This window comes from Nymphaea colorata, chromosome 10, assembly GCF_008831285.2.
Source record: "Nymphaea colorata isolate Beijing-Zhang1983 chromosome 10, ASM883128v2, whole genome shotgun sequence".
In the NCBI taxonomy this organism is placed as follows: Eukaryota; Viridiplantae; Streptophyta; class Magnoliopsida; order Nymphaeales; family Nymphaeaceae; genus Nymphaea; species Nymphaea colorata.
The window spans coordinates 15,787,507-15,857,900 of record NC_045147.1 but is presented as its reverse complement, the minus strand read 5'-3'; the positions used below and the strand labels follow the sequence as shown (position 1 = coordinate 15,857,900).

At 40.3% G+C, this 70,394-nt stretch overlaps 6 protein-coding genes and 1 long non-coding RNA gene across 12 annotated transcripts; 3 read left to right on the top strand and 4 right to left on the bottom strand.

Annotated features, from left to right (window-relative positions):
* Positions 1-115: 115 nt before the first annotated feature.
* Positions 116-9,088, top strand: LOC116262115 (uncharacterized). Of its 3 annotated transcripts, none has more exons than XM_031641211.2 (4): positions 116-335; positions 2,178-4,089; positions 6,649-7,742; positions 7,867-9,088. In XM_031641211.2, exons 1-4 carry the CDS (start codon positions 325-327, stop codon positions 8,849-8,851), a joined length of 4,002 nt encoding a protein of 1,333 aa, XP_031497071.1. In that variant the 5' UTR covers positions 116-324; the 3' UTR covers positions 8,852-9,088. The 3 variants fall into 3 exon arrangements, with proteins under 3 accessions (XP_031497071.1, XP_031497070.1, XP_031497069.1); XM_031641210.2 differs by lacking the exon at positions 116-335 and adding an exon at positions 785-1,262; XM_031641209.2 differs by lacking the exon at positions 116-335 and adding an exon at positions 1,297-1,748.
* A 5,046-nt stretch (positions 9,089-14,134) lies between these two features.
* LOC116262020 (ethylene-responsive transcription factor ERF012-like) lies at positions 14,135-15,221 on the bottom strand. Its single transcript, XM_050079874.1, has one exon. It carries the CDS (start codon positions 14,809-14,811, stop codon positions 14,257-14,259), a length of 555 nt encoding a protein of 184 aa, XP_049935831.1. The 5' UTR covers positions 14,812-15,221; the 3' UTR covers positions 14,135-14,256.
* Positions 15,222-16,517: 1,296 nt separating this feature from the next.
* On the bottom strand, positions 16,518-19,004 carry LOC116262021 (uncharacterized). Its single transcript, XR_004174393.2, has 3 exons — positions 18,969-19,004; positions 17,344-18,904; positions 16,518-17,233 (listed from the first exon to the last, which is right to left on the bottom strand). It is a non-coding gene; the product is annotated as an uncharacterized LOC116262021 (long non-coding RNA).
* Positions 19,005-29,241: 10,237 nt separating this feature from the next.
* Positions 29,242-35,581, top strand: LOC116262265 (transcription factor bHLH145-like). Of its 4 annotated transcripts, none has more exons than XM_031641448.2 (4): positions 29,242-29,453; positions 32,343-33,031; positions 33,128-33,302; positions 33,399-35,581. In XM_031641448.2, exon 4 carries the CDS (start codon positions 33,433-33,435, stop codon positions 34,537-34,539), a length of 1,107 nt encoding a protein of 368 aa, XP_031497308.1. In that variant the 5' UTR covers positions 29,242-29,453; positions 32,343-33,031; positions 33,128-33,302; positions 33,399-33,432; the 3' UTR covers positions 34,540-35,581. The 4 variants fall into 4 exon arrangements, with proteins under 4 accessions (XP_031497308.1, XP_031497309.1, XP_049935979.1 ...); XM_031641449.2 differs by lacking the exon at positions 29,242-29,453 and adding an exon at positions 29,705-30,101; XM_050080022.1 differs by lacking the exon at positions 29,242-29,453 and adding an exon at positions 31,240-31,263.
* Positions 35,582-48,706: 13,125 nt separating this feature from the next.
* LOC116261797 (zinc-finger homeodomain protein 1) lies at positions 48,707-50,124 on the top strand. Its single transcript, XM_031640660.2, has one exon. The coding sequence runs from the start codon at positions 49,071-49,073 to the stop codon at positions 49,815-49,817; it is 747 nt and encodes a 248-aa protein (XP_031496520.1). The 5' UTR covers positions 48,707-49,070; the 3' UTR covers positions 49,818-50,124.
* Positions 50,125-52,139: 2,015 nt separating this feature from the next.
* Positions 52,140-60,406, bottom strand: LOC116263184 (GEM-like protein 1). Its single transcript, XM_031642812.2, has 4 exons — positions 59,906-60,406; positions 59,725-59,826; positions 55,622-55,893; positions 52,140-52,563 (listed from the first exon to the last, which is right to left on the bottom strand). Exons 1-4 carry the CDS (start codon positions 60,270-60,272, stop codon positions 52,375-52,377), a joined length of 930 nt encoding a protein of 309 aa, XP_031498672.1. The 5' UTR covers positions 60,273-60,406; the 3' UTR covers positions 52,140-52,374.
* Positions 60,407-62,094: 1,688 nt separating this feature from the next.
* On the bottom strand, positions 62,095-70,041 carry LOC116262486 (serine/threonine-protein kinase PEPKR2). The gene is made up of 5 exons (XM_031641915.2): positions 69,459-70,041; positions 69,186-69,294; positions 68,040-68,946; positions 63,070-63,366; positions 62,095-62,791 (listed from the first exon to the last, which is right to left on the bottom strand). The coding sequence occupies exons 3-5, from the start codon at positions 68,818-68,820 to the stop codon at positions 62,361-62,363; spliced, it is 1,509 nt and encodes a 502-aa protein (XP_031497775.1). The 5' UTR covers positions 68,821-68,946; positions 69,186-69,294; positions 69,459-70,041; the 3' UTR covers positions 62,095-62,360.
* Between the last annotated feature and the right edge of the window lie 353 nt (positions 70,042-70,394).

Here is a 70,394-nt window from a genome sequence, read left to right as displayed (position 1 = left end):
GCAAGGGTTTGCGCGGTTAGCAGAGCATGGAAAGGGTAAAGTAGTCATTTCATATCGATGTCTGCAAATACGTACCATTAAGAAAACAAATTATTTTTTTATGCACCCTCTTTTCTTCCTCCTTTCTCCACCTTTTCCCCCTCACCTCACGTCCAGGTCCAGGCTTTGGGACGTTCATCTTTTTTGAGGCTCTCTCTCTCTCTATCTCTCTTTCTTTCTTTCTCTGTATACAGAAACAAGTAAGTGGAAAACTGGGTTGGTGGTGTGTATGGTGCTGTTTCGGCGTCTATAAGGAAACCGTGGGGGGAGGGAAAGAGCTTCGAGATGCCTTCTTGGTAGTTCCTTTTTTGTGTTTCTTTTTCATTTTTTTTCTAACATGTTTTTTCTTTGATAGTAATGGCAATAAAAGGAACAATGATGAAACTATAAAAGATACTATCATATCCATCTGGCCTTTTCTCTATTGCCAAAACTCTTGATTGTTTCATCCTTTTTTGCTTTCTTTTAATCTTTGAGTTGCTATTCTAGCGAATTTTTCCATTTCTTTTCCATAGGTTCTGGTGTTTTGATTCTCACTGTGTCATCGTACGAGTTCTTCGTTGCGGTAGTTGAGCCTTCAGTTGGTTCCTTGAAAAACCTTCTCTTCTGCCCCTTCCCCTCTCATGTTCTCTTGTGGGATTGTTTCTGATAGTGTTATTGGGTTTCAAAAGATTGGTGGACGCTAGAATATTGTCTCCGATCACGGCGGTGTACTTTTTCCCCCTTTCTGAACCAAGGTAACAAGTTGTTACTTTTCTTGGGCCTTGTTTTTCATGTTGTTGAAATTGGAGTTGAAGGAGTCGGACATCATAGAATAGAATCAGATGTTGTCTGAAGTGAGCATCCTGTTAATGTCTGTAAAAGAAGCTCTAAAACATAGTTGGGCGACGTGATAATACAGCCTAAAAACGCGGAACTGCTGAAGGGGTTTGTAAGTTCGAAAAAGGTTTCTGATGCCTATTTTGGAGATATCTAACAGGTTCTAAACATAGCAGCCACCGTCCTTTCTGTGTATACTTTCCTGAACACCTGGTGGCAGCAGACCCACATGAATGATTGCGAATGCGAAGTGTTGAGGTCAGATTGCTGAATTGCCTTTTGACATGCTTGTGAGAGCAGCGCCGCAAGCCCACGTCACCGTTTTGAGAAAGTGACACCTCCATTGCTGCTTATGGTGATTTAACGCTTACAAATTTTGGAATGTTCTGCTCCATAAAAATACGGTTAGTCCATTTTTCCTGCTCGGGAACGTTTGATTTGTTTTTGGCGGCTGGGGAACTAATGAGCTTGAGAAAGCAGAAACACTTGGATGCCGATGCTGAATCTACAGAACAACAAACAGATTATGTATCGATATTTTTGGTAGTTTCCGCATAAATACAGCTGATGCCGGCTGATAAGTATGTATACGGTTGTCTGATGACCTTGCCATCCCCTAAGTGGTGATTAGAAGGAAGAACAGAAGAAGCAGAAGACACTTGGAAAGTTGTAATGAATGCGGTACTTGGTTGGAATTTTATCTTGGGAGAGTTGTATGCACATGTGATTAACCTGATTTTAAGTCTTTCAAGACTTTTCAAATTAAGGGATTGAAATATCATTGAGCTAGTTTCAGATGGACAAATTGCCTCCTGTACTTGTGATTAGACAATATATTTATGTGGAACAAGTGTCCCATCAATGGGAACCCATACTTTTCCTTCGGAAATGTAATGTCTCAACTCTTAGCAGTAAGATTGTCCCCATTCATCCCAATCATCAATGGGAACCCATACTTTTCCTTCTAAATTCTGCATTAAGCAATATAATACTGCCATAGCTTCATGAGTAATTTGTTCATTCATTAATGTCTTCTTTGTATTGTTCCTCGTCAGCCTACATGTATAAGGTGTATATGTGCTTTGACATCTACTATGTTCAACTTGTGAAAACATCAAAAGTTTGCAAGAATGTTAATATTAGAATGAAAATCATGAGCCAGAATTTACAGTTGACTTTTCTAGCCCTACATTTCCAATGTGCAAGTCAATTGTCCTGCTTTTTTTTCAGTCTCTATCTTTTCCCTTTTGCTTGCCTCATAATTCATACTTATGTTAAAGGCTTTTTGCACTTACTCAAGATTGCTTTTATTGTTTCAGGGCACGATGCTTTGGGCTATCCACATATGGTTATATACTCCTTGTTTTCTTTTTATCCAGTCTTCTAGGTGTGGTTTTGAGTGCAGCTTACACAGTGAAGAACCACGTACCTCCAAGTTCCAGTAAGGTAGAGGATGCCCATGAGTTTACTAGGTTTGAATCTCATAGTGAAAAAGATGTGGGTCTTAGGCACATAGTTTTAGGTGATGTTAGCTCCAACCATGTCCACAGTAATTTGCAGGAAGGTTGTGGTTCCAATAATTTCTGTAGGAACTTGGAGCAATTTTGTTTTCAGTCTACACTGCCTACATCTTCCATTGGGAGAGGAAATCATGAGGTTGCTTTTTCATCACAAGCATCTCAACTTCAGAATAGCAATTTGTTGATGTTTGGCGGATCTCACTTGCCTGGAGAGAATAACTTAAGCATGAACTTCGACCATTTTTCTTACAAGCTATTAAATGGTCGGGGAATTTCTTGTTCTGTGAGTTCGATGCTTAAGCAGCATGATATTGAAAATGGCAATTCATTTGTGATTTCCACCTCAGGCAGTCCTTGTGATGGTTATTGTGGAGATACATTTAATAGAACAAGCTCTAAGTCAGTTGTTGATGGTCTTGACAGGGCTGAACTCAATGCTCCTGTGAGTGTTCATGCAGCAGGTGTAGTGGTTAGTCCACCTTCTTTGGATTGGGGCCTTAACTATCTGCTCACCCCTTCCCATTCTTACTTAACTGTGACCAATACACATAATGACAGTGCAATATATATTCATGAACCATTCTCTACTGATCCACAATTCTATGCATATGGCTTTGAAGAAAGGATGTTGACACCTGGGCAGTCTATTTCAATCACTTTCGTTTTTTTGCCTAGGTTGCTAGGTTTTTCATCAGCTAAATTGATCTTGCAAACTAGTGCTGGAGGCTTCATTGTCCATGCTAAAGGCAAAGCCATAGAATCCCCTTACAGAGTACGTCCTTTGGTGTTTCAAAATGTCCTTGCAGGGAGGAGCTCCCGTAAGTTGTCATTATACAATCCATTTGATGTTGACCTTTATGTTGGAGAGTTAACTGCATGGTTTTCGGTCACTATTGGGAATGTGACACATTCTGCACATGCTGCTTGCCAGAAAATTGAAGACGATGAAAATTGTGGCTCATATTTGAATGATCAGGATTGGATAATTGTCAGGTCTTTTTCTCCACCCGGTTTACCAATCCTACAGGTAAGGCCATCTGGCATCTGGGAAATAGGCCCTGGGAAAAGTGAAAGCATTATTGAATTTAATCCTTTGTTGCCCGCAGAAGGGGGGATTTTTGGGGCTATCTGTGTAAGTCTATGGAATTTGTCACATGATCAGGTTCAGAAAATTATTGTTCCTTTTGAGGCAGAGACGTCTGGTAGAGTCTTCTATACTGATTGTTTAGGTTCTTTGTGTGTATCACTAGAGTCCCTTGTGCTTCACGGTAATGAGGAACCAAGAGTTTTTTCTGTTTCACTGAAAAATGATGCTTCACATTTGCTAAAGGTGACCAAAATTAGGGAGGTTACTGAAGGTCAAAAGCATTTTTACATCAAGTATGCACAAGGATTGGTACTTTTCTCTCAGACTGTTACACGAATTGCAAATGTCATTTATAGTCTACACACTTCACCGGAGAATGCTGCAGATGAAATCTCAATGATTGGATCCAACTGCAAGCTGCTTATAGTGACAAATGCTTCTGTTAACCCAGAGATTGAGATCCCCTGCAAAGCTATATTTGAAGCATTCTCTATACATCAGATTGAGACAACTGCCAGTGCCTTTGATAATTTCCACAGTATAATCAATTGTGGCAATTCAGGCTTTGCTGGTTCAAGAGCTCAGACTTTCAGCAACTTGATTCATTCACAATCATTAATAAAGGTATCCATGTGCATTGCTTCCTCTCATGTTTGATCTGTCACTTGCTTTCTTGTATTTGATAGAAAAAAAATTAGCTATGTATACATATGTGTATATGTAAAGGGAATGTGTTTGTTCTATGGCCATTTTTCAGGCCTCATAAAAATTTTATTTTACTTTTTTGTTGAATTGAATTGATGAACGAATTTATGATGTTCTATCTAATAGATGAAACGGTCCTTTTTTTTTTCTGTTTTTCTCTTGATGAATGATGAGGGAGAGCCCCCAATGACCAAGCCTTACGGGGACAACAGAATGAGAAACCTCAAGCAATAGAAGGGTAGGATTGGGACTTCATCCAGGGTCTTGCATTTGGCACCCTTCGCATCTCCTTCTTACTACCTGGCAGCAAATGTGTTGGGACTTGGGATGTATCAGACTAGTTATTTTTGACACTTATACATGCTTTTCTAGGAGGTAAAAATTCAATCATGGTAGCCCAGAAACTTGATGGTCAAAGCTCAAACTCTTCATCAAACTGATTGGATCTTAAGTATTTCTTGTAGTTACTAGGCATTGAAAACACATCTACAGGCTCGGGCTGAACAAAAGGCACTGTGTGATGCTTTATGTTGGGGCCGAACCAAAAGGGTGTCAGCAGACTCAGCACTATTTGCATTTCATATATGTGAGAAGTTCTATTGTGTATGTGAATCTGATCTACAGTCTAGGAGATGGGCTAAGTTTCCATGCACTTGATAAGTGTGGAACCTAGAAATAAACTAAAGTTAATGTTTTCTTGATGCACATATCTAATTTATGAAGTTCTAAAATAAATACTACAGAATCAGCTTAGTCAGTCTATTCATGAATGAAAAAGTACTATGTGTAGTTTCCTAGGTCATTATGCGTAAAGATCATGTCCAATGCAGTTTGCTTTATGGAAAACTCATCCCACCTGAAATATTCACCTATTGACCATTGCCTTCAATATGTTGTGACACTTCTCATTTTACATATATCCTGTCACTAGTGTCTCAGGTATCTTAAAGATACCCAATACTATTGTCTTTTGGAGCCATAGGCAAAATAACTCAATAATTGTTAGCATGCTAACAAAAATACGAATTCAAGACACTACACACTCACACAGAAAGCCCAGCCTTCTCCAAACAGAAAATTCTCCATTACGATTAGGATAACTCCCTTGTTTAAAAATAGTATTGTGGGTGGGTTATTACATTACTAACTCCTCCACCTGACCCGACTCTGAGATAGACATCCTGCTACTACTATTAACGACCCTGGACTCTATCACTATGGATCCGATTCAAACTGTTTTGGGTCCGACTCTAACGATAATGTTTCAATATTATCTTGAGATGTGCTTGATTTTCTTCTTCAGTGATTCATAGAAGTTTCTCTTTCCATATTAAGCACATATTTTTTTTGTTTCTTTTATGTTTTCAAAAGGTTTTTCTGCTCATTTTTTTACATGTTTAAAAGAAAAATATTAGAAAACTATGTCTCATAGTTTTCCCTTTTATTCTTTACATTTTTTCAGTTTTAGATTTTTAAAGATCTCCTGAGAGAATATTTACATGTTGAAAAGTTCCTGGAAAAGCTTTCGCCAATCTCTTTATATACTGAAATGTGCATGTGAGAGAGGGAGAAGGATGGATGGCATACCTCTCATGCTATTTCACTCAATCTGATGAATACACATGGACTCGGTACAGTTATTTGCTAAAAGACATGCTTCAGTCATGTTCTTTCTGAAAACATGTCATGATTTTCTATGCATCAAATTTTGATGTGTTCTGAATCATTGATTTTCATGCCCTTGATTTTCCTCATATCAGGATAATGGAATTTCAAGACTTGATACTTATTAGACAAACCATATAGTTCACATTCACAATTTGCTTGAGAAGACGCATCCAGTCGAATGAGGTGCACAAGAGACCACTGTTTTTGACATTTAAGTGCTAGGTGCATATGTAAGCATTTGACAATGTCTGTCTTTGCTAGGTAATGGATGATATAGTGGTTTGTGTCTATAAAATGCCTGCAATTATTTTTTCCGTTGGGGCCTAAAAGGGTGACAATGAATCCTGAGGTGCCATTCCCATTTGTATGTTCATGTGTGCATTTTCCTGTTTCCTGTCATTTGAAAGATCATCTTGAACTGATTATGTCTGCGTTGTGTCATGTTCTGGTGTCTGCATTCATGTCAGAGAATTTGAGGGTTTCGAATAATTGACAATTATCTTTCTGGCATTTTCACCAGAGACCTTTTGAAAGTTAGAGAACTTTTAGTCAGTGATTTTAATCTTCTTGGTGCATAATTGCCTTTGGACTCGTTAAATAATCTGTTACCAGATTTTGCAACTGTTCCATAGACTTTGACTGTTCTGTTATTGTCCTTGCACATATTTGTCTAGAGATTGGGATGCCAAGTTGTGGCAGTAACATTCTTAAATCTGTGGTGCACCTGAATGATTTTTCATTCCCTTGTTAGACAAATAGTTAACTGCGCAGCTAGAGTTTCCCCCTCATCCATTTTGGGATTTCTTTTAGGGCTCAGATATTGCAAAAGCAGATGAATGTATTTTAAACAACTGGATATCACAAAGAACAGCAATAGGCATGTCTGTCCTCGGGGATACTGAAATTTTGTTTCCAATTGTCCATGTGGGAGCACACTGTTCAAAATGGATCACTGTGAAAAATCCAAGTCAAAAGCCTGTTGTTATGCAGCTTGTGTTGAACTCAGGAGTAATCATTGATCAGTGCACAGGCATTGATGACCTATTACAACATGCCTTGGCAAGTAGTTCAACCAAATATGAAGCTTCAACAAAAAGTGATGGTTTTTTCATATCTGAGGTTGGGATAAGTGAAGCATATGTTTATCCTAATGAAAGTGCACTTCTTGGGCCTATTTCATTTCGACCATCAAACCATTGTGTCTGGAGAAGCTCTGTGCTGATTAGAAACAACCTCACGGGGACTGAATGGCTTCCATTACATGGTTCTGGAGGGTTAGCTTCCCTTGTATTGCTTGAAGGATCAAAACCTGTTCAGAGCCTGGAGTTTGACTTTGGGTATCCTCTTTCTCTTAATGTGTCACCTTCTGAAAAATTGCTTGACATGAAATCCACCAGTGCCACTTGTGCAAGGCCACTTCTGAAGGTATTATATGCAAAAAATGCAGGAGATATGCCACTGGAAGTTACACGGATTGATATTTCAGGAACTGGCTGTGGATCAGATGGATTTACAGTAGACACATGTGAGGGTTTCACTCTTCAGCCTGGCGAAACAATGAGGCTTCTTGTTTCATATCAGACAGACTTTTCTGCATCAGTGGTTCACAGGGACCTTGAACTTGCTTATTCAACTGGAGTCCTTGTGATCCCCATGAGAGCAACCTTTCCTGCTTATATGCTTAGCCTTTGTAGAAGATCGTTCTTCTGGATGCTTTTGCAAAAGGTGTCTCTTGTGGTTCTGGTTGCAGCCTCCGCAACCTTCTTGGTCTTCTTCCGCATCGTTCCACAAGCTACTACCTCAGAAGGGGATGAATGCTTGGGCAAGTATGCAAAACGGGCTATTTCTTCACTTACCAAGATTGGTAAAGCTGCTGATTCACATCAGGGTCAGAGGAGTTTCAGGTTCTCCCTCTCTCTCACACACAGAACACACTCTTTCTCACACACAGAACACACTTTCTCTCTGTCACACAGACACTTGTGTAGCATTGCCTGCCCCAAGCTGACTCCTTTCTCTGATTCTCAGGTTAACCAACCCACCTGCTTCAACTATAGAGTTTGACCATCACGACGACACATATAAAAGCCAAGAGTCTGAAACTGTATCCTTTCAAAATGTGAGATGGATACAGGATAACATTGTGAGCTCTTTTTCATTACCGTCCTACTGTGATAATGACAATAATACTCGGTCATCCTCATCGAATTCAACAAGCAAATCAAAATGCATAGTGGAGAGCTCAGGGTTAGCTGAATCATCACCCAAGGGTAACCTTACAGTTAAGACAGAGACAGGAAGAGGCAAGCGAAGGAAAAGAAGAGGCGCTGCACTAGCAGGAAAACAGGAGGTTTCTAGTAGCCAGAGTGGCAACTCCACTCCATCTTCACCGGTGTCTCCACTTGCACCTTTTACATCATCTTGTCCAGGTAGCCCGCTTATTAAAGGGTCATCTAGCCTTGATGTGCGTGCAGCTGAGATGCCTGCTTATGCTCTCACCGAGACATCACTCGCAGATTCTGGTAACATAGAACCAAAGCCAGACAAGTTTTGTGGACAGACTGTGTTACCATCCAAGCAAATCACAGAAAATACCAGTCCTGAGCTGCCTTGCTTGAGTATGTCAAGGAAAAAGAGTGGTCGTCCTGTTTTATTGCCCTCTGCGACATTCCCAACTAGTGGAAAACATGATGAGCGAAGAGCGTGCAATCCTTCCACTTTTTCATCATCACCGTCTTCCCCATGTTTATCACAGCCTTCTGGTGTTGCTCCACATGCACGAGCTCCAGGGTCAAGGCTAGGGAAAGAAAGAATAAATAAACAGGAAAATGAAAATGATGGATTGGCTGTGAATGAAGGTCTTGTTTATGATATATGGGGCAATCATTTTCCTGAGTTCCAGCTCATGGACAGCCCAGGGATATGTTCTTCTAAGACGTTTGACATATCACCTGATTCACAGAGCTTTTTCGCCCAAACACCTCAGAGCCACTTGCAGAAGTTCCCGTACTAGTATATGCCCCTGGCTGACAGACAGTCTTTTTTTGTTGTTGTAATTTTCTATCCCTAAAATTAATCAATTAATTGCTTATCAAAGTTTTGAGATATTGCAAGGTTCTGTGAATAGACCACCGTAACATCATTTCCAACTGTATATTGTAAATCCCTTTTCTTGATCTTTGGTTTACTTTTCCTCTTGCCAATGAAGCTGTGTAATGGCATATGCAAAAAGCCAGGTGCATCTTGGTTTGATCTTTGAGCACTTAGCACGTTCATGTTCTGAGAAAGATAAAGTCCATGGAACTCTTCATAAAAGACTTTGCATTAGATAAAGCTCTATATGGCGTAGCAAGGAATCAATTTCATTGTCTAACATCACGCAACGGGATTAGTGTAGCTTCTGATTTGTGGGTTTTTTAAACAAAGTTGACCATTCAAATTTTATTAGTTGAATGCTGCCAAGGAACGGAGATTATTAACATATGAGTTGGAACAGTGAGTTTGCTTGATACCTTTACATTGCATATGATGGTTAATACCTTGGTTGTTTCACTAGCAGTGGGCATCGTTCTTACTGAACCCAATGGGTATGGGCAGATAGTCAAATCCTTTGCTTATGTTGCTGTTGGGCATCCTTAGTTCATCTGATCCATGTATTAGCTTGTTCAACATTATATGAGGGTCAGTGCAGTAGAATTTCAATTTTATTTACCAAATCGAACAAATAATGTTGGACAATTGCATTTTTGTGAATAAAGGTTCGGGGGCCTAACCTCCTAGCAGCCGTTCTCCAGAATGTTGGATAATTGCCAGCCATTTTTTAGTTGCACCCTGCACCTATTGTTTAGTCCCACTCTTTGAAGTTTTAGTGCTTCTTTAATGTGCTAATCCTGAATTTTTTTTTTCCCACTCTGAATTAGACGTACCGGAAGTATCTGTTGGCTTTTGCTTCTTGAGTTCTTCAACAAGATGCCTCCAGGTGTATCATACTATTGGATGCCATTACAGTATTTGAACATGTTTTAGGTGCCTAGTATGATCTTTTAGGGGTTAGTAAAAGATTTGCTCCGATTCTTCCGTATTAAATAGGCGCAGACTTGCCAAATGTGTTGCAACTTTTCGACAAAGAAAGCCTGTAGTAGGTCGCGGAGGGAAGGTTTACACGTGCAAGTAACATCAGCATCCTGCACATGAAGAAGCACGTTTAAATGTTAGAACAGGTACAGAAGCAACGTTACATGGAATGGCCCATCTTGATGGGGATGGTACTCTCCTAAACCCAGCCTACCAGTGTAAAGTCGATAGCATCCAATTCTTAATCATGGAAAGGCGAATGTTAGCTTTAGGTCATGAAAACCAAGATATGTTAGTTTCTTGGATGACGAAACTACTGCTCCAAGTCGACCTATTGATGGCACTGATTCTGTGGGAAGGGCAAAAGAAGTTCCTGATCGGCAGTATGTTTCCTGCAAGAGGTATGGTCACCTTCTCAAAGGTTGGATCACTGGAACCCTGTCTTAAGTGCGCTTGGATTTGCTGCCAACTTAGAAGATTACCGAAAAGTAATTTAAGAATTCATGAGTCCGAAGACTTTGAACAAAGAGAGTTCAATCCCCTTCTATGATGTCTGTGATCAAGAAAAATATGAATCATCTTACCAATTGCACCGGAAGGATGAATTCCATTTCTGATGATGTTGTGGGCATGGGAAATCTTGTTGAAGAAAACATGGTCTTCTTGGGTGTTACAAGGCCAAGTGGTCCAGAATCCAAGACTTTCGTAACAAGTACTTATATTGAAGCCTTCTTCCCCAACTCACTCCTTTACTTCAAAGCCGGGAATGAGAATTCACGTTTATGACAAATAAGAAAAAGGGAAAACTAGGACAACCACCATTATAAATTTAATTCAAGGGATCGAAATTTCCATCAAAACAGAAGTCCAAAGACTCCAGACGACGACAAAGAATGGCGAGAAGCATCAATATGGAAAGTAAAGAAAAGCAAAGCAAAGGAAAAGAAGAAGAGGTGATGTATAAAGATTGCCAAAAGTTAGAATAATCTGCTCTGGGCAGCTGTAATTGGTTCAAGCATGCTTCAGTTCTCAATCTGATGATGCACCTGGCACATCGACTTTATGTGATGCCCAAGATGTCAACTGGTTTGTGGATACAGGCGCACATATGCCTGGAAAGTCTGGTTGGCTGCAAAACTCGAATACTTATAGAGGAACTGATTTGTTTATGGCTGGAAATGAAAAGAATGAAGGCTGTTAAATGAGTCTCTCTCCCTCTCTCTCAGGAATGTGTTTTTGTTCCAAACTTGAAGTAAGGATCTTTTGTTGATTACCTTAACTGACAAGTGAAATACATGCCTTGAAGATGTTACAAAATATGTTTCAATCATGTTTTGTAGAAGAAGTTACCTCCAAATCAACACTTCGAGGCCCTTTGAGTAATATGAAGTTTTATTGACGTTGCTCGACAAAACAGGAATCTGATATCATGTTCAAGTTGCCAATATGGTAAAACCTTGTGGGTCACCATTTCTTGAGGTTGATGAAACAAGTTATATAATAATTGAAAAAGTGCATTCTGATATTTGGGGCCGGCCGGAACTTATCACATCAAAACTGTCGTTATTAAGTTGTAGGGAACGCTGCTGCCATCCCTGGCTTTGTAAGTGCAGAAATTATTCTTTTTGAAAGTTTAATAACATTTCAAGAACTATATCAAGCGACAGTTTAATGGGAAAATAGAGATTAGTTTTTAATACTTTTGCATTAAACATTGTTTAAGCACTCATAACGAAAGAAATAATTAAAAAGATCATGAAATTAGGCTTCACGATTAAGTTTAGCAGTCACTTTCAAAAAGATAAGGCTACAAACTTCTTTATGGCAGCCTTTCTAACCTCTCATCAAAGATGAACATGGGATCTCCATTTCCACCAAGTTGGTTGAGATTATTCTGGCCCACGTTTTTGGGTGCTGGTTTTCTGTCGCATATTTGAGAGATTATGCCAAAAAAAGGTAAAAAAAAAAGGTAGATCTGAAATCTCTACCTTGTGCTTTTCTTGGATACAAGACTTGATTCAAGGAAAGAGTGTTTGCCGTCCAAGCACGGGAGGAATTATATACAAAGACATGTTTGTTTTTTCATCAGGAAAATATGATGTTTGGCAGACTAATATTTCTGTTTCAAACACACGATGTTGAGTGAGATTTTTTAATCAATATTTTCTATCTTGACTTGGTTCAAAATGCGCTTCTGAAACCAAATCAGCCACCATTGCTGGATAATCTGACAAGCTTAAAACTCCATTTGTGCATGAGAGGTTTAATCAGACTCGAATGAAATGAAGAGCTCTAGAGCATGGACTCAGAAAAAACATAGCTTCTACATGTAAAAAATGCAAGAAATTAGAATGAAAATGTATAAATTAGGAAAAAAATTAAGTTTTCTTAAGCGGATAATACATGACAAGAGTTAATGGGCCATGCCTGAAATTAGCAAGGGAGATTAAATCCAAGGGCGTCGATCTGCCCTTGGTCCAAAGGTGCCATGTGGCTAGGAATGTCAATTTAAATTTGATATCCGATCGAACTGCATAAAAAAATTGAATACGAAAAAAAAAATTGATATTCGATTAAGAATTCTGATTGGATTCAGATTTAAGTAAGTATTAACTGGATTCGGATTTAGATTTGGATAAGATATAGTTTTCAATAAATATCCTACTAATGTTTATAATGTGGTTTGAATTTGGTTCAAAAGTCGGATTCAATTGTTAATCTAAAAGTCACATTCAGATTATAAATTTAAATTTCAGATTCAGATGTGGTATAGAATTTTCTTTCTCCAAATTCGAATATGAATATATAGATATCCGAAAAAATGGATATGATCGTGAAATATACATCTGATTTGAATATGATCTGTTGATATCCCAACATAGCCTTCGACATGACATGACAGGCCCTGCACTTCTGCATGTAGGAAGGAGTGACACATGTCCTATCAAACAGAGGACAGATAGGACATGTCACAGATTGACAGCTAGCGCACTATGATATTGGGGAGAAGGAAATAAGGGAATGAAAGTGCTGCTATATGTTATCCTTGATTCATTTTAGTGCTCACATGCATACATGGGCTTGGAGTCTCAGGGTCATTTTCCAAATGTAATAGTTATCCACTTATAATTTAAAAGTCAGTACTTGATCTATAAACCCTATTCCTCATTCTTACTACATTTGCAACTCAAATGTCCAAAAAAAAAAAAGCAAAGTTTTCTGTTTAGATCGAGCTCCTTTGGATTATACAGGTTTGCATCAAACTTTCATAAGAAATCAACAATTAATCTAGAATTTGCACAGTTGGTGTAGAAACAGATTTAGATTTGACATTGATTTGTTCACCAAACTGGAGTGATACCCAAGTAAAATCTAAATCCGATTAATTGCATAAAAATGTAAGCTTACAAGGATAATATATAGGAGCACCGTAGGAATTCTGGTTGAGCTGATCAGATATAGGGATTTCAGTAGGTGGAGCGCCTGTGGTTGGTTTACAAAGTCGGAGTACCAAATAATCAAAGCTTAAGTTGGGACTTGGACGGTGACGAAATTCTTTAAAGTCAAAACTAAGTAACCTAAAAGAGAAAAAAAAAAAAAAAACCATTATCTATGTGCAAGAGCTGGATTCCAATATAAACTACACACAGAATCTAATTCTGGTTATTAATTGTATTTCTTTTAATAGACAAGCTGGCAGACTCCTGCCACTTTAAATTATGTCCACAGATGCACCTGGGCTTTAAGTTCTTGGTCTTATTCAATTTGAAAAACTTGTGTCTGACTCTCCACCTATTGCACAGAATTCTTGCCGGCACCCTGAATTTTATTTTCTTTACTATAAAACGGATTAATCAGATGCAGATTCTGATAAATGATTGGATGAACAATGAAATGAGAGATAAATTGGCATCCCAATTGAGCTTCTAACCCAAACTGGGGTCGGATTGGAGAGGATCATCGCTTGATTTCCTTAGATAAGACTCGAGTCCAACTGTGGTCGAAGTGCAGGTTGATGCTACACCATTAACTGCCAACTATGAATTGGACTGCTGGATTCCCAACAAGTTCTTGTGGCAATACAAATTGGTAATTGGAAAAAAATAAACGGCGGAAACTCTGAAGAATCTTCTTACATAGATCTCATTGATTCATTTGTAATATATTTATCTGTATGTCTACCTTGATGTTCTCAAAGAGAGAGAGAGAGAGAGAGGATGAATTTCAAAGAAGCTAGAAATTTTTGTTAGTAATATTTATAATAAAAAACGAATATTCTAGTCATATGGATAAATACCAAAATTGAGCTGAAGGAAAAGAAGAGGAAAGAAAAAGGAGGAACGTTCAACTGAAGCTCCACAAACTGATGTCTGCAACTTCATCGACTTCTTCCACTATGGGCGAAGCAAAGAAGTGATCCAAACACTTGGCCGACTCTAAATCATAGTCATCGACCCACGCGTCGATCCCTCCATCCCCAAGATCCGAAGACGACGAAGCGAAGGTGGCCGGCGGCGTTGGTCGCGGCGGAGGCTGCGGTGTCATGGTGGACGATTGTGACGAGGACGCGTCGTCGGCGAACGAACACGACGCGTCTGAAGCTGCGGCAGCGGCCGCGGCAACCCTCTGAATAGACTTAGGAGACAGGAGCGTGTCAGGGACACTGCGCCGGGCGGCGGACTCGGGAAAGTTGAAGGACGCGGTGGCGCCCTTAAGGCAGAGAAGCGCGGCGTCGTAGGCTCTGGCGGCGGCTTCCGGCGTGGCGTAAGAACCCAACCAAATCCTCGTTTTCTGATGGGGAGCTCTGATTTCCGACACCCAAGAACCCCAGCTCCTCATCCTTACGCCCTTGTACTTGGTGTGCTTCCTCCCTTGAGGGGCTCCCCCGTGCCTTACCATGGCGGCTTCTTCTTGACAGACACACAGACAGAGCAGCAATTACACAGAGATAGAGAGACAGAGACGGAGATAGAGAGAGGGAGAGACTGTGAAACCAACTGTGGAGGCTCTCTTTGCCTGCTCTATAATATAGAGCTAGCTATCTAGGATCGATGGCAGAAACCAAAAAAAAAAAAAAAAAGAAAGAAAACAAAGAAATAATAAAGATAAGAGATTGCTTACTGGGTAACATAGGATGCCCTGGAATGGCAGCTTCCTGGATCGAAGTAAGAGACACTTTGCACATACCGAAGCTCTTCTGTCCGCAGGCATACTGAGCTGGTGCACTACTGGCTCCCACGCTTCTGCTGTTGCTGCTGCTGACTCTGTACTACGCGTCTTTCTCCACTGGCAGCTTTCTTACGTATGATTTTGTGTTATTATACTATTCTCCTTCCCTCCTCGTATTTAAAAAAGAAGCAGCCCGCAACTTCCACTCGCCTTCGTATCTGTGAAAAGAGAACTCTGAAGAAACAAACAAAAGCATTATATAAGATGATAGGAAGGAAAAAGGAGGAGGAAAAGAACTTGAATGTTCTTTGTTTCTTTTTCTGGTTCTCTATGACCATTGTACGATGAACCTGTGTTTCCGCTGACCACCAACTTCGTATTCGCAAACAGACGCCAGGTGTAACCTCTGCACGTGAGGCATGGCGTGGGATACAAGTCATAACCAATCTTTCCGGGTAATCGGAATCGTACCAGCTCTTTATTAGAGTCTTAAATCCGAGCAAGATTCGCTTGAAGGCGTCGCTTAAGAGAGAAGATAGTTTATTCAATCTAGTTTTGCACGTAAATCACAGATCGACAGCTTGGATTATAACCAAACCCAACTCCTATCTCAGATTTCAAGGTCAATATAAAAAAAGAACAGTATCAACACTTAAGAATAGCCTAGAGCAAAGTGGCACACTACAGTAGCTTCAAAATTATTTTAACAACTAAATTATTTTAAACATAAACCGGCCAGATCAAAGATCTATATATTCCCTGTTGGCTACTAAAGGTGTGGTAGATAACAAAAGCTTTTGCTGCCGTATTGTTCAGCTACTATAATTTATATAAACTTTTAGTGCCTACAAAATAAGCTGATTAATCACACATGATAGGCAGAGGCATTAAATGTAACATAGTCTAGCATCTAAAGGCAACAGAAATGAATAGGTTCCTGCTGTCAACTTGCGAATGAACTAGGAACTGTGGAGCTGTCATGAATTATTGGCGTTTGGTTGTTAAAAAAAAAAAGGGATGAAATGTTGCCACTAGAAGTGCACAGTTTTAACTGATATCTTTCTAAAACTTGCCCAAATTGAAGTCAATGTGAAATGGGGAGATGGAACTTGTGTTGCTGGTAAGCGGTTTAGTCATTTCAGGCGCATTTGCCATTGATACTTACTCCAAACATTGAAGCTTCACACAATATCTGAATTATGTTATTTTCGAGGAAAGCACCTAACCCAACAACTTTTAGCTATCAATTTAAGCACTTCCTTTTACCTAGGTTTTTGTCCGCCAATTACACTAAACACGAAACTTATAAAAAAAGGAATCAACTCAGTTTCTAAGTAGCAAAATACATAGGCAAAGTATATAACGATGAAGGTAGGTCTTTGGTGTTATCATTTCCTTTTGTACAGATAATTTTGTTCAAGGGGCTGCATTCCCCTGGCAGCTATGAAAAACCTAAAGTATAAAACCATGTGATAAGATGGGAAACGGAAGGCTGCCAAGTTGAAGACCTTAGATCGAGTCCCAACTCAGCCATTTTATTGCCTGAAGACCTTGTTAGATCAAGTCCCAACCCTGCCATTCTATTGTCTAATTGCCTTCTCATGGTGTTGTCCTCGTAACGTTTCATGGTTGTACACAATAAGAAGAAAGAATCAGCATGCGCCTTTTTCATTGTTCTCAATCGCCCTGTTTCTGCTTTGTTCTGCGGTGTATCCATTTCTCCACCTGTTACCAGTTCTTCTTCTTGGTGTTCCCATCGGCTCACATGGGCACAGTCACTTCTCTGGACAAACCCTGAACCTGTTGCCCTTCGTCCATTTATCGCTATATCCTGCTGCAGTGCGAGTGTGCGTGTGTGTACACACACACATATATATATATATAATAAAAATAGAGAGAAAATTTTTCAAGACAAAAATTTTTATTAACAAAAATTTATATACGATAAAAGAGTTAATATACAAAAATTCAATGGCCCACTCTTGGCTGCGCTCCCAAACATGGTTGCTTCCACTATAATGAAAACTCTGCTGCCCTCTGCAGCTTAGATCTCCCTATGTCTCTTCTAATGCAGAAGCCGATGAGCAATGGCATCACAAAATCCCACCCTGTTGGTCATCTTGAATGCCTCCTCCAATGCCTTCTTTGCCTCCTTGTTGTGCAACCATATCATCAATAAAAGATCATACGAGAAATTCAAACACGAGAAATTCGCACTTCCTTTAGTAAATGAGACTGGTAGAAAAGAGGATTAGATCTTACATTATCTCTGCAATTTTTCACTTGCTGTCATGGACCGTCATCCTCTGCATTCAAACTTATACACTGGAAAGCCTCCTTTAGTCATTCCTCAGCAAACCTGAATCACCTCTGCTTCCTTTGTGCTTCACTTAAACAACAGAACACCCAAAACGTAGAAAGAAGAAAAGCGCCAGTTTACGAAAGAAAAATGTAGAAAGAAGAAAGGTGCCAGTTTCTGAAACAAAAGCTACTTGTTCTCACCATTAAAAACTAGAAATAAGAATTTCAGCATCTTTTAAGCTGAACTGTTTCCAAGTTTGTGTCCTCAAGATAGTGATTTAATGTTTCTTGCCATCAGACTACAGTTATTCAAATTACAATAGTAGAAATGGTCAACTTGGTTGCCTTGCCAGTCTTCTTTTCTGATTTCTAGCAGAATCAAATGTCACGTAAGAAGTTGTCTTTACTAGGCTCTGGCTTCAAAAGTCTCGTGCCAAAGGAGACGAGAGAAAAAGGAAAACAAATCATACATGCCACAAAAAAACTCCAAGCATAAAAACATGTCCCAGAATTGGAAACTGAAAGTTCCTTGCGAGCTCCAAACCGTTGCAAAGCTCACAAGTCATACAAGTCCTAAGGATTCTCAGCCTGTGAAAAAAATAAAACAGAATGAGCATCCTAACAGACCTAGATTATGCAATGCGGGCACGAGCTTTACCCACTGCAGGGTTCTTAGGACGGCATGAGCAATAAGTTTATCACCTTCATTTTGGAGCTGAAAATATACTTGGTAAAACAACAGCTCCCCATTTCTGTTGTTAAAGCCTAGAATCGAGCTACTTTTGAAAGTTGGTCTTCATCCACTTGCAGTAAACTGACAACCAACTATGGCTCGAAGATTCAACATACATCTCCCTTAACATACAAACCATAGAGAGATCTAATTGCCTTCACCACCGGCCTTTCTCCACAAAAATAAACACAGAGAGAAATAAAAGACCTTAGACGACCGATGAAATGACAACAAACAACGAACATCAGTAAACCCAACAACCAAAGCATCTTTAACATCATTAAAAAAAGACAACAGATTGCCCCTAATTCCACAGACCTGCTAGGCTGCTACCATCACACGCATAACCCGCATGTAAGATCAAAAAACCTTCAAAATTTTAATTTTGTCCGAAAATTAATCATTAATCTGGCGCATATTTATTCATAGAGACATCATTTTTGAAATCAAACACAATTACCCTGTGAGAGAGAGAGAGAGAGACTTCCAACAGAACCAGTCACCGAACTCCTCCTTGTCTATTGAAGGAGACAACTGGGAGACAGCGAGAGAGAGACTTACTTGATGACTTGAAGGATGGTCACCCAGTGAGCAGAAGGATGGCGGAGGAGGATGCCGAGCAACGCCTCTCTCTACCTGCAACCAACACAAGTGGAAAACAGAAAGAACTATCCATCTAGTGAGGCGAACAGCTTCTCTCTTTCTGCTCTTGATTGACGCTGAGGGACGACGATGATTGATGATCTCCACTCTCCGCTCTGCTTCTCTCATCTGTGACAGAACCTAACACTTCGCACAAGTATAATGTTATTGAGAAGTTTCCCGCAGAAAATGACACACTTTGCATGAATACCTTATCGATGTTCGCACGAATAAACTTGATCGTTGTGGTGACAGTAAATTGCAGATTAGGGTTCATCAGAATCCAGCTACATATATATCTCAAAGACGCGAACTTCAATTAAAAGATTATCGGGATGAGACCAACTTTGAAGTTTATCTTCAACTCCATGTTGACTTAGTTTGGTAACTTTTGTAAAGATTCTCACAGCCCGTGAAAAAAAGACACAGAATTAGCAATGTAACTAACAGATCTAGCCTATACAATGCAGGCATGAGCTTTACGTTTCAACAAGCATGCTTGAACTACATCATACTGCAGGGTTCTACAAGTGCGTGAGCATTAAGTTTTATCTACTTCAGTTTAGAAATGGAAATATAATAAGTAAAATATGTTAAACTCCTTAATTTTCTCTCGTTAAAGATAATGATAATGCTACGTTCATCCCCTTGCAGTAAACAAAGAATCATCACTCTATGGACAACCCCTAAGAAAAGAAATACAAAAAAACGAGACAACAGGAATATCTTACTCGGCGTTCAATGTCATTGTGGGCATGCCCCTGCCACCACCCTGTAATTTCAGGAAGGCATTGATTCTCCAAAACAGCTTTTCTGAAAACGCCATTTAAGGTATGAGCTTGCCTTGGACTTTGCTATGTACACAGGAAGAAGGAAACCGAACAATTTTAGCAGTTAGCTTTTGGTGTCCAGATTGGTCACCCTGTTCCTGCGGGGCTAAATAATTAACACCCATAGAAATAAACAAAAGGCTTAGCTATAATGTGAAAGGAAGGATGAAATGCTTATAAAAGTTGTTGGTGTTGAATGGTCTCTCAAAATGCTTCTAAAGCTAGAGTTTGAGCAACTTTTCTATTCTATTAGAGTTTTCTAGGTACCAAACATGGTTAAGCCAAGGAAAAGGAGGAGATAGGGCGGAATATGGTATACAAAACTTTAGCAAATCTACTAACATGTAAATGCATGGGAGTGCATGCAAAGAATATAAACAATCCTCAAGGAAAGTGCGAAGGGAAATAGAGATGGTCCTTTAGCTATATGATGAACTTAAACACTTCAAATGACAATATTGGGAAGGAAACTAAAGATAGAGCTAACCTAATCGATGAGATGCTAATTCACCTTGCCTTGATCTAACAGATCTTCAAGTGCTCCTTCAAATGCTTCTTAGACTTAAATCTACTTCTTTGGTTTCTACCTCTCCTCGTTCAAGAAATGGCTCCAACTGCACCCTGTTCAAATTTTTAAGCGAAGCAGGACGATGGTGGGATAATCGACCCACAATGAAGGTGCCTCTCATGGTGATTACTGATAAGCAAGAAGGGCTAAGACAAAGAAAACATAAAATAAGCAAAGGAAAAGGGTAAATTTTTTTAAGTTCGGAATGAACCAGTTCTCATAGTGAGAAATTAAATTTGGTTTCTAGAGCACAACTATTTTTTTGTCTAACCATTTACATGCAAATATGAATTTGCGTCTACATTGGTTAGACAGAAGCCATTTTCCGCCTCACGAGCAATGCATAATGCTTTGCATCTAAATTGAAGCAGCAGGATCCCAAAATGATTGAAGATTTTCATCTAAGTTTCACAATGCTGTTACAATTATGTCATGAGGTTTGCGTCTAAGGCTCCTTCTATGCAAATATACTCGTATCTCAAGTGATCTAGACACAAATATAATCTTCGGTAAATCGTTTCAAGGCAAATCATTTTCAGAAAGAGGCCAACCTTCAAACAAGTCAAAGAGACGCCCTGTCGCGCTCTCAGTTTTTCTAAAAGGATCAGATTTGCGTCAAAAAGTTGAGAAACAAGTATCATTTGCTAAAATTTGGAAATTCCTGGAGTATGTGTGCATTCCCATCAAGCTGATGTGTTTATAGCTCACAGGAATGCTGATCAGTCTCACATGGATGGCGGATTCTTAACACGATAAATTTTGAAACTTTGAAGTGTATATGAGGACAGATTTGCGCGTAGGATTGGAAGGACTCTAATTCAGTATAATAACTTCAACCCACTCTCTGGATCAGAAAGAATTTTTGTTTTTTTTTTGTTTATATATAATTCTGGAAAACGTTAGAAATGGTTGGAATTTGGAGACCTCCTTGTCTTGAAGATGAACGACAGAACGAGCATTTTACAGTATTTTCTCCAACCTTCGCTCAGGATGTATGGTAGCAAGATATACAAAAAACCTGAGCGCATCAGGTAGCATTTTTCCCTTATGCTAAAAAGTTGGAAATCATCCTTTAGAAAATTGGAGTAGATGAAAGAAAGGCTCGCGGCCATTTATTGATTTGGTCTCCTATTTACCACATTGCTGATAAGCTTGGAGCTTCGTTAAAAAGGGCTGGTGAGGCCATGAGCATTGTGCCTCATCAGTCTACTTTCCCACAGGTATACAGGGAACTGCCACGGTTCAGAAGCTTCAGTGTTGTGCGCAGTTAGCATGATTATCTTTGTCAGAGACTCTGGTAGCCTCTAGTTACGTCCCATCCATATTATGTATATGTAGGCAATTCCCATCGACTCGTGCAATGTCCGTGGCAATGGCAGCACCGACCTTTCCATACTATGATCTGTCATGTTATGCTTATTAGAAGGCTTTACTGGGTGGACGGATGGTTGCGCCATTATTCTGTAAGTGTGGTTTGAGCACCATTTGTCAGCGTTCAGTACCCACAGTGATACACAATTTGGACCCTGTTGCAGCAAAAATGAATGCCGACAGGGTTGCTAGGGATCTGCCAACCTTGCTAGCTTGATACAAGTGAAGCAGAGTTGGGCCATGGACGCCCCATATGCTGCTTGACCACTTTTTACTTGGCATTAGGACACAGTTGAAGGTGCACCTGTCAGTCTTCCGAATAGTAGCTGAGCTTCTCTCAAGAGAAGCCAAAGGATGATATTTGAAATCTACACCTGCGCTCCATCGAGTGGGTCTAAGTGGATGAAGGAGTCAGGATCACCTGGGTGTTCTTGCACTTTTGGCTCCTTGCTAGGTCCCTCTGCTGGTTCAGCTTATGGTGCTTGGTGGGAAAGTATTTGCCATCTTCTTCTTGACTTTTTGCCTGTATTAAACTATTAATGTGAATGTCCTTGTTCTTGGTATGCTGTCCTTCCTGTGTTCTTGGTGCTTTTTCTGATGTCAGAACAGGAATATGTTATGGAAGTGAAAAATGAGATGTCATTTTTGGAACATGACATCAAATTTTCTTCTAATGATTATCAAAAAAGAACTTAGTGTTTAATATCATCTTTTAATTGATTTCACGAAGTTCTTAGTAAGCATGGTGGGATGTCAGGAGTTGTTTCGTAATTTCAACCTTATGGTGCCTATCTCTAAAGTTTGATCTGCAGGCAACATACAGAACCTGACGTGAGTCCTGTGGCATGCAACTACTGCCACTAGGTATGTTGCCATGCTGCGAAGAATTAACTGCAGTAAATTTTCCAGAGGTAGCTTCCGCGTTGCAGAAGGGTCGAACTATCACGGCTTTATCAGACTGGAGCAAAAAGTTTGAGAAGAGTATTTGTTTTTATCTGAGAAGGTCATTATTCATCAGAAAAGAGGACATAAACCTTGCCTTTTACGCTAAAAAATTGGTGTTTAAGATGGTAATACTAATAGGATACATTTGGAATTATGAATTTCACTGTACTTCTCAAGAGTTCTGCAGGTCCTATTTTCAGGAGAGTTAAAAATAAGGAAATGCTCTGGAAAAAACATTGACCAAGGAAGCCTTTGGATGGTGCTAGTAAGATTAGCATCCTGAAGCAGGGGAAATTTCAACATTGTCATCTTCAAGCTGAAAATCATGGCCCAACTATGAATCATTTAACAAGGGGAAGTGCTTATTGGCAATTTTTTTTCTTGATTCTATTAGTTCAGTATCTGAAAATAGGAAACATAGATGTCATTAGATTATAATTTGCAAATGAAGACCTTTCTTAGTAATTGCTTGATGGAACCAGTACAGTACCCAAACACAGACCCTAGCATGGTGTCGATGTCTCGCATGGCATGTCTTCCACATCTAACTGTTCATTTTTCTATGAAGATCTGGAAACTGTTTAGAGCACTCATTAATGGTAGACAAGAAAAAAGGGAAAAAGTGGAAGTTTGAAGTGAAATCGATTAATCTTCTGCACACGATCAGTAGGTCCAGAGTCTCTCAGTTACAACCATGGCCACACGATGAAAGAAAGCTTGTCAACATCTTGAAGCCCACGGAGGAAAGTGAACCATTATATTACGATGCTAAAACTCAGCCTTTTCCATTTTGGTTGCTTAGAAACAGTTGGAAAATGGTTCTCAACCAATTACATTACCACACTGGATTGGAAAAAAATTCCATAGGGGATCACAGTTTGTGTATATAAGTGAGCTTTATGCAATATATATATATATATATATATATATATATATATATATATATATATATATATATATATATATATATATAATTGGTATCAATCAGCACATTTATGCTTCAACTAGGCTACCCATTCGAAGCGTGAGCGGCACGAAGATCAGAACGCCTACCACTTTGTTCAACTTCAGTAACTAATGCCGTTCAGAACTTCAGGTTGGTTCTGTAGCTTCTGTCTACTCTTTTTGAACGATTTTCTAGAAAAGCACAAGTTCTGATGGGTAATGCCTCTACCTCTACCACTTCACTACTTCCCATCCATACTCATGTTCATACTGCAGCAGAATGGCCAGGATACTGTAAGTTGCGGTGAATCACTCTATTGGTGCCTCATGCAGTTAGTCATTTACCTGATAATTTGTCCTGGAGAAGAGAAGTCAGGATGCAGAGAATAGCTGAAGAATACTGCTAAGATGCGTCTATTTAACATTGGAGAACAAGCCTGTCTGTAGGCCAGGACCAGGATCAGGATCGTGAAAAACAATGTGCAACCTGGTGAGTGGTGATACATACACAGACAGACAAATTCAGCTTTTATAAATGCTCTTCACCCATTTTTAATAGTTATATATATAATGTTTCGGCTTGGGCATCAATTTCAAGGAAAAATAGGCGGCAGAGTGCCATAATCAAATGCCGGGGACGTCAGTCTAAATCTTGTTGCCTTCCTAGGGATGCCCTGTTCTTGTTTTGGCTTATGCTACACCGTGGGTTCGATAATTGTACCCTGTGGGCATGGGCATGGAAAGAGAGGGAGAGAGAGAGATTGTGAACGTACCAACAGACACCATTGAGAGATGGGAAGCAGAAGGAGGAGGAGGAGGAGGTGGGCTAAGAAATAATGGAGGACTGGCGACACACAGAGAGTAGTAAAAGCTGGTGTCTCCCCAGAAAGTTGTTCACATGGCTGCTCTGTATAGGGAGTCCTCTTATGGAAGCGCCAAGAGGAAGATGCCAAGGGTAAAGGCATCCAAGGACCAGGAGTTTCAGAAAAAGACGAGAGGGAAAAAAAAAAAGAATACATTTACAACGCTTATTTGATAGGAAAAGAAGGAAGATTTGCAAATCTTTTAAAAATAATATTTTACCAAAAATGCTTTGGACATGTGAAGGAATAACAGAAAGTGATCACTCATATTTGTGACTTTTAGCCAGTGTACAACAATGCTATCAAAATCGGTTAAGGGTTGAATCGAATCGGGATTGGAATATTTTCAAAACTGAATACAATTTAATATTATATTGGTTGAAGATAATAACTTGCAGTTGCACCATTGAATTGGGTGGTGTATCTAATGGTGTTAACCCAAATTCAATTTGAATAGGTAAAGGGCCTAACCTCATTGGAGGCATGTTTCTATATTCAAGTTTTTGAAGTATTAACTTTTTATGTTTTTAAAAAGAGGGGTACTAACATATAAGTTGAAGTATATGTTTTTAAAAAGAGGGGTATTATTGAAGTATAATAAGGGTGTTATTTCAAAGCACTAAAAGCATGCCTAATACCATTAAAGAATGCTGGGGTTTTGGCCTTCTTATTAAAAGATATGACGAAATACTTTTCTTGCTTATTCAACACATAAATCAAATGAAGGTGGTTTTTTTGCCTGATATTAAGTAAGAAACTATGTTGGATGCATTACATTGTACTCAATTTGCATGAATTGATGAATAATGGAATTGCAAATCAAAATTGGTAGAGGCAGAATCTTAGCCCAAAATGCATAGTTCCCCATCCCTCAAAAAATGAACACCGAAAAATGACCAATTCTGCTTCATGGACAAGCCCGTTATCGAATTTGAACGCATGGATCTTTGTTGAATATGTATGTTATTTTCCAATGCAAATTATTGGAACCAGACATGATGCATCTGAAAGAAGGGAGGGGAAGGACCCAAGCTCGCGCATGCAATTCCCCGTGTAGTCTATCAATTATGGCTTCGTGACTGATGCGGTAGGTTGCCCATTGTCGGCCTTTTAATTTCCCAATGTTTTGATTACAGTTTCTATGAGAAATTGATAATAGAAACTTTTTTTTGCTTTATCAAACTTATTGGTTGATGAGACATTATTTTCATATGATTAGTCTGGTTATATGAACCCAATAGCATTTTTTATGTTAAGAGATTAGAAGAGATAAATTCACAGAGATATATTTATTGTATTCTTCTTAACATTATAGTTTCTTTACTCATCCAACATTAACATAAAAGGTTAAGTTTTTGAAGCCTGGCTCTGAAAACTGTCCAAAAGAAAAAGGACAATTTCAAACTGAGCCAAAGACAATTTTGTTCAGTCCCACCGCCATGAAGGAGAAGCAAGATAAGGCATATACTTGGGTACTTTTCGCTCAGTTCATTTCCGCCATTAAAATGGTGTCCATAAACAGCAAAGATGCCTCTCTTTCTCCATCTGTCATTCGCATTTGGGCAGTGGAGGGACATTCGAGCTTTTCCATGGTCGCCTTCTTTTCTCCTCATTCCTAAAAGCCAAGTTAATGGAGGTGGTGACTGAACTTTAGATGCCATTCCCATTCATTTCTTTTTCCTCCCACACTCAAATGCTCCACCAACACTAAACCTAGAATAATTGACTGCTGCCCAGATAAGAAGTGCATAACTACGGAGCAAGAGCCCACACAAAAGTCAATCCATGAAAGACGATTCTGTGGCAGTCGCAGAACCACATATAGGCAGGTGTGAGCAATTGCCAACACGACCATCATAAAAACTTTCATTTTCATGTTGATTTCTTTAAAAGTTTTGCTCATTTATATAGGGTGGTGACCTGTAAGATGTGAGGGTTTTTACTTAGTGCTACATAGCTCAAAATTTCTGGCTTTGTCATTGGTCTATGATGTTTGTTCGCTGTCAAAGAGCCCTTCTTCCCTGGACAAAATAGAAAAATGATTCTTTCGATATTTTTCTCTCTTTTTTTTTTTTGGACAATATGTTTTAGGGCTGAACATATAACCAGGTTTACAATAAAATATGGGGTCTGCTTCCAATTTGATTCGCTTTTGCAAAGTAGTGGACACTCAGTGTTGCCATGGGCGTATAAAGCCCAAAGATGACTTCAAAACCATGTAAAACTTTTGTATATTGATATTTGTATGGAGTTACTCAAGTTACCACACGAAATACCTGGTGGAACCCACAGGCACATTGCTAAATTTAAATACTGCGACCTCTTCCAAAGGAAATATCATATCGTGATTCTCGATCATCTTGAACTAATCGTGAGATCTTTCAAGCATTTTAAATCTGATCAGTTGACTCGTGGGTCTGACATTCTGGCTGCCATGATGAAAGGTCTGGCGTTGAAAGCAAGAGACAGGAAGGAGAGACATCGAGAGCCGCGGCCTCATCACGCTCGCTTCCGCTTTGAGTGGACGGCTTCCTTCCTCGATGCCTCAAAAAGAAAGAGAAAGAGAGAGGGAGATAGTTTCAGATTATGATAATCATGATGATGATGATGCTCTGCAACTGAGCTTAATAAAATCCACCACGAAAGAAAAGGAATGGGGAGTGGTGGTGCTCGAGTGGGGTATCAAAAGAAGCAAAGAAAAGGAGAGTGGGTGGTCAGTTTGAGGAAAAGAGCTGAGAGTCAAAGTGGGAGAAAAGGAAGAAGGTGGGAGCTGTTTCCATCTTCGAAAAATCGCATGCGCATTACGCATTGATGAAGGCAGAGTTCCCTCCATGTCACACAAAAGGAAGGAGAATTCATGGCGGATCGCCCATGGTTTGGGGAGAAGTTTTCCGCTGCAATGTTTGAATGCTAGGATATGATGTCTGTTGGTGACAAATATCTGATCCCTGCTGCTTGATGAAAAGTTCTTCTTATGGATGATATTTTCAGCAAAATGGTCCTAAGTTTCTCATAAAGTCTAAATTGACAGAAAGAAGCTACCCATGCAAGTTTGTTTCATTGGTCAAAAACTTTCTCCCCATAGAATCACGTGACCCTCAAAATAAAATCATGATTCTACCCGTGGCCCTTCTCTAATGGAACATATGAAAGCATATTAAGAAAAAAAACAAACACATTTTTTAGAAGTTTGTATGTCAGTTTCTTTAATCTCCAACTACTACTACTACTACAAACTATTGATACCATAAAGAGTATTTCATCTTACTGCTCAACTGAAAGCCAAACTCCTACTATTCCTCCTACCAAAAAAAAGAGGCTATCCATCGATGACATGAACATGTAAGGTTAGATAGGAATTACAATTGAAATCTGTACTTGGAGAGCTCCAAAACCCTTGGAAGGGGAATTGGATTGTGAAATTTGGATAAAGACCAGACTCATCTATGACATGACATGTTGTCCAGAGAGAAACAATCTACAAGCAATAATTAACTTTAAGTGGGTTTCTAATGGAAGCAAGCTACATTGTTTCTATATCTTATAGTTTAAGAAATTAAATAGAATTTGCTAATGCAGCCTTGGCCTCTTATCTTTAACCAAACTGAGAATGAGTCACATATTTTTGTTTCATTTCTTGCACACAATATAGAAGACAATGATTCTCATCTTGCTTTCCTCAGGTCTTACACAAAGAAACCATGATGACGCTTGGCGACTCTTTTAGCTACTTAAAACCCTACCTGCCTGCACCATTTGCCCCCCTTGAAGCCCATTGGCACTTTTTCTTTTGTGGCGACATTGTTAGCCTGGTAATGCTCTAATCAAACAGAGAAGTTTCCAAAATAATGCCTTGAATTCATCTTTTCCAGATTATTTCTTAGAACATTTGGAAGGACAGAAACGAGCATATTCAAGATCCATTGGATTTCAAAAATAGTTGGTTAGCTTTAGAAAGTTCATGAATAGACTCATTGGATTCTCTGTACTATTCATTTTGGGGAGATTTTCATTTTGTACTTCTTATTGGTAGTTAATTAATTTATGACAAAGTACTGCATGCCTAACCCTAGCTTGTTTATTAAAAAAGGAAGAAAGAATTAACCTTAGATCCATTTGAATCCCAGCTTGGATTCAAGCATCAAACAACATGGATGGGTTGTACCCACCCACTAGACACTGGACAATGCGAGGTTATGTTACTAGCTGAGCATAACTTGTGATTGGAAATAAAACTAGGATAACCATAGGGATTTCAAGGTTAGAAAAAAAAAAAAAACTTGGAATCAGCATCTGATAGCTAGCTTTAACAACGTTTGAAAATCATTTTAATCGCTTAATGTTATTAAAGATTGGCAATTCCAATGGAAGTCGGTGGCAAAAATTCATTCGATTTACAGATCAATCTCACCAGTCACACGATATGTATTATTATTATTATTATTATTATATGCTTTTGTTTTGAAAAAGGTAGATTATGCCATTGTTAGCCATTTTGATTCATGTCCTTAGACTAAAAAACTGACTTTTGAAAGCTGTTTGATTTATCATAATAGTCAATTGAGCGAAAAAACACTAGAAAAATATCTACATAACATACTAAATTGTCAATCACTTTTTTTTACTTGTTTTTCTTCAATGAAATGTCCTTAAAAAATAAACTTTAAACAAAATAACCATGTCATTTTTTGGCCAACAACTAAGACCTGCTCCTTTTCTCGGTACCCTCGCCAATATGAATCTTGCAATTACTGAATTCATTGATTTTTGATAGCAATAGTGACGATATTAAGCATAGCAATTTTCTTCCTTAATGTATTCCACATCTAAAATTCCTAAAATCTTTCTAGATGAAAATCGGACGCAGGTGGTCTGATGGAAGTAGTAGGTAGCAGTGGACCAGTGGTGGCTGTGAGTTGAGGGTGGAGCAGGTCGAGCGCAGGGTTCTGCAAGAAAAGGAGACGCCGACACTCTGGGTGGAGGACAGGAGCGTCATTTTGCTACTGCCCCTCCTTTTCTTCCCTTCTTCTCCGGGCAACCCGCTCCCCCTTCCTTTTGTACTCCCTCTCCTCTGCTTCACCCTCTCCACACTCCGAAAATCTAAAAGCTGCACCAACGACGTCCTTCGTCCATTCCCTCTCTCTCCGTAGCCTCACAGTCAGATTCTTCGGCTGGTAAGGATATGCAACGCTGCTTCATGTGAGAGACGGGTTCCGTTCTCGTCTTTCTGTAATGTCTGAATGTGGGGAGCATGAGTTTGGTTCAGTTATGATCTCAGCTCTCCTTTCCCCGCTCCTGTTCGGTTCTTAGTCGGGGCTTTTCCTTTCTCCAGCTAAAGATTGGGGTTACTTCTTTCTCTGCTGCCGCCAGTAATGCTTTGTTATTGTGCTTCCTCACTCTTCAGTTCTGGTTTTCTTGGTGGGTCTTTCTGGACTGTTGCTTATGGCCCTCCTCTTCCATGGACCACCCGACGTATCTCACTCGTATACTGAAATGGATCTTCTCTTTCCACTTTTTTCTTTCAACTTGCTTCTCTTTTTTTTTCTTCGTCTTCTCTTTCGTTTCCCACTTTTTCCCGTTTTTGCTGTTTTGCGCCGTTGGTAGTGTCTAACCTTTTTAAAAGCAGAGATCTAGACAGACTTTTGTCAGTGTGGGATAGCTGCAGCTTGCACTCAAAGCGTTTTCTTTTTTCTAGTTTTTTTTTTCTCCTTTTGATCGCCTTTCCCTTTCTTTTCAATTCCAAGGTGGTGCCTTCCCGTCTCCCCTTCGTCTGAATGGTTTGCCTGCTGAAAAATTTCCTTATGCTTTTGCACTCTAAACTGGTGAGATTCTTAGGTCTTTAATGTTTATTAGGCCGACGACTGGTTTTTAATTTCTCTTTTCTTTGCTTGCTGCTGGATTCTTTTCCATATATGGGCAGTTGGATCAAGGTTTGGTTGGTGCATACTTCCCTGGAAAATTGTTGAGGCCTAGTTTGTCCAAGCTGTTCCTCAGCGCTTCTCTTGTTTGTCTTACGCAAAGCTTGATCCTTGGTGCTCTGCCTGCTTCCTACATGATTTTCTGCTTTCCAGCCTTGCTTATTGATGGACAGGCTCCCCACTGCTGTGCCTGTGAATCTATTCCTATTTTTCCTTTATTTCCTCTCCACTTCTTAAAATTTATGCGCATTAGAGGGGATTTATGCGGTTCACTGTTACCAGTTTTGTGGCTAAGAACCTCTGTTTCTCTCGTTTACGTTCTTTTTTCGTTTGTCTTCGTGCATCTGGATCGCCTGAGTCTCTGTTTCGTAAGCTACCGTTTGCGTTTCCTACACTTCTTCTTGGTGGGGGAGACGAAAGCTTTCAGTTTTGCTATTAGTTATTCTCCTTGAATATAGTCAGCCTCATACGTTGTCTTCCTCTCGTGTACGTTCAAATCTCCTTTTCCTGACCGCATGGTACCATTGTACACTGTCTTCTTTGAGGGACAATCTATTTGATTGTTTTATGTTTAGACTCCACCATGGGGCGTTGCTGCCGTTTTAAGTTTTGAGATCTGTTTTGGAGGAGAAGGTCTAGAACGTGTTCCATAACGTCCTGGTCGTCGACTGATATTGCTCCCTTCCTAATAAAACTCTCAGAACGTCTTTCTTCTGTCCAAGTTTTGGGGATTGTTACATTTCAATGATCTTGATTTTACGCACGTATAACATTCTTGCTCCTTTCGCATCGATATGCAACGGATGGATGCGTGATGCTCGAATCGCTTGGGTGTCTTGGGTTGCTTTCAGATTTCAGGCTTTAGTGAAAGTAGTTAACTCGATCATTTCATTTTCTTACTGCCTCACTGTTCACAGTTGTCCGTTTATCCTTTTGTGTTCCCTGACAATCCCAATCCAACGGCGTTATTTTTTTTCTCCTGTTGATTACAGACCTTTTGTGTTTGATAGTTGAGAATCGTAAATGGGAGCTTCGACTTGTGGCATGCATTTGAGCCTTTCTTCACGTACGTGATATGTTCTTTTCTATTTATGTTAGGTGCATTACTGCATTTTCACACTTTTCAAAACCTCCGGCCCTTCCCTTTTCTTTCTGATGTATCTTTCGGATCCTTAATTTGGCAGGTTCTGTTGTCATTTGTCTTTTAACGCCATGAAAAAATGCTTCCTTTCTTGATGATTGATCGAGTTCTGCTGTTTCCAAAGGTTTTTTTTTTTTTAAAAAAAATCGTTAGGCTTATTTGTGTTGTATCTTTTCCGTTTGTCCTGCATTTAGGATCTCAATCTTCTTAGTCTGCTTACTGTCGAGACTTCTACTTCAGGTATATTCATCCGAGGACAAGCGGAAGAATCCGTTCCTTTATCTGATTCCTTGCTCATTTTTCTTGTAGAAGTGAGGACGTTATATCTGTAAGCATGAGGACCTAGTTGTTCGATGTGATCATGGAAGACTAAGCAAAGCTGAGGACGCTTTCAAATCAGTCCTAGTTGTTCTGTCAAATCTCATTGATCGTTTTGCGTTCCTGCGTTAATTCTTAGAGGGCATCTGTTGTACAGAAGAGCTGCAATGCAGCTCATGTCCCATCTTCCGATCATCTCAAGGTGGATTGTCCATATCAACTTGGGCTTTGAGAACGATGACGAGGGACCAATGTAGGCTGTAGCTTCATCTGGTACTTAATATGTGAATATGTTTGTATTACGAGCATAGAATTAGTCGGCTAAGGTTGGGTTAGGTTTCTGTACACACTTGTGTTAAGATCTTCAAGGTCGTCGTGCTCATCCCTGATGCCCCTCCTGAATCTGAATCCTCAGTTAGAACTTAGAAGCTTTGAGCTCAACTGCCATTTTCATCCTGACATATATTCCTTGGTTGTTACTTTCTCTGTTTTATTTTTCCTTTTATTCTGCACAAAATTTCATTTGATTTGAATAAGTTTCACAAAGTTAAGCATTGGTTTCAACTGAGGCCATGGAGCCTTTCCAGCAGGATAATGTCATGCAATGGCAGCGTGATGTGTTTCTCTTGTTGTTAGCTGTTTTTTCTCTCTTCAGCCTCTGAGCCTCTTTTTACTGGGGTGTGCAGGAATACAACCTTACTGGCATACATGCACTCTGGTGACACGTTTACCTTTCTTGGCGTAAGAAGTAGAATATCTGCTGCCACTTGAAGTGGAGTGCTATTCTTGCAAGGAATCCACCATTGCTAATTGATGAAATAGAGCAGCATGTGGTGGTTTTGCTTATCCCTGGATGTGGCTAGGAAAGTTATATCCTTGAATTTATACTGCAAAGTTATACTGTAGGATTTAGCTGTTTTGGCTGATCCCGTCTTCAAGTTTTCTTGTCCAATGGCTACCGACCTTCTTGCTTCTCCTTGTTTTTTCCTCCGAGTAAGCTAAAGCTGTCATCTGCATATTCCTAGACCTTGGTGGACGCCTGATATCGCCTGCTGGTTAAAACCTTGTTCACCTACGCCTTGGTTTCCACATAATTTTCTTTGCAAAGTTCCATTTAAACGCCACTTTTGAGAAATTTTTGGTCGTGGTTGTCGTCTTCTAATAGTTTCTCTGGTTTAGCTAGTTTTCTGTTTGCTTGGGTGCTTAGATAGTTGACGGGTAGACAGTTGGCAGTTTTGAGTGTGGAGAAGTTATGGTGTGCCAAGCAGCAGGCCAAACTAGATTTCGAGCATTGAAACACGAAAGTGGGATTCAGGGGTGTGCAACCATCATTGTTAGAGTAATAGCTTGTTTTCAACCTCTTCAAGACTGCCAGGTATATTCCCATTTTTTTCTCTTAAGATTTTTTCTTGATACAAGTGGATGGTTTTGATATTGATATATTCATATTTCTGTTTCTTCATATCCGAAGGCCGAGTATTTCCGCCATTTGCTGAAACCTGTGACGTAGAAAAGCTGATCATCCAGCATTATCTGTTTCCCCGTCTGCACATGCAATAAAGAATCCACGCACCTCCAAGGAGCTCTATTAGGCTGGAGTTCTAAGAATTTTAGGCAGATCAACCGGTTCCAGTCCCTTCAAAACGGTAAGATTTTTCTTTTCTTCATCCTTCGTGAGGTTCTCCACGATGTGTTTTTGATCTTTCCGTTCTTCGTACGTCTCGTCTGATTGTGCCATGCAGTGGCATCAGTTTCTCCCTAGTCATTTTATATCTCATGGGAAAGGACTACTGTTCGGGAAAACATGGACACTTCCCATTGCAGCTATCTCCATTGAATTATGGTGGCTTATCATCTGATCAAGGTCTTGGATTGGCTGATGCTACTACCTTTCCTGGTGGTGATGGCGGCCATTACTGTAATTTGAGTCGACCACCACTCCCAATTAATGGATTTGCGGCAGATGCTTGTCAACTTCTAAATGAGCAGTTTCAACCTTGGCAGAAATATTGCCATAACCAGTCCCTTCAGTCTCCAACAGCATTTGGTTGCCAGAGGGTCCAAGCTGCTGCCCATTATGATTGCCATTTACAACTCAAAAAGCTTGATTTAGGCGCACCTTTGTTGGCACCAGCAACTTCACAAAAGAAATTCGTCGTGTTCGATCAATCAGGAAGCCAAAGAAGCATGTTTATCAGTTCCATCAACTCTATGTCTCCACCTCTTACCCGTGAACATTTTAACCAAAAATCCTGCAGCCTCCCCACATGCCCTGTTGCCAAGCCCAACGTGCCTGGGTATGCTAATTATACATCCGACGACACTTGTTGGGGAGAAAGTAAAGTCTCTGCTGGCAATGAGGCCGATGAGATGCATGAAAATACAGAAGATCTCGAAGCTCTCTTGTGTTCAGAAGATGAAGACGATGAAGTAGCAAGCACAGGCCATTCCCCCATCTATGTTTCTGGACACCCTAGGAAAGAGAGGGACGAGGAGTTCACTAGCTCAACTTCTCAGTTGAAGAGGAGGAAGCTCGATAAAGTTGAGGAAGAAGGGGCAAATGAGGAACCGATGATGGCAGATACAGCAAGCTCCTACAAGCCCCCGAAATCAACAGATTCGTCTTGCGTAGGTGATTCCGAGTCCTGCTCCGCAAGGCCTTCTCAACATTCAATGCCCAAGAAAAACATCACCTTCGCTACGGGAGAATCATTTGCAGCAAAGAGGATTAGGAGGGAGAAGATAAGGAAGACGGTGGGCATACTTCGCAGCATTCTTCCAGGGGGAGCTCGGAAGGACGCCACCACCGTCCTGGACGAGACGATTCAGTACCTGCGGTCTCTGAGGCTCAAGGTGAGAGCCTTGGAGGGCAGCCCTTGGTAAAGCAAAAAGTGCGAAGGAAAAAGGGTGGAGGGGCCATATGCGGTAAGTAGTCGAAGACTATTATCCTATTATCCGCAGCAGCGGCAGTAATCATCAAGACTGGATTCTGTCACAACTTTTCCTTGGAGTTGTTCTTTTGAAACGTGGAAGTGACCTTTCTCTGTGCCTCCTTCCCCTGGTAGTGGCAGAAAAGGCAAGGCGAGCAGGCGTGCGCTTTGATGGGGCTCACCAGAAAGAGAAAGACAGCGATCCTTTTGATGCCCACTTGAATGATTCAATGTCACTGTACCCAAAAAATGGCCGTGAGGATTTGGGGGCCCCGTCGCAGTGCGATGCTGAGAGAGCAGAGAGAAAGAGAAAAAAAAAAGTTGGGGAAGGAATGATGGGCCACTTGGACGTGCTGCATCTTTCTTTTCCATGTCTCTGTTGGTTGTTTTTCTTGTTTGTTCCCTTGGTCCCATCCACCTCCGCCCGGCGGCACGCGCAGGGCCCCTCTCCCCACTGTTCAGCATATCCCCACCTTCCCGGCGAACTGATCTTCGTTGGGTGTCGTGTTGTTGCTTCTGCCCATGCAAGAATTTGCTTTTAGCCGGTGTGCTGCTGCTCTCGCGTGGTGGGATCACCTTTCCTACTGTGCGCCCTTTTCAGGGGAGCCCATTCTCTACCCCCGCGTCTCTTTAGGAACCTTGATGCGCTGCTCTCCCCTGCTCTGATCGGCTGAACTAATGGTGGTTGCTCCTGTCTCTGGCCTTTGATGGTTGGTTGGTCGTGGTTTACGTGAGTTGCTGCTGAGTCTTGACCGGCGGCAACTCCGGCTCCTCCCCTCTAATTTTGCAGATGGTGGTCGTTACCTGTTTTATTGCTGTATGGTGAAGACTCTGGAGTAGTACTTTTCTCAAGTGTTGGAAAACGCTGGTTAGTCCATAGCTTCCAATTGTTTTGGAAGCCCTGGAGTAGTATTTTTCTTAAGTGTTGCATTATATGTGAAGGCGGTAATGGAACCTTTTCATTAAAATCATATTCCCAAATCCCTGTTTGATTATACATCTACTCATGATCTGCTAAATCTAAAAAAAATCTGGTTTGGATTGGACGCTGGAGAACCAAAATCATTCAAAAGGTGTTTCCCCGGTCCTGTGATCATGGAAATCATATGCTTGGTGAGCCACTCAGCTTGGTCTAGATTCATCTCAGAGGCGAGTTGGCATGTGTCTGGACTATTAAAAAACTAAAGCTTGTTTAGCTTCTTTCCATTTTCAGCTACAGAATATAGGCCTCTGCGCAGCAATCTATTGTATCCACAGCTGCCAGATTATGATCTGTTGTTGAGAGAGAGAGAGAGAACATAAGTTTGAACGTTTGATAACATGGTTAATTTTTAATTCCTTCTACCTGTAATGGATATAGTTACACTGAATATAGTTGGCAGATTTACAAGGCAGATGCTCATTCGACCAGAATTTCAGCTTTAAGACGGTGGCTATCAGCAAAATAGGCGAGCAATCTTGTATGATAGAAAAGTTCCTTGTCCGGTCTATCTTCAAGGCCATGCAATTTTGTAATATCCGGCCATTGTTGAAGCCGATTTGATTTATGCATAGGTTGCAGAGCCATATTATTTTCTACTTATAACACTTCTCAAAGTTCCAAAACAGTAGTCACATCTAATTGAACACAGAGGTGGAAGTGGGTTCTACAATGCTGACACAGTCTGTACAATTGGACGGACTAACCTCGGGGGTGGAGTCAGGTGCACTTTATATATAATTTTATATTTTCAAAAGAAGTGTATGTAAATAAGAAAAACTCCCACAAAGTTTTAATGTTTTAATATGAAAGTAAACACTTTTTGTGAACCTCTCCTGACTAACTGGGTTCTTTGCCCGCTTAAAATCTTATCAAATGTTTTGAACACACGTTAAGCCTTTTAATATCAGAAAATGTATAAACACTTCTTGAATTTTTCTACAATCAACCGAAACCGAAGACTTCTCAAACTGGATGTGCAATCAGGCCTTCTTCTCTGCTTCCTTTAACCAATTCATGTTCAGCTGCCCACAAACAAAAAAAGAAAAGGCATTCCTCTTGTACATTAGCATTTTGCCCGGCCACAGCTCTGCGTATTCAGCTTGGACTGAGCTATGTTTCGTACTGAGGGGAGAAAGGTATGAATTCCACGGAGTCTGATAGGCATAGGCCATGGAAATCCGCTGCACGTGTCGATCAATGCTACGCCGAGACAGTACTTGCAGCCCTAAACCTTAGGAGAAAGACGGGGTGGCTTTTGCCTCTCTCATGCTACCACATAATTTTACAAGAGTTCATAGACTACCTGATAGAACACCAGGAACTATACGTTTTATTGGTTCAAAGCATTGGATAGTTGGCTCATGCTGTAGGACGGGAGCTCAACTGACCGTTTAGTTGGTGCATGTTGTGATTGGTCTATTGATCAAAATTTGTTTCATGCGTACAAGACCAAAGGATGTGAAGGATCATAGATATCCAATTACCAATGTATTTTTTTGAATTTGTCTATTCGGATCTGGTTAAAAAAAAAAAAAGGAAGCGGACCTGATTACTGATCAGATTCAAATTCAATGTGAATACAAATTCGAATCTGATATTCCAGTGATAGCAAAACAATCCAAACCGACTATATATATGATGATTATGTGTTAGTCCAGATCAGGTTCGAGTCTGAATTTGAAGTCCAATTATGAAGTGTCATACTAAGAGGAATTCAGTAAAGCCTTGATCTGGATCCGAATCAGAACTGGTTACAGAGAACCTGGTGATGCTCCCTCCCTTGGGCATTTTCATCCCATTCTAAACCAGATTACTGGAAAGAAGTGGACTTCTTTCTCCTGTCACCACATTAAGCATAGGAGGCTCTGAAGATACACGGACTCAGATCCATGACCTTTGACCCAATCCAAATCAAAAGAAGTTTTATTGGAATACTCCAATGCACTTACTAGATCTCTCTCTCTCTCTCTCTCTCTCTCTCTCTCTCTCTCTCTCTCTCTACACTACAACTAGCCCTAAAAGTAAAATCAGTTTCCACCCTTCTAATCAGTCGTAGCCATGGCACTATGATCATGACCGAAGTTGGCTGAACAGAAAGCCGCATGATTGCCAGTGGTTACCAGTAGAGATCCGCCTCTCTCTCATGCTCTTCTTGAACAATTAAATTTTATGCTTGGCAACACCTGGAAGAAGCAATACAAGTAGTTTGTTCACTAATATGGCGACACGAGTCATGCCCATTAAGAATTGAAACATTACGTCCTGCTGTTCTCTGTTGCTAGCACTAATTAAAAAAAATAAAAATAAAACTTGTATTTACTGACGTATGAAAAAACAAATGTCAGTAAAAAAATTCATTTTTACTGATGTTTATGTCTGAATGCCAGTAAAAGGGAAGCATTACTGACAGGAACGGGAATCCTTCCATCACTACAACTTTTACAGCATTAGTAACCAGTTCTTTTTCGTCAGTAAAACGTTAATTCTTATTGACTTACTGTCTAAACATCATTAAAAGGTTAATTTTCACTGACAAATTGTCGAAAAGTTTTGTAGTGGTCGCATACTTCTTCTAAGCTGTAAAAGATAAGCGATAGAAAGATGCTATGCTCTTAAATTGGTCACTCACAATTTCCACCGAGAGTGAAACCAATAGAGGGTGCAAGTGGGTAGACCATAGAAAATCTAAACAAGTTAGCTCTATTGAACGTTATGAACCAGAGCTTGTACCAAAAGGATTTCCTCGGCAAGAAGGTCTTGATTATTTATCATGAAAACCTTGCTCCATTTCCAAGTTTGATTTTTAGATCCTTTTTAGCACTTGCTTCGCTAACAATTGGATATGGTGTCAAATGGATGTTGATAAGGCTTTCTCATAATGTAAGTCCTTTTATGGTTTAAAACAAGCTCCCAACGGCCAAGTGTTTTTGATGCTCTATAAACATATGTTTTTTTTCTCAATAAAAGGCTTTACTCACTTTTCACTCTCTGTAAAAGAAACCAATTTACTAATTGCAATTCTAGTATATACATCAACTTGCAATTGTCATTGATTTTGTTATGGTCAGCTGTTACACCTCAATCTTTTGACCCTCAAACAATTTTTTTTTTTTAAACATAAAGTATTGAGGTGCGACGATACAACAATTCAAAAAGAAGGGAGCTATACCATTGAAAACAATGGGGCAAACTTTTATTTATACAACAATTTCAGTTCATACAAAATCACATGTATGTGTATAACAAAAATGGCTCAAACTATGTAATTGATGCCAGACAAAAACAAGACATCAATATGACTAAAACAAGACCCGTCGGCACTACAAAAGACCCAAAACCTCCCCAATAAGATGTGAGTAAAGTCATCTGATCAACCTGTTGTCTCGAGTCCGCAAAACCTAAAAAAGAAAACAACTAAGGGCTTAGCCTTCACAGTATGGCAACAAGCCAAGTAAATCCCTAAACCTTTTAGGTAGGGCTCACATAAGAGATATAACAATTACGAAACAACTTATATCATGTTGTGGTAGGGCACACGGTCACATACTTTGCCAAGAAACCCCTCACATATACCACAACATGCAAAGGCTACACAATGACCACAATATCACATTCAATAGCCACATGCATTTCTGGCATAATGTATCATTCAATCACTTCATTCACATTCTTTTCTTTTACATCAACTTTAATGAATTGACAGTTCATGTGGGTGCAAACACAGCACATTCACACCGCTGGCGCCCTGCAGTCAGGACACTACCCCCGTGGTGGCCCGAAACAATATAGATTCATTCCTGCTGCAACAGTAGAGCACTCGTCCATAGATGTGTGAATTTCAAGAAGAGAAAAATCAGCATTCCCTAGGACACCCAGTTTGGGAAGGGCTCAACACTCCAAGCACATCACACAACAATACTATGGGGCCTTGCACTGCCTGCGCTCCGAATAGGCGAATCCAATGACGAAGGCGGGACAATTTCCAAACACATTGCCACAACCCAATGACCTCTCATCTCTTATTTTTTCTTTCTTATCATTATAATTGTACATTCACAAAATGGTTGGCTAGCACATGAGGTTGGTTCACTCCACGAGTGCACGCATACCTCCAAATGCCTCCATACAAGGGCTATACAAAACATTATCATTCTTAACTAGTCATCATAACATTACGGTTACAACTACCTTTTAGTCACATTCAATTGCATTATTGTCTACGGTAATGCATATGCAACAAAACACAACATTCAAATTTATCAAATACCTCAATCACATCTTGCAAAACTTAGCCACATCTTGGAGAGTAGTTTCGATCCGTGATGGTTTGTAGCTGTCCTATGCAATTATAATTATATGATGCTCTCTAATACACAATCGGGGTTAAGGAGAGACTCGACTCGATACCCCACCTCATCTGTCCTAAGCAGATATCAATTATAACATGCACATGCAAATGCGTAATAGTTTTCAAAACAAGCTTTTAGTAACTTTCCAAAACAAAACTTATCACATAACGAATCATTCGCATGCATACATACATTCACTCACAAAACAATCATTCAATAACATCACAATCATAGAATCTCATGATCCCGAAAACACACATTCACACGTTGACCCCAAGACAGAGATTTGCCTGAAATGTCGCCATGTTTGTCGCACGTCCACAAAACACTTCAAAACGCGAGCTTCACGTTTTGTTGCTCAAGGTCAACTGGACCTACCCGGTGTACCTGCAAACACAATCAAGATTTCGACTCATTTCACTTTACAATTTGTACAAATATGAAAATACAATCATTGAGGCATGTCATCGCCTCAAGTGGGTGTCGATGAGTAGTGTCGATCCACAAAGCCCTCCAATAGGCCAATTTCCAACACCTTGAGGTTGTCACCAAATAATTTAAGCTCCGCACTCTCGACTAGAACCAATCATTAATTTGTTTCTCCTTTGCTTTCTTAGTTGAGGAGTCGTCCTAACATACCTACTATTTTTCAACAAACAACGTGTCTGCACCTCAACAAAAGCATACTTCACGAGTTCTATAACACGATTTTAAATCTTTTCCACATCACCACAATTTCTAGCATGCTTCTCAATTGCTTTGAAAATTAACCCAACATGTTAGGAAAACCATTATACATGTAGGTACTCATCCTTCTTAAAATGGGCATAAACTTTCTCCAAAATAGCAATATCTCTAACATGCATTTTAAATCATAAAATCTTTAAACTAGCATGCTCAATCATTAAATATACATGCTCCGACAACAAATATTCAACAATTTAGGCCCGATTAGGTCTCGTTCACCCCAATCTTAGTCTGCAAACTATCGTGACGTTCACAACAGTGATCACAAGCATACAAATGATCCCCAACTGTTAAAATTAATTGTTGCTGCCACCCGCCAAGCTTTCAACTCGCTGGTACGAGGGAAATGATGTGTCTCCAAGCTGCAAACCAAACCAACAGCCCCAAAACTAGCGAAAAAGAATTCAAGTGTAGGGTTTGCCATAAGAATAGGGCATCCGATAGAGAGGGAGGTCGAGCAGAGAGAGAGAGAGAAGACAAAAGGGGGAAAAGAGGAGTTACACAGAGGGAAACGAGAGACAGGCAAAGGGGAAAATCGAGCGAGGGAAATGGGGGAGATAGAGAGGAGCAAAGGAGACGGGGAGAGAGGTCGAGCGGAGAGGAAGAGAGGGCACATGAAAAGGAGGGTGCTGACGGAAAGGGGAGAGGGTTGCGCAGGAGGGAGGAGGAGAAGAAAGAAGATAGAAATGAGAGGAAGAGGCGGAGAGAGATCAGAGGGCTTACCGGCACCACTGCCGCCGTCCTCGTCGCCGCCCTGCACCACCTCTGTCTTCTTCTTCTTCTCTGCACTGGCACGAGAGGCAACCGGGAGGAAGACGAGAGAGAAGAGGGAAAGGCGAGGGAGAAGAGCCCTCGCATCGGGCTCCTTCATGCCAGTGGGTTCGGATTCGGGTCTGGACCCGATCTGGCCCACCTGAAAAAGACGAATGTTACATTCTAACCTCCTTAAATAAAATTTCGTCCTCGAAATTTAGATCAAACCTCAGTGTAAGAACAATCTCCTGTCTCTCAATAGCACGACTTGTAAGAAAAAAACATTCTCAATTGAAAACTTATCTGAGTCACACATTCAAAATGAAGGATTTGAGTACATTCAAATATTTTTTGGGATTAAAAGTATCCTGATCCATAGCTGCAATTCTAACATATTTGTTGTGAGCAGCTTCATGCAAAGTCCCCGTCAACCTTGTCAACCTTGTATGTTAGTCAGTCCTCATGCCGTTCTTGGACCTCTCACCCGAATGTTGGGGTTATTTCTCGCTCACCCGAATGTTGGCCTTGCACTATTTTAAGTGCAATTGAGGACAAGAATTGTTCATGTCCATCTTCAAATCATGCTCTAACAGTTGTGACTCGTATTAGACTGCTTGGCAAGAAACTAGGAAATCCCTCATTGGTTGTTGAACATTTTTTAGAACTAGTCTGATCTCTTTGGAGAACAAAGTATGACAAATGTTCTACGTAAAATTACTTGGCTTTATTTTTCTTTTTCTTTGCAATCTTTATATTCATTTGCAAGAGACACTCAGCTATTCCATGACAAACAAGCGGCTACACACGTCCTTGCAAGAATGTTGCTTTTCGTGAGCAAAGATTATCGTTTGGTTCATGACCAATTGACAAGATATTAGATGGAACCATCTCCACTACTCATGTTTGGTCTCAAGATCAACTGGCCCATCTTTTCTCAGATTCTGTTGAAAAGAATTATTTCATTACCTTATTTCCCAATCAGGCCTACAAGATTTGCATGTGCCGTTTTGAAGGGGAATGTTGATGTTTAAATTAATGCTGCCGCAATTCTCGCTGTTGTAAATGTTTCGAAATGAAACTAAAATCTCGAGAAGCAATTCTTGTAAATCAGATTGAATTGAAAGATTGCAAGGTTGAAATCTCGCTGTTTTGTTAATTTGTGATGTAAATGTTTCGACGTTCTAAATGTTTTCCTTCTATGTTGTAACAATACTTTGATAAATCTGTTGTAAAGACTACCGTGGAATGCAATCGTTTTTGGAATAATATTCTCTTTAGTTTTCGTTCATTTTCTAGGAGGCCATAAATACCAAAGTTAAAGTGTGTTGTGGGCGGCAACGGCAGTGCCAAAGGCACCGAAAGAATGGTTGGATTTTTGGGGAAGAACTTCCCCTCTCTAATTAAATAAAATACTTTTCCTTTTCACCTTACAATTCAATTCACACATCTCGATAACAGTATAAAGCACGTAATATTTTATCATTCTTCTAAATCTTCTTCATTCCACTACCTTGAACTGCGGCACGACTACAACACCAAGAAACGTCGGCACCCCCACATGACTAGTCTCGGCCAACTTGAAATCTACTGGTGCTCGATCTAGTTTCAAGGGGGGATTTGATTCACCAGATTCCGACGACCTTGCATTCCGGCCATCTTTTCCGACCACTTCAAGTGCATTGGTCCCCGATCTTATGATGGGTTCTCATGAATGTCATGTCATCATCATCCGATGAGAGTTTGCGCCATCATCACTATCGTTATGCTGCCGTCAGTATTCTTCTTCCTCGGCTTTATGACAAACCATTACAAAGCCCTCATTTTCTCTACACTGAATTTCCTCTCCTGCATTACAAATTCAGCCATGCCCCTTCCCTATCGATAAATCCAGCACCTTATGTTTGCAATTTTAAGGCGTTTGTATTTCAATATACAAATCTTGGTTAGCAGCTTAGTATAAGTTTATTCTATTTGGAAAAAAAATTCTTCTACCAACTTGTTTATTTCTCTTTTTATTAAGGGCACTTCTGTCGGTTAACTGAATGGAGGCAAATTTAATTAACAAATGGCGCGATGGAATTTCTTTGTTAGGTTAGAATGGTGTTTTGAATAGATTTAGATGTCCAAAGATAATCTCACAATGATTGACATTAAGTTTTGCCATCAAATGACATGACTGGTGAAAACGAGATCTCATTAATGCATTGAATTCAAACGTCGGAGACCTGGCATTTTCCATAGAAGGAAAAAAGAAAGAGACAGCAAGTAGGAAATTCACACATGGCACTGCCCATGTTGATTCTGCATCTAGATTTCATGGGAGGCTCTTTAATATCATAACTTTTAATTTTTAATGTTCCACTTTTTGAAAGGCCGGCCTATGTAGCCTCGTGCATCGGAGGGGATGAACTAAGAACAGTGGTATGACAAAGCAGGAATCAGTTATCAATTCACCTGTGACAGATGACAATACGAAAGTCTTTTCCTTTTTCCCATCAGCTCTTCATTTAGTGAAACTTTTCATTAATTGAAGATTGAAAATCTTACGGAAACGTACCCAGTAAATGGATATACAACAAAATATGGAACGCTCATGTTCTCAAATTCATCCAACTGCCTCCGTCAAGAAAAAATTTCACAAAGAACAGTTAAAGCAAATTACTGTTGTGCTGTTAATTACAGTGGGGAACGTTCTTCTTGGTGACCGTTTTGGACGGGACCATACTTCGTCGTCCTCCCCGCTGGTTGTTGGTTGAAGCAGAACTGTGAAGTGAAGTCATGCCTAAACGGTTTCTGATCTCTGAAAGGAACATGGCTGGCGTTGGTCTTATGCTCTCTCCCTCTCTCTGCCTGTGAAGACGAAAGGAGACGAAAATGGAAGTGTCATGGCGATGGCAGCAACGTTACAGAGTCACGTGTTTGCTGCGGGAGGGCCATGAAGACCATGAAGATCAGCATGAGCACGCATATTAGGAAACTCATTCAAGACTGCTCCTCTCTATCTCTCTCTCGCTCTCTCTTTCTTGTTTGTGTGCGCGTGTGATCTACATCTACCATGGTCATTTCCTACGGTCGTTGTGGTTTTTGCTACGGCAGTCTTCACCGCTACTTCTTCTTCGAGATTAGATCGGTCAGACGAGCAACCTGCACTTGGTAATACGTATCTGGGTTTTTCTCATGCCCCTCCTTGTTCTGCTAACCAAGTGTATTCTGAAGACAGTGATCTGTGTACACATATATAACAGAAAACCTCTTTCCATAGGCTGACAAATCATAATCTTCCTCTACTTTCCAAGTATTCGCTAATAGTTTCATTGTCATTCTTAAACCGATCCCTCCTTAACTCCTTTCATGAACTAAACCTTATTCCCACAGCCATAACTCTCTCCTTCCTTCCGAATTTCTACCCGAACCTCGAAGCCACCGCTTACAAGGAGCAGAGGAAATGGAACAAAAAAGGAAGAAGAATCCCTCCACGCATTAATCACTCTGCTAAACAACGTCAAACCTCAGTTAGGTCGGCCGTTCAGCGCCATCTCGAAAAGGTTGCAGTTTATACGTAAAGGTGTGAAGCGTGCTTTTGTTATATGCACATTTGCTGGGCCTCTTCGAATAAAAACTTCTCAGTATAAAGGTTTAGATAATCCCGAATGATTGGCCTATAAAAGAAAGAAAAAGAAAAAAACAGGAGAGGAAAGTAAGGACAGGGTGTGGCCTGAGCGGGAACAGGTACTGCAGCTGACACCGACAAGGACGGGGAGGGAAGGAGAGAAGAGAGAAGAGTTGGCGGCCTCGAAAGTAGAGCGCCTGCTGTCCCTTGATGAATTCACTGTTGGGTTCCGTGGGGCCCGACTGCTGGGCCCCATCGTCCATGAGAGGCGCCGGAACCGCAAGGCCTTCTGTCCTGCGGCTGTTCGTCAACCCACCTGCCGGAGGTCGCCGGCCGGCGACCTCGTCCCTCCCCCCTGTATCAACTTCGACAGCTAGCGAGGAGAACGAGAGGAGGCGCAGGAAGAGGACGGCTCTCCCTCTCTCTCTTTCTCTCTGGGGGAAGAGGCAAAAGGGAAAAGGACGAAGGAGGAGCAGAGGTTTCCCGCCAGCTGACACTCTGACGTGTACGGTGACAGCCCGTCGCATCAGACGTCTCGGCTCAGTCACATGACCGCACTGCCAGTTCCCTCCCTTCTCTCTCTCTCTCTCTCTCTCTTCATGATCTTAATATTAGATACGTAAGCGCGTGTCTGCTGTTAATGAATAATGGAAGCCAGTTGATCATCACTCTGATCACAGAGAGAGACAGAGATAGAGAGAGATGGGGAGAGCGGCCATGGCCATGCTTCTATCAGCTCTGCTCTTCTCTGTATTTGTTTAATGAGAAAAAGAATGATGGTCCAATTCCCAAGATTGCGCACAACCACCATAGGTTCGACTGTCTGGGTTCCCTTCCTTCCTTTCCTTCTACCTGAGAGGGAGAGAGTCTGTGCTTTCAAAATTTATTTTGCCGTGGAACAAGAGATTCGCCGGCCCGTAACGAAAAAGACTGAAAGAAACTTGACGATCTTTTTTCCTTCCTTTGCTTTTTAGCTTCTTCTTTCTTTTTTTTTTTTTTTTAAATTTATCCTTCATCATTTCCTACAGTTATCTCCTATCATTTCGATATAAACAACGAAAATTCATTATCATCGTCCAGGTGTCAGCGCCCTTGAATTTGACACTAAAAAATTTTGATTAAAACTTGGAAATATTAATGGTGGACAAGTTTTTCCTTTGCTTTGCACCATTTATTCTACAAGTATGATATTCACACACATTGAAAGTCCTCAGGCTCAAGTTCAACGAAGACGACGTCCGCGTGGTTGGTTAACTTTTACGTACATACTGAACCATGCGCGTATCTATCTTATCATTAGCAGATGGTTAAACGTGCCAAGCGCAGCTGTTCTTTCTGATCAAACCTGATTGCTTTTCACTTTAAGTCGTCTGAACACGAAGTGTGGGAGGATGAGTGTCGAAGTGGTATTTGAAAAGAAATGATGAATCTCAAAAGTAATCAAAAGAAGGGGAGAAGAATAATTTTCTTTTCATTTCTTTTTTATTTAACGGTGAATAGTCCCCCCACCTTGGTTACGGCCTTAATTCTCTACCCACAAATCTTAAAGTTAAAGAGATTCTAGTCTACTTCATAACTTATTATGGTTTAGAGGAAGAACCCATTATGACAGCGACCATCTCTAGATTTAAACTCAAGTAAAAAAAAAAGAAAAGAAAAGTGAATTGTTTTACTGCCTAGTGCGCTACAACCCTTAAGAGGTAATTCCTTTTTCATTTATTAAACAACTTTACTGTTGCTTTTGCGAGGAAAGTTGGAAGTTTTGTTATTGAAACTCATATGTCGATTTAACTGTAGCAATCCATCCCTATATGATCTTTCAAACTTGTCCTCTTCTTTTTAATCTTTCTTTTTTCTCGTTTATATCTTTTTTTAGCATTTGGACATGTTAATTTTTTTTTGTTCACCACCCTCTAAACAATCAACAAGTTTTTAGTTAAGTTGATACATTTGGTTCGGATAGTAGGAAATAACATGTATTTAGGATGCATTTTAATGAAACCCTAATCAACACCCAGTTTTGGAGACAAAGCTTAGTTTTGCCTCCAAAATGGTATTCTTTCGAGCTTTGGGTGATATCAAAACTATATTTGAGAAAAAACCCAATGTTGACATCACATGATAACCCCTTTCCTCCCACTTTCCAAAGATTATTAAAAAAATTTGAGTTTTGAGTGTGCCATCCATGCAAACCAAGTTTTCAAAATTTTATTACAAAAAAAATTGATTGATTTTCACAAAACTAGTTTTCACTAGACTGTTGAACGAGGGGGTCATGCAAATACTCTCTCACTCTTAATTGTACTCGAATTGGTATGAAGTGTATCCTTCCTCACAAGCTTTCAAAAACTTGAAGCATTGATATAAACCTTGTTTAAGAGAATCGACTTCAGATGAAGGGCGTTATTTATGCATTAGAAGACCCTCGCATACGTCGGACTTCTTGTAAGAAAAATAAAGAAAGGCTTCCCAGTCTTTCTCGTCCGTTTTAGAAGTTTCTGTTGATTACTCCAACAGTTTATAACAATCTCGATGATGACTTTATCATATTTTAACAAAGAAACGGGACGATGGATTTGAAAACGTTAAGGAATTCGAATGTGGGACTCATCCAAAATTCATAATTTAACAGAACTTCTAATTTTGGAAATCGTGAGAAAATTTAAGATACCAAGCTTTGAGATCACTACCCATTTTAGATTTCCGGAAAAAGGAAAAGAAAGAAGATGAACACGAGAAAATAAAAATAATTGAGAAGCTGGGACCAGACTTCCAAGCATTAACTCTATAAACAAACAACAAAAAGATTAGTTCTCGCTGTTGTACGCCGCTTGTTGAGGTAAAGAACTCGAAGGAGAGGATGCGTGGCAGAACCCCAGGGTAGGCACAGATAGCCAGAGAAAGAGAAAAAAATTGTTATTTATCAGATCTAGTTCCCCACAAATGTGTCTAATCAACACAAATTAAATAGTTGTTTCTGCCTCGAGAAATGAAACCATGTATGGAGATGTGCAGACACGCACAAGGAGGAGAAAAAGAAAGCGTCAAACGCTGACGCAACGTTTCGAGGAAGGACACCACCACCCTTCCCCACCACCCTCTCAGTTCACCAACCGGCCGAAGACAAAAGACCAGAGAGAGAGAGAGAGAGAGAGAGAGAGAGAGAGACTGACAGAGTCCTCTTCAAACTTCTCCGGCCGCTCTGATCTCATCCATACTCTCCTCTCTCTCTCTTGGGGCCCTCCTTCCTCTTCCTTCCTGACGGTCAAGCAAACAAAATTTCCAGATTGCTTCTGAGAGTCGTTGCTGCTCCCCGTCTCCTCCTCCTGCTACTACTACTTCTGCTACTCCTGCTGCTTCTCTCTTTCGCCGTCGTACTCATACTGACTGAGGTTAAAAAAGAATGGTGAAAACCAGAAATGGGTGGTCTTGGATCTGCTAAATTTTTTACCCTTTACCCATCTGCTGCAGTGGTGCCATTGGATGCACGGGTGGGAAAAAAGGAGAGAGAAACGAAACGAATCCTCTGCAACAGGAGGTGAATGAGAGGGATGTGGGGAGGAGCCCAAAGCGGGGAAAAAGAAGGAGACTACCGGCGGTAGCCGGTGGTGTCTGTGGGGGGTTTTTAAGTAACGGAAAAAGTATAAGAAAACAATGAACTCTTTTGTTATTTTATCACTAAAATGATGACAAATATAAAAAAGGGATAAAAATATTATCATTGTCTTCTTTTTAGTTTCTGTGTAATAAAATATAGAGGGAGAAGGGAGGAGGAAAGTTTTTATCATTTGTATTTTAGCTGGCCCATTAGCTTAGCTAGACGGGGGATTGCAACAATCCATGAGCACCACCCTCAATTGTTTCATCTTATCTTGTTCGAAACCACCACCTTAATCTTCCCCGCCGGGAAATGAATAGTGGGGAGCCGGCGAGGAGGAGGAAGGTGATGGAGGTGGCTGTTGTTGATTGGTAGGGGAAAGAGGGCCGGTGGAAACCAAGGAGCAGGAGGTCGAGAGAGTGAGAAGGGAAGCCGGAGGCAAGCAATGGAATTCGAAGAGCAGGAAGATCAGGAAGAGGAGGAGGAGGAGGAGGAGGAGGAGGAGATCAGCTTGCCGGCAGCAGGGAGTTATGAATCCCTAGGGAACGCGCCGGCGCCGGTGACTGCGAGGGTAAAGATGAGTGGTGAGACGGGGAAGAAGCCGGTGAGTCGCTACCGCGAGTGCCTCAAGAACCACGCGGTGAGCATCGGGGGCCACGCCGTGGATGGGTGCGGGGAGTTCATGCCCGCCGGGGAGGAGGGAACGCTGGACGCCCTCAAATGTGCGGCGTGCAACTGCCACCGGAACTTCCACCGCAAGGAGACGGAGGGGGAGGTGGCGGCTGTGTTCCACCACCACAGCTCGCAGTTCTCTCCTTATTACAGGCCGCCACCGACGCCGACGGCGTACCTGCACATGCCCCATCGGACGCCGTTGGCTCTGCCGTCGACTTCTGGAGGGGGAGGTGGTACAGCTGCTGCTGCGGCTGCCGCCGGCCATGCTAGGGATGATCAGGACGACGTTTCCGGGGGTACCGGTGGGAGCGCCGGCCTTCCAAAAAAGAGGTTCCGGACCAAATTCACGCAGGATCAGAAGGAGAAGATGCTGGCCTTCGCGGAGAGGTTGGGCTGGAGGATTCAGAAGCACGATGAGGCGACGGTGCAGCAGTTCTGCATGGAGACAGGCGTGAAGAGGCATGTGCTCAAGGTGTGGATGCACAATAACAAACACACGCTAGGTAAGAAGAGCTGATCGATCGTCTGCTTGGCAGTCCGGGCCGCTTGGTCGAAGGAGGACAACGGTGTACCTTCTTCTCTGTGTTTCTCGACCCTTTGATCCTTTCCTTCTGTAGGGAAGGATTGAAATATGATGATCACGAGGCGGTTGATGATTCTAAGACGGAGAGTAGGGGGGGAGAGAGTGTGGTTCCTTTTAGGTTTTAGGCTATTAGTTTTTCAAGGCTTGTTCGCCATCTGCTGCCCACCATCCAGCTTATTTTTATGCGTACTCTTGTTGTTTCACGTTATTTATCATGTTTCCAGGATTGGATTCCCACGGATACCTTTCTTGCACCTCTCCATTCTCAACTCTACTTTGTGATTGACATTGAGAGAGAAAGAGAGATCGATCAGAGAGAGTTTCGATCAATGGATTCCATCTTCAGTCTTAAGCGTCGTATTGAGGAAAGGATTCATTCACAAGGCTCTCTCTCTCTCTCTCTCTCTCTCGCTCTCGCTTTTGCGGTGACATGATAAAGATGCCATGTGGGTAGTGCAATCGAAAGTGCAAAGGGCGCGATCGCAAAGTGTCGGATGAAATTGGAGGCGCGGCAGGGAGTTCGGCCGCACACGTTACCGGTGCAGACCGAGCTCTCGAAGGAGTAATTTAGAAGGCAACAGCCAGCCGTTTTCCACATTCACTTTTCTAACTTTGAACGCCCACTTGCTGCTCCCTTGTTCCAAAACCAGGTTCACCACCCTCACGGCATCTTCAATATGAGAGAGAGAGAGAGAAACAGACAGACAGACAGAGAGGTTGGGATTTATGCAAGTTGCATCTGATCAGCTTGCGCCAATGCTCCAGTGTAAACGTCACGCATTAGCTGTTTGTCATCTTCAGAGCGCGAAATAAATGCGCTGCAGCAGGAACTCTGAGTGGAATGCTGTCAATGGACCGCCATTTTCGTCTACGCTTGTGGGTGAGGAAGAGGAGGGTCTCGATCTCTTTATTTGATGGTCGCCAGGTGAAGGAGGCAGGCATCTCCGCAGCATATACTGTTTTTGCTTAAGTAGCTGCGTCGACTGGTGGGGGTGTGGGCCACTAATGGCGGGTGGCATCGAGACCACCCATCCCCCTCTAAGACAGCTTGAATCTGTGTGTTGGTAGAAGGGAGTCTGGTTTCTCGCCGGTCCCAGTCTCCCGGCAGGTATGACGCACGGTAGTTGCCAAACATGTACAATTGCTAGGCATGTGCCCTCTCTTTTTCTTCTTCTCTTTCTTTCTTCCCTTTTTTTGTTCTCCTTTGGTTCCATTTGGAATGGTGAGAGAACCCGTCCGTTTGTTTAGTCTTGGGGTACTCTACTCAGCCCCTGAAACAGAACCCTCATCAGATGGTAGGTTTAAAAAAGGAAAAAATCTGTTGGTAAGTGCCTTGTAATGGCAGCGACGACAACGTGGTTTAAGTTTCAGGCTTTTGGCAATCAGGACGAGAGAGTGGGGGAGAGAGCGAGAGTTGCCGGTCACCATTTAGGAGATGTTTTAGGTTTTCCAATTTCCATTACAACAAAAGCAGGAGAAGAAATGAGTGAGAGCAACATCAAGTGAATGAAAAAGGTGGACGAGCTGCCGTTTCCTCTATGTGGAAATTGCCAAAAGAAAGAAAGAAAAGAAACCGTCCTCCACCAGATGCCTAAAGGCTAAGCATTAAAGAGAAAAAATGCAGAGCCCTTGCTGTCGAGAATTGCAGTATTTACCTAAAGGACACCAAGCTACGATCGGCTGACCTTTTTCTCTTTTGTATGTAAAAACCTCATTTAGGAGGAAAAGGCATCATCTAGGTCCCATCTTAAATAATTAGGAAAAGGCATTTCTCGACAGACGCTGCCGGGCAGGTCTTGTGTCAGCATGCTCACCCTTCAAGCAACCCAGCCTGCTTCTCTTTGGTGAGAGAAAAGTAAAAGTTACTCGGCAAGTGGTGGCTGTGGCTGTAACGCGCCTCATTTTTCTCTCTAGTTCAGTGGCAGAACTGCACCATGACACCAACTATTCAGCAACTGTGGCCTGACCGGTAAGTGCCTGTAACTGTTCGACGGGAGGGACTAACGTCACTTTGGTTGGGACCAAGGTTTCGCATTTGTTCAGAAACATGGCAAGTCACTACATCACTGCCCCATCGTCCTTGTTTCTGCTTCTTTCTGGACATGGAACACAAATTATTTGAAGTACCCTGCATGGTGACCCAGCCTTCAACCAAATTCTGCAGCATTGGTGCTAGCTAAACTGGGACCCGCCCAAGCAACAAAACCAGAAATAGCAAGAGAATACCGAGGCAAAACAGTTGAGGGAGATGCATCATATCCAAAACAAACTCTACTGGGCTTATTGCCTCTTGAAAATTTAGTATTTCAAGAATATACATTCTATGTTCACCTCAGGTCCACATGGCACATGGAAGAATTAAAAAAAAAAAAACTTTCTTGCACAAACATGGCACCCTTGCAAAAAGAACAGCTTCTTTACATGATTCATATCCAATCCTCAAATAACAGATTTAACACAATTCAAGACATAAAAATCTGCACGGTCGTGGTCAGGCCAACTGAGCACGATGGGCTTGTAGGGCATCTTCTAGGCTTTGAACAGCACCGTCGTAATTGACGAAGCCCATAAACCAAAATTCGTGGTTATCAATGGATGCAACCTGAATATACTTTTCAGCAGGATTCGTTTTGTTGTGTGAAGGACTGATTGATTTTAGCTGGTGAAGGGGAATTACAACCTGTTTTCCAAAACGAAGGAAGCATCAGAATACACCAAAACCGTATGATAAACAACCACTTCATGTGGAATGTACTAACTGCAACAGGCGAGAACTTTACATAGCTAAATGCAAAAGACGGCAAATAGGTTGGTGGAATTTATAGGATCGCTTTACTCTTAAAATTCATTTCTATGATCTGCAATATTGCCAAGCATGCCACATTCTTGTATCCAAATGAAGATGATATGGATCGTTCAATGGGAATGCAGGAATGCAATTATTCACATTCTCTTTCCTCATAATGAGGCAAACGAGACCTTGCTGAGGTTATTAGTAAGCTAACTAATGAGGAGACGAAGCTTGGTATAAGCAAAAGTTCTGATAACATTCTTTTCTCTACAAAAGAAAAAGGAACCTTGCAAGAAAGAAACACAGTGTCCACACAATGTCTAAAGAGAGGGAGGACACATGGACCAATAAAGTTCTTGAGTTCGTATAAAGTTAAGGTCAGAAAGATTATTCATCAACATAGCAGAAGTCATGACATACCAGATGAAGAAAGAATAAATTCAGCACAACTAAAGATCTAAGGTGGAGACCGAACCTCCATGTTGTTGACACAACTCATGAAGGCCTTGTGACCTGCTTTCAAAGGAATAAGAACACCAATCCAATTGTTGCAATGACATCTCTCCCATTCAATATGGTTTCTTGGCTTGAATCTAATGTTTCATCTCCTATGAACCGAAACAGCCCATGATGTCGCCTTCTGAACTAATTCTTTGGCTTCTGGTATGTTCTACCTTGGTTGGCTAGTCTCTTAAAATCAAAAGCATAGGAATTTTAAAATATCAACTAATAAAAAAAGAGTTTGTGTTCCGAAAGTAATATGCATTCCAATAGTTTAAATATTTCTCATTTTCTCACATCTTGCACCATGAATGTCAGATTTTCACTTCATAAAAATGGGTATTGACTCAACAGAATCCTTTACACTCGTTCTAAGATGTTTTTCTTTCCAAAAAACTTATCAAATGGAGCCCGATCATCAAAGAGTTAGGACTTTGTTGCAAATGTTCTGTTGTTTCGGGACAAATCCTGAACCTTCAACTAGTGCAATACCCTGCATGATCTTAGTGCAAGAACATGACAAGTTCACAATGTTAAATGGGATGTGATATTGCTTGAAGATGAAAAAGACCTTTATGAATCAAAGTATAAGGAAAATACTCTTTTCCTTTTTATTCACTGCACAATCTGACGATGCAAATTACAAATCTTTTCAAGTCTGTGGTGATTATGATGATATTGTTGGGTTCCAAAGCCCTGGAGGAACCTCATGTTGAAATAAAAACAGAAACAAAATCTAATCATGCCATGTAGTAACAACACCAAATGCACTAGATAGAAATACTTTTAAAACTTAAAAGATCCTATACTCAGCAGGTTTCAAAGGGTTTCAAGATTTAACAGTAGATGTATCTCCTACTAATATCGGTTTCTCCTAGTTGTACAACTTATCCACTTGCAAAATATCCTCTCGTAAAACCTTCTAAAACAAAAAATCATTTTGAAAGAAGATAAGCAATGAAAGCATAAGAAAATAATAAAATGCCCTTTATAAAACACAGTACATCGAAAATTGAAGACCTACCATTAGAGGAGTAACGAGAATAAAATGGCTGTACAAGATCAACACTAAGAGGAATGGAACTTTAAGAAGATGATAAAGTTTGCCCAGTTACCATATGGTGTACCCAATTGATTGTGAACAAACCTTAGCTCACTCACTGTTTTATATAGCATAACTCGTTAAGAAATCAAATGTTTGTTAAATGAATGATAAAATGAAAACAAAAATAAAGAAGCTTTCATGGAGGTTCCCCCTGGCATGGATGTTCCCAAAGGTAAAGCATTTAACTCATTTACAAATTATTATATAGCAGTGACAATTTCCCACAAGCGTATCAGGCATATTGGATAATTGTCTTTACGTCAAAACATAGAACTTCAGGAGAATGTAGATTTCCAATTTATGGACCTCTTCACCAAGACTCTCAAGCTCTTAATCAGATTCCTCCTGAATAATTTTTTTTAACCAAATCATAAAACTTGGAAGGGAATGCTGGAACATTATACACATATATAAACATAGATAACATCTTCAGATACCTGTATATATGTGTCTATATCACACAAACTGCACCCAAGTCAACTCAGGTGCAGGTGCAGGTGCATCTCTCAGATTTTGTTGTTATACTCTAGTTCAATAACTTCAATTACATATGCATCTTTCATATGTGAATATATATGTATATACACACACACACATGCACGCACACCATTGCTGCACCTGCATCCACACCACGCCTGCACTCATTAAATAGATGTCTGAATGTTTTGTACGTACAACATATATAAATACATAAAATGTATATTATGATTCTATTTTTACTACTTTTATGTTTTTCTTGTGGCCACTGATCAGACAGGCTTGTCCACATCACACCTGCACTCATGAAATAGATATCTGACTATTTTGTATATACAACGTATATAAATAGTACACAAAATGCATATAATGGTTTTCTTTTTTTCTACTTTTCTGGTTTTTTTTGTGGCCACTGGTCAAACAGACTTGTCCGAACAAATAGGCTGAACACTAGACCAACAAAGAGCTGGTCCATTGGGCTTTACAATCATCCTATTGTATTCTCCCATGTTTCTCGGAACATTTTTCCCAGACATTATCATTTTATAAGTGCTTGTGTGACATAGTACGCCCTTGCTTTTATGCTTGTTCTTATTATTGTGATAGGTTTGTTTGAAACTTATATTCAGTATTATTAGTATCTCCGACTTCTAATTTTTAAATCATATCCCAACATACCATTTTTCACTAATGTTGGAGGAAACTCAGAATATCTGACACCCAATTCAAGTAGTAGTTGAATCATCCCTCTCCCTTCCTCCTCCACACACAAACAAAAGAGAGAGAGAGAAAGAGAGAGAAAAAAGAAAACCCTTACTGCACAAACCACAGTGGCATACTTGTGTAGTTAATTAGAAAACACACCTTATAGTAGCTCCATTCTGTCTGATCACCAACTTTGTATGAAAGAGGATTATCACTGCAAAATGCAAGTTTTGCACTGGACAAGTACAGTATTCCAATGACAGGACCAGCAGATGTTGATAAGTAGCATGCATATGACCTCTGCAGTTGCTCCCCTGGAAGTGTCTCAAATGTTTGTTGAAAAATCTTTTCATAGCCTCCTTCTGCAAGAATCTTGGTTGCCTGAGCAATTCTCCCCATAGCTGCATCTGCAACACTAGGACCTGTTTTCACTGTTCCCAAAACTTCCATAGATCAGTAAATATAAACGTCGATAAATTAAAATTGGAAAATTTACAAGTTCTGTAGAAAGAAATCTGAAGGAGATAAAAGAAAATTTCATCTCTTGACAAAAATTTTGGTCCATAAATGCAAGAGCAAAAAATTATGGATTTTCAGTCAGAGTCCCCCACATCTGATCGATAATCCAGAAAAACCATGCACATTATATGTACTGCACAGACATCTCAGATTCCCAGATGTGTTATCGGGGAAAATCAAACATGGCCTAAGACTTGCCTGGGAATGGTATGTAAATAGCTACATATATAAGCATAAATTAAGAAACAAACTATTAAGATTTAAGCCACCATGAACTTCTTGTAGTGTCTATCAAAAATGTGAAAGCTACTTTCTGAATGCAATTTGTATCGACAAGAAAACTAAACAAAATAAAGTGGACATAAATTGAGATCATGCAATAAACAAAAAATTATGGCTTATTTCATAAATGATATGCTCAAAATTCTATAAGTTTTCTGTTTATGCAATGCAAAAGATGATATTGTTTCCCAAGTTCATCAAGGGAGATGAAAAAGCCAAATGACTCGAAGCATGCAGACTGGACCTTAGTAGCCAGCAAGCATAGATTTCCATAGACAGATGTTGGTTTACCAATATGATTGCCAGTTCTTTCGGCTATCAGAATCCAGTCCTTGCCCAACTTCATTAACAGGTTGGATATGTAGGAAAATTTTTGGAAACATATCTTGATGGATTGAACTCGTCAACCATAAAAAGACATGAAATTATCTATAATAACATTTTATCTTCTCAAATTGCTTTATATTCAGCATCCTACACTTGTATAGATGAATACTCTCAACACCAAGTGGATATGGAGACAGTATCCACATATTTTGGAAAAGTAGGACCTAAGATCCTGGACTTGATACACATCAAGGTGGTAATTTCACATCAACATTTCAATACATATCAAAAAGGGAGAATTCTCACTTGATTTGTTAAACTCCCATACTGGCTCTCAAGCAACCATCAGTATGACCAAGACTTTAACAGATGCATAAAATTTGACCAAGACACCTATTCTCAAATGTATATAAAGAAAAATGAGCACTGAATAATTTAGATATATCATGTTTTTTTTCATAATGTTGTACATGCAGATGTCAAGAAATGTACTATACATTGTTATAAATGTAACAAATTTCTAAGGAAAAAAAAATCCAATTCAATGAGAATGCCTTACTTTATAATCTTAACTAAATATGAACTGATAATCTAAAATATGATGATCCATCCATCCAAGTATTTTGGTTTCTGAGTGTAAAGATCGAGGACACATGACTAGTAACAGTATCTAACCATAACCAGCTTTTTGTATCCCTATTCACAATAAGTTACTAGCCAATGTCATTTCAGAAATAGGTTTTCAGAAGTTTTTCAAAAATGTAACTTTTTCTAGGAAAAATATTGGAAGCAAAGATGAAGAATATATAAACCTACAAACTAGTTTTCTTCTTGCAAAAAATAAATATAAAGAAAACAAAAGACGACTTTAAAAATATATAAGGAATAAAGAAAGAAATATGAGATATACACTTAACCTAAAATATTAGGGCGCTAGAAAAATGATAATTTTAATAATATATGTTAGGTATCATATTTGATTACATTGTTAGGTCAGCTCTAAGGTGAGAATAATATCAAAAATATTGGAGAAGATGGTCCTACAGATGGTGAACTTGATTATGATATGCAGGGCCATTTCTTAGGAGTACGATGCTTGAAGTTGATGTTCAATTTTTATAAAAGCAAGAAAGCACAAGGAAGCTTCTGAATAGTATTCAATTAGTCAAGCAGGTGCTTTTCCTGTTCATGTTAAAATTCATTCCAAAATCATATGTTATATAGAAATCCTAAAGAGGTTAAGGAAGATATTGAAGATCATCCATCTTATTCTTACTATCTCTAGCATTAAAAGTTAAAAACTAGAAAATGCAACATTCACTCTAAAGGCATCTAAACCATTTTGATATTCATTTCCCTCTCCTTCTCCACATGCAGCTAGAAAGGCCTCATTTCTACTTCATTACATATTTATATCTCCATGTGGCAACTTTGGTCCAGAAATATATGTCATACAGCTAGTTATGCAGATATTTTCAGAAACTTCACGTGACGATGAACATTAGGCCGTTAAACTTGATCATCATTCGCCTAAATCTACATATATATCGATTATGGGACAAGTAATGAATGTAGATTTTCATATTCAACAATGTGCTTGAGAGCAATTTTCTAGGCGCATAGACATATAAGACCCCATTTTCAAGTCAGAGGACTTTCATAGACAGGCATGTCAAATATGACTTGCAATATCATGAAAGGAGCAACACCATAGAGTGGCTCTTTTAAAAGACACACCATGGGTGCATCCTTGCATGACAGCAAGGGACTTCAAGCAAACACATTCTCTTTCATATAGGACAGATGCAAGAAAAATCTTATAAGTCAGTTATTTTTATGAGTATCCCACTCATTTCACTTAGGTGAAGTTGAAACACAATTTATTTTGTTGAGATGTTTTGTGAAATGTGTCCCACATCTCAACTCTCGAGTATGTTCCAAAGCATGGGGAAGAGGGATGCCAGACGGTTCCCCTCTTGCATCCCATTTTCATCTCCAAAACCCAGCCCATACGGGTGTGATGGATTTCACGAGACATTCCATAACATGGACTTACTCTCCAAAAATGAGTTTGTTGTTATCCATAACTGGGACAACAAGAATCAAAAGTCATGTCCCTTGAGCAAGAGGTTAATTTGGTAATACTAATATTATGATAGTTGAACATTTAAGGTCCACAAAAAGGCCCATAATAACTAGATTACACATATACACACTTTGTTGATATCAGCCCTAAAATTAGGCATGTGACAAATACACAATTCACGTTAGAGAGTAAAGCAAAACGGAACAAATTAGGTAGGCTAAGAGTGGCATAAGGTCAAATTGGAAAACGAAATCTATTCAACAATATGTTTAGAGATGAAGCTTTGTTTTGATACTGGCCGGAATGGATAAACTCCTGTTATATATAAATGACCTATTATGATAACTAGCAAGTCAGATCTACTCATGGTGGGACTTTAGAAGGAAGCAATATGGGAACTATCTTATCATGCATGTGTTGATGAAACCAAACTCCAGATTCGGACCAAAATTTACACAAGATACTAGCTTCTCTTAGTTAGGTTCTAGCAGGGCAGAGATAAACTTTTCCGGATCTAATATATCCCTTTTATTTTGTTCCCAGTTTATTGTTTCATTGCATATTCTTGGCTTCCCAAATCTTATGTTTAGATGAAAGTCAAGGTGGGCACTTTCAAGATATGCACTCTCCCCGAACATATAATGTCATCTCGAAATCTCTGTCTAAAATGCCACCCTGATTCCAAAGAGGATATTGATTTCGGATGGCACCACAAGGAGTCCACAGGAATATAAGAATGACAACAAAGATTTCAATTCAGCACAGGCCTGAAGCAACATCTATAAAAAATAGGCATGAAAAATTTGGCTTGTTTTTTGATAAGCAATGTGATGTTCCAGGATCCAAGAAATCTAGCAAAATACTGGTAATCCTAGTGAAGTAATGTCTTCTAACACTTATTTCTCAAATCATCAGAAGCGTTCATTTGGGGAAGAAGAGCAAAGCAAGAACCAGAGACGAAAAGAAGGAAGAATCATGAATGGGGAACAAGCACGGAAGCAGGAAGAAGAAGAAGGAGGGGGAAAGGAATGACAAGACGGAGACTTACGGTGCTGCCATACGTTTCCAGCAAGATCCTCAGCTTTTTTGGTGGTCTCGCCCACCTTCTTTCCCCAACGTCCCAATACATCGCGGACGGAGTCCAATGCGCCTAACAGGTAGCAATCAAAGATCAAATCAAGAAAGAGATCAAGGGATAAAGTTGAAGGAGCGGAGGAGGGCGAACTCACCCTTCCCAGCGGGAGCGGGGGAAGAGGAAACGTAAGGATTGGAGGAGGGGATGGTGGCAGGGTTGCCATCACGGGAAGCCTCTGTCGTCAAATTGGAGCTCCATGTGACGGACTTGTCAGGGTTGGCTGGCGGAGGTGGCGGGTCGGAAGGAGAACCCATGACGAAGGTAGCCCAGTTCTCCTCCCCACCCTGTTCGGCGGCCAAAGGTGCAGGAGCAGGAGCGGCAGCGGGAACGGGAGCAGGGGCGGTGACTTCGACGTCCTTTGGATCGATGGTGGGATAGGGAGCGTAATCGGCGGAATGGGTAGAGGATGTCTTCTTCTTGTTGGCTTCATCATCGGCAGGAGCGTGGCCCTCGCGATCCATCTCTCGCACCTCCCGACGACCAGGACCTCTCTCTCTCTCTCTCTCTCTCTCTCTCTCACAATTGCTCCACGATCGAAGCTTTGTCTGTCTCAGGTCCTCTTCCTAAAATATGAATATGATGCTCCACACGGAGTCACGGAACCGTCTTTAGTATAGGCGGGCGCACAATTTCGTGCCTTTTCTTGTATTTGAACCATTTGCAACAGTAAAAACTACCAATTTTTTGTTATTTTTACTCTTAACATGGGCTTGAGAACTCATGTTTATACGTGAATGCATCTGTTTACCTCAGATCCGTTCAAGTCTCAAAACCCCTCACGTTTTGATCTTCATGAATTTAAGATTGAACTCTCCTCTGATGTTAGTATGACAAACATGAATCCTTAGCTTTCATAAGCCATAAACGCTGGTGTTGATTCCTTGCCACATTAGCAAGGCGTTGCCGCATTCTCGAAAGTATGCATTTTAAGATCCCGTCCTGTGGACTGTAACTAGGAAGGAGGAAGACTCTTGGGGTTTATCATAAAACCTTGTTGATTTCATCAATAAGACGTAGAATGTGAGACATAGATGATGAACGCGGAGCACGATTTACCATTAGAATTGCTTGCTTAAAATCAAAATAAATTTTCTCTAAACTTCCTGTTTTTCTTACAAACATCAAGTTTTAGAAGACCGCACCAAAATGAAGGCCAGAGACCATGTGACCGAGGACGAAAAGAAAAAGTCGGCGGATTTATGGCCAAACCAAGTATATTCTTGGACACCCAATTATTTTAAACTTTCTCTGGTGATCTGGATTGGTTTGCTTTACAATTCACAGTTTAAAGGTCCATTGTCAAACTAGGAGTGCTCTTGTGCATGATGTAGGAATCCGGCGACCTCCAACTATAAATTCAGATCGATCTTTCACAACAGGCTCTTCCCGCAGCCGCAAATTAATGGCCATTTTTAAGCAACGTGGCCCTCGTTTCTGGAATGTTCTTAACTGTAAAGCGCGTTTGGATGACATCCTCATAATTGGTTTTGTGAAAAAATAGTTTTTTTTTTTAATCATTTTCTAAAACTTGGCTTGTGCATTTGGATGGAACACCTAAAACTCTTTCTTTTAATGAGCAGGGGGACCAGGTTGTTCAATTATTTTCGAAAACAAGGTTTTTCAAAAATCATATTTCAGAAAACCTAGTTTTGGTCTCATCCAAACACTCTATAATGACTGCTTTGATCCAAAAAAAATTATTTTGGAGTGTCATCCAAACACTGCCGAAGACTTTGACGTGGCTCAAAAAAGTTTTACTTTGGATATTAACTTTGCAACAGAAAGCTGAATATATCGGAAATATACAAGGCCCGAAGATATTAATAAATGCTGTCCAAGATCATAAATCCTAATTCACCTTGAGGTTTGAACTTTGAAGAAATCTGAGATTTTTCCATAGCTTTTGTCAATTGTCATGGCATTTCAACGAGGCAACTTAAGACTTCACCACAAACCTTTAAAACTTGACAGGACAATTAAGTCAAGGGAATGATCCCCTCCAAAATAGATAAAACAGCTTACCACATTCCCAAATATCCATACAGAAACATGCACATTTCTGGTCCGAGCAAAACATAATATGGCTTTAAACTGAATGTGAAATGAAAGTCACATTGAGAAACCTAAATCAGAAGCCTCCATGCCATTCTCCTGTCGGAGTTTTTCATTGGCGTTATCCCCATAAGGCAGGCATACCCACGTCTTTGTGCGTCTCTATGCGTGTGTGAGGGGGAGAGAGAGAGAGACAGAAAGAGAGGCAGGCTCAGCCATTTTGGCAAGGAGTGCATAACTAAGCTTTTATTTATTCATTTCACAAAAAAACCATGTCCACGCCCGTCTTAACACGCGAAAATTTACAAACAATTTACACCGCATACACAAGCTTCGGTTAGGGGTACGAAGACCGCCAAAGGTTAGAGAGAACATAACCAGGCAATTTCTTCTGAGTGGTAAGTATTGAAATCATCCACGAGCTCGGTCTGAGTTGTATTAGGCTGCTAAAAGAAACTGGTTTCACATATATCACTGGCAGATTGCCAAGTCAACCTTCAAAATGCTGTACAAAGGTTAGACTTCATGTTAGAGGAGCACTCGCGTTGAATTGGAAATGGACCACAAACTCTGCTTCGTTTGGGTTCAGATATCCTGACATGCGAGATGGCAGCAGCAAGTGCATCAACCAATCCACAATCTTGCTCTTCCAGCTTAAGATTGTGAGTTTCAGAGAGATGGACTTCGCTCAATGCATCGATGGCCTCTGCACTTGATCCACACAAGTCACAACATTTCTTGCGCTCAACCAGATCGGAGGTTTCAAGATGTTGGCAACATTGGCCCCGGTTTCTGATCTTAAAGTCAGATGAAGATGGCTTTGATAGAGAGACGGCGCCAACAAGTGTTTTGCCCTGGTCTCTGATCTTCGACTTGAATGACAGTGGCTTTAGGGAATCCTCTGTGTAGAACTGTATCCATGGGTGACCTGGAACAAGAACCACATGTTACATCAGGAGGGAGGATGAGTGAAAGAAACAAGACTAACTCCGTTGACAAACTGCAAAATGCAACACGTGACATGCAAACTGCATAGACAGTTCAGTTTTCAAATTGCAGAAAAAATATGAAATCACGCTGTGTGTTTAGCAAAATTTGAGAGTTACAGAGAAGAACACAATTCATCCTGCATCTTTTAAAAAGGTAGCATGTTGAAACTCTAAAAGGTAATAAAGGAGGAGCCATAGACAATGGATAGTTTCTTACATAATACTTCATCTGCAGTGATTCTTGTGTTCACATCTCTTGCCAGCATTCGGCTGAGTAAATCACATGCTGGTGCAGAAACAGACTCCCAAACCCCATGTACAAACTCTAACTTCACGGTTTTAATAGCTTCAAAAATAGCTTCCAATGAGCTTCCCTGGAAGGGAAGGAAACCAACCAAAAGTGCATGAAGGAGCACACCTGCACCCCAAATATCCACTTTTTCTGAATAATCCCCCAATAGAACTTCAGGGGCAACATAGGCAGGACTCCCAGCAACGCCAGACAAGACCTGACCTGAAGACAAAGAACAATATACTCATTGTTGGCACAATTTGTACATAATAAACCAAAAGAAAACAAAATAAGGAGATTTCATTTCATTTTGTTAATTGACAAGTGACAACTAATCATGAAGAATACAAGCTGACAGAAGGAATTTTTTTGCAAATGATTTTGTATTAGACAGCAATATATATTGGATGGATGGCATCGGACAGCAATATATATTGAACAGCTGAATCTATACATGTATATATATATATATATATATATATATATATATATATATATGGAGAGAGAAGTGGGGAAAAGGGGGACTCAAACTTTATCCATACCGCTGAACCACCATGGCACCTCTCAGGCCAACTCCCAATGTAATCAAGAGAGTAGCACCCATGGAAATCAAATAAGAGACGCACCTCCTGCCAGACCACCTATGCTACATGCCTTTTGGCGAGAGGGAGAAGGGGAGAGAGAGAGAGAGATTATTTTGTCAGACCCTTCATATCTGCACCCACAATGCACCTATGTGACTTTGTAACATACATGATACCCATACAAAATCACATCCCAGTGAACTACGAAGAACACAAACTACTGAACCTTGCATCATAGGGGCCAAGAACTTTGTACGTAAGTTTTACAAACCATCAAGTAGATGTTGCCATAGAACATGTTGAATCACATTGAAATGGCAAGTGAAACTCCTTCACTCTTTAAAAATTTTTCCGAACTCTTCTTCCCTCCAACATTACCAATTGGTCATTCCATTTTCTTTTCTTTCTCATGTTTCACCCTCAATAGGAAGATAGAATTCTTAAAAGTTGACCATGCCTCCAGGAACAGGTCAAACAAATTTCAGAACAATATCTGCAATTAAAGGATCATTAAAGATTGTCTCCCTTCCAATGGTGCTAACTGAGCACTTGTATATATTCGATTGGATCTTTTATCCTTTCTTTTCTTTTTCTTTTAGAATACTTTTAGTTCCTCCATGCACCTCTTGCAGCAGCCCTACGTCACATAGGTATGGGTGCACATAGGTATGGGTGCCGGTACGGCTATGGGTATGGACCATTTTTCAAAAAACTCGGGTGCAGGAGTGTGACCGTACACACACACACACACACACACTATATATATATATATATATATATATATATATATATATATATATATATATATATATATATATATATATATATATATATATATATATATATATATGTATGTATCACAAAATAAAACATAGGAAGAAATGATAAACACAAGCAAACAACATAAAAATATCTATGACAAGTAAACAATACAGAAATATATATCAACATAAACAAGTAAACAACATAGAGAATATATACCAACGGCTCTTGCAGCAGTGTGTTTAAGAAACCTATGAAAAACTTTAAGCATATGGACAGATTACATATCAATCTCAAAGTCATCTGCTGCATACATTGCAAAGTTGCAATGGAATGAGGAAAATCATCTACCAAACAACTAAGTAACCCCTTAGACAGTCAAATATGAACCACGGCTCAACATTGTGGAACTGGAATCTAAGTGCTAAATGCTGAAATGGAATGGGTCAGTTACAGAAAATAACTATGTCACATGGGTGAGGGGTGCAGGTGCCGGTGCGACGTATCCCAAAAAATTTGGGTGCGAGGGTGCGGCAAGGGTGTATATATATAATATATTTATTTAATATATATAAATGTATGTATTCATAATATATATAAGTTTAGTTTGTTTCTTAATTTAATTTGTCCTTTCTTTTTTACTTTTATTACTATACATAAAGAAAGAAAGAAAGAGACAGGGAGAAGAAAAAAAAAGAATGAAAAATATTTTGAACCTGCATAAGAAAGGACGCAGTTGGGGTGTGTGTCGAAGCTGCACCAGCACCAGCGTCGTGTCGACACGGGTGCAGCCCCTTTTTTGAAGAGTTCATGTGACATAGAAAAATAATATAGGAGCATGCATGAAGCAACAAAAAAGAGGAAGAAACCAATTCAAAACGAACAAGAAAAAGGGCACGGACGCACTGTTATCTGAAAAAAATATGGTTGCATATAAATGTAAAAGAAAAAAGGCAGACAAGATGATTTTCGAAGAAGAAAAAGAAGAATAGTTTATGCAGGGCATAGAAGAAGGGAAGACGATCCTAAACCTACCGCCAGAAGTGAACGGATAGACTGCTGGACGATGGGAGACTGCCGGAAAAAAAAAAAGAAGCATAAATATGAAGCTTCAACAAAAAATGCCCAAATCACAGAGAAGTTAGTGAACAACAACAGCTATGTTGCCCTTTGCCGGAAACATGGCCTCTCACCGAAAACTGCCGGAAACCAATCGACGGAGCAGCCAACGTAGCCAAAGAACCAGACATCCGTTGCTGCAGTGGGTAATACGCATGGCCCTTGACAAGTTGAGGGCTCTGCGTTTTCTTTAAAAGTAGAAAAGAAGAACCGAATCAAAAGACGGTTTTGGACTCAGTCAAAATACCGGATACGTACTCAGGTACGTGGACCATACCCAATACGGTCAGACAGGTACCCGGGACATACCCGAGTTCATACTATACCCATACTAGTATCGTACTGGTACGGAACGGGTACTGCTCCTATAGAGCAGTACTCGTGTTACATAATGCAGCACCCATCTTACAGCCATACAATTAAAAGGTTCCTAATTTATGTTTGTCTGGTATATTGCTTTAAATTGGAATATATGTATGGCAGGAACTAATATTACAAGGAAACTCATATTTGAGCACATAAGGTAGTTTGTTAGAAATAGGTGATGAAATTGGATATTATCTTCTTATTAAGAAAATTGAAGATATAGTCTAGTTAAATAATAAAGCAGCAACGATATTGTTAAGGCAAGTGCCCCAGCCAAGCTGGGAAATTCAAATAACCTTTATAAAAAAATGAAAACAAAGGGAGGGCTATAATAACAACACTCAGTCGACATGAAAGAAATTGCCTGGTCATTGACTAGCCAGACTGATAGACAAAGGACCCTCAGGATGAAAGAAAAAAAAAAGGCATAATTACCTACATTCCAACAAGCTTTAGTACTCATTTAGACTAACTATTTTATGTGACATGAGTGGGCCTTAAGCAGACTAGTTAATGTTAATGAATGACATAAGGTGCAAGTACTCATAAACTCCACAAGACAAAATATTTTTAGAATGCAAAAGCATATCAGCACTTAGACATGACAGCTCTCAGCCAATTTATGTTCCAGACAGATCCAGACACCTCAAGCAGCACATTACATCTATATGCTTGCTTGATCCAAACGAATAGATGTACTCATGTTACTTATCTTTTAGGATATTTTGAACAATATATTCAAATTTCAAAAGTATCCACGTCTGTCAACAGACTCAACACCCAAGTTTTGTGAGACATTCTGTAATGGCTCCCAGACTTGGCACCTGCATTGATTAACATAAACTCAAAACAAACGAGACAATGCATCCAATTAAAATCAAGGCTTCCAGGTTCCTCAAGCTTCACTCAGATGCCTTTCATATTGGCACAGGGATGCAGATGCCCTTGATATTGACATTGGATGCAAGTATTATTAATTGCCTTAGGTAATGATCAACCAACCCTACTTGACAAATCTGGTGAAAAAATCAAACCCAATTTCCAGTCAGATGATCAGTTTTCTTGGTTGAACAAAGTGAGATTTCAACACGGATTGACACTGTTAGCAAGATCTAATCAGATGTCAGAATGTGCTAAAGATAAATGGTACCTGCATTACTTGACCAAAACACTACTAACATGAGTTGCTGGCCAACAGCATGCTTCTTTCATTGTCATAGGTTTGGAAAACAAAAATCTTACTGTAAGCAGAAAGGCCAGATGCATCCAAACTAGCCGAATGAATGGAATTAAGTTATTTGTAACATGTCATATTCCAACTTATTCTTTTTATAGGACATTCAAGTTAAAAACTGGACCAACTACTATTGAAGCATTATTCTATCAGATGGATGTGGCGACGGTCCACACCACGTCCGAATCAAACCCAACAAATCCAATATTTATATCAGCAAAATACAAGAATGAAATTAACACGAACCTAAGTTTTCCCCAAAGAGACAAGAATAGAGCTTATCACTTCGCAGAAGAGAAGTTAAAACACATAGAAATAAACTATGCAGCCTCTTCCTTTTTTCTTCTTCCATCAAGAAAAAGCATATATAAAGACAAACATATAGCATTCCAGACTGAACTTATTCCCATCAGCATTCCAAATCATGTGACTTCCTTTCAGAGTACATTTTGGATGTGACACTTGAAACTGATTTCTAAAACAAAGGCGGCTGTTTTGTGGTCTACTCAAGCATTGAAAAAATAGATAAATAAATCAAAAGTTCCTAACTAAGTCCTTGCAGACAGCTCAGAGTTTCTAACTGCTGTAAGCAAAAGCAGCATATCCATAAGGCAAGCAGGTATCCAATTTTCACATGGTCACACCAGAAAAGAATTAGATAAGAAAACTAAACGTGATATAAACAGCAAAAACAGCTGACAAAAGCACAAGGATGAAGACCAGCGTTCACCAAAGGAAACCAAAATTTATTAGCGTTCAAGCCAAAAAGAAGCAAAGAAATGACAAATGTTGAGTGCTTGAATATATATGAAGAAATTCAGCTTTCATACCATTAGAAACTCTCACAGCTAAACCGAAATCAGCCAGTTTTAACTTCCCTGACATGGTCAGCAGGATGTTCTCAGGCTTTATATCACGGTGAACAACACCCATCTCATGACAATACTTGATAACCAAAACAAGCTCCTTAAGCAGAAAAGCAGCTTGCCTTTCTGAATAGCAGCTATGTTTTGCCATTGAATCAAGCAAGCGACCACCAGGGCACAACTCCATCACGAGATGGAAAGACTCCACATCCTCATAAACTGCCTTTAGTGTTACAACACTGGGGTGGCCAGACAGATGCTGCATTATTTCAACTTCTCTATGAACAGTTTCCTCTCCATTTTTCATCAGAGTCTTGCATGCAAACTCTTCGCCAGTTGCCTTACTCCAACACAATCTGACTAATCCAAACTTCCCTTGCCCAATTTCAGGGCCCAATATGTAGTCTTGCTCAAGTTTCTTCTTCCTTCCCATCTGTGTGGCAGAATCAATGCATCCTAACTTCCTTTTGAGCCCCCTCCCAGGTGGATAAGAAGCACAATTTGCAGACGTCCTGCAAATCAGGGCAGTAATGAAACGTGAGGATGTTGTGGCACGAGCACTACAGACTTCTGCTGGTGGGTGTTCCTTGCATTTCTTCCTTAATCGTGAATGTTCTTCCAATGACAAGTGAGACTCGGCAATAAATGAGGGCGAAGACTTGTGGCCAATAGGTAGAACTTCTAAGATTTCAGAGCGCACGAAGGACCCATACCCTTTTCTCTTCCTCCTCAAGCATTGCACCATGCTGGTAATATGTAGTACCTAAGATCCCTTCACTATCGGTGCAGAACAGGACCCCCGTCCTAGGATCCACCAAATAGCCGCACAATCAAGTGGCATTGAAATCGGCCACTGCATATCCACGGGTTCCTGTTTAGATATAACAATGCCAAGATTAGTAAGACAGCAATAAGACGGCCAAGCTTCACACACCCTCTTCCTATCAAGAACGATTAAAACAACAAAGATAACTCCGCAATTTCACAACTGAATACCACACGACCTCCTCATATCCATTGCATTCAAGATCTCATATGACTCCACGGGGACAAAAGAAAAAGGGCAACAACTTGGAAAAAGCAAAAGGAGAAAGAGAAGCCACGACACACCTGTCGACGGAAGAATCCTCTTGTTCTTCTTCTTTCTTCCCATTTTAACCCAAGCGTCGCAACTCTCAGAGATCGATTTGCCCCAAGTCGCAAGGATCGGATGAAAGCCCTAAAAACGGCAAACCACCGAAAGGGTATCAAGAAAAGCACTATGAGCACATATCTACACGCCCCAAAAAGCCCTAAATCAGCCCTAGATTGAAAGAAGACCTAATCACGAAACTCTAAAAACGATCGGACCCAAACAGGAGGTTCTCGAGACTCGACTATTACCTTCATCTAGAATCAATGTGTTCCAGCGCCGTGAGGAACAAAGGAGGCATGCCTCTCGACAACAAGGGTCTTCTTCCTTTTTTGCTCTCTATCAGAACCTGTTACTCGCCTCTGGATACTTCCTTTCTGTAGAGCCGATTCTCGGCACTAAATATATTCCTTCAATGCTGCTGCAACAGTCGCTTCCCCTCACCTGCCAGATTCGCCACCGCCGTCACGGAGAGAGAATAATAGAGCAGTTAGCCTGGCACCAACCATAGCAAGCATGTGATCACCCTAAAGACACGAGCTCGCAGAGGGGGGGGACAGGCGGAGCCCTCGGTCATCGATCGCAATACCGACGAGGCGGTCAGTCAGCCGACAACATCAAATCCGCGTGTTTGCCATAGACACTGGCGTAGGGGCGTGGGAAACGAAGAAGCGGAGACCACCACCATCGCCCGTCTCAGGCCAAGCGAGTGACGCCAAAGCGTACGAATCAGCGATCATCTCCAAACAGAACCTCCGGATTCGTCCCCTTATCGTCCGCGTCGGGATCAAACCGAGTTCGCTTTCGGTCTACGGAAGCTCACCCCTTCATGTGCTTCACTCTTTATTTATCAACGCCTTTAAATCTTATGCCTAAGGACTCACCTTACTAAGCATTTCATGAGTTGGTCTTTTACTTCAAGGAGAGAAAACAAAGATACTTTGAAGTACACCTTTCCGCAAGAATAAAGAGTAAAAGTGACGTGTTTTACCCTACAATTGACCGTGCCATTTTTACCTCATCGTGTTCATTCAGAGGTTTCCTTACTCCTTGAGGATGTAGTTTAGGATTTTTCTTGCTTTTATTTAATTTTAAAAAATCTTAAGAGGCTATTTAATGCTTATCTGATAAACAACCGCTGGATTTCCCCACTACTTAAAAAATGAGAATTTGACATCTTGGGTATA

What these genes read in the sequence shown, in the direction of transcription:
- LOC116262265 (XM_031641448.2), top strand. Translation starts at nt 33,433, where the DNA reads ATGGGAAAGGACTACTGTTCGGGAAAACATGGACACTTCCCATTGCAG.
- LOC116262486 (XM_031641915.2), bottom strand. Translation starts at nt 68,820, where the DNA reads ATGGTGCAATGCTTGAGGAGGAAGAGAAAAGGGTATGGGTCCTTCGTG. An exon ending in AGCTGTGAGAGTTTCTAATG is followed by an intron (nt 63,367 to 68,039) that starts GTATGAAAGCTG and finishes CTTTGTCTTCAG; the next exon opens with GTCAGGTCTTGTCTGGCGTT. An exon ending in CACTGCAGATGAAGTATTAT is followed by an intron (nt 62,792 to 63,069) that starts GTAAGAAACTAT and finishes TTCTTGTTCCAG; the next exon opens with GTCACCCATGGATACAGTTC.
- LOC116262020 (XM_050079874.1), bottom strand. Translation starts at nt 14,811, where the DNA reads ATGGTAAGGCACGGGGGAGCCCCTCAAGGGAGGAAGCACACCAAGTAC.
- LOC116261797 (XM_031640660.2), top strand. Translation starts at nt 49,071, where the DNA reads ATGGAATTCGAAGAGCAGGAAGATCAGGAAGAGGAGGAGGAGGAGGAG.
- LOC116262115 (XM_031641209.2), top strand. Translation starts at nt 1,720, where the DNA reads ATGGGAACCCATACTTTTCCTTCGGAAAT. An exon ending in ATTCACAATCATTAATAAAG is followed by an intron (nt 4,090 to 6,648) that starts GTATCCATGTGC and finishes GATTTCTTTTAG; the next exon opens with GGCTCAGATATTGCAAAAGC. An exon ending in CAGGGTCAGAGGAGTTTCAG is followed by an intron (nt 7,743 to 7,866) that starts GTTCTCCCTCTC and finishes TCTGATTCTCAG; the next exon opens with GTTAACCAACCCACCTGCTT.
- LOC116263184 (XM_031642812.2), bottom strand. Translation starts at nt 60,272, where the DNA reads ATGGATCGCGAGGGCCACGCTCCTGCCGATGATGAAGCCAACAAGAAG. An exon ending in CCCCGCTCCCGCTGGGAAGG is followed by an intron (nt 59,827 to 59,905) that starts GTGAGTTCGCCC and finishes GCTACCTGTTAG; the next exon opens with GCGCATTGGACTCCGTCCGC. An exon ending in CAGAATGGAGCTACTATAAG is followed by an intron (nt 52,564 to 55,621) that starts GTGTGTTTTCTA and finishes TTTGGAAAACAG; the next exon opens with GTTGTAATTCCCCTTCACCA.